Raw genomic sequence first — 69,232 nt, 5'->3', positions numbered from 1 at the left:
AATAAAACCCTTCACTTTTAACTGTTGCTGTACATCACATTTGTCAAACTCAAGGCCATGTCATTTTATGTGGCATAAAAGTTTTTAATTTCTTTAAATAAAAAAAATATTCAGTTGATTACATATTATTTATGTGTAGCTGCTGTTGTAATTATTCAATGTTTGCAGGTCTTATGTGTGTATGCAGACAAACTGTTGCCATCAAACCATCAGTTGGATGCAAGGCTGTGTGCAGCCATGTTTTGTCAAATGTAACACGTGTAATACATGTTCTTTGCAGCTCAGTTTTATGTTATTTTTCTTTATTCACTTGGACAGCTTGATCCTTCATCAATGGAGTTATGTGGGTTTTAATGAGCGGACAAAATTTAAAAGTATTTATGCTCGAGTGACAAGCAAAAATATTTTTTCTATGCAACTGTAATTGTCACTTTAAAAAGTTATAGTAAATAAAAAATGTGCAATTAACATTAAGGAGTAGTTATGTTTATTTTTCATTACATTTAGTCACATGCATAAGTTATATCTGGCCCTTTGAGGACAACCGTTATGATGATGTAGCCCTCGGTGAAAATGAGTTTGACACCCTGCTGTATATGATTAATAATTCAGGAGACACCGCGATGTAGAGTTGTGTGTCATCAGCATAGTTGTGAAAACCATCACCCTGCCTCCTGATGACGTCCCCAAGTGGCAGCATATATAGATTAAAGAGTAGTGGGCCTAAAATTGAACCTTGGGGGACCTCACAAGGTATTAATAGCTGAACTGTTAATACTTTTCTTTACTTTTGCAGATGCAACGGATTGGACTTTGACTAAACGTGACAGGCAAGTGCACCTCTTCTTCTTTCCCTACATTAGATTATAGAAAACAGAAACCACTTGTGCTTCTGACTTCTTCTGGAGGTGAATCTTTACAAATCATTGTAATGTGACAGAACTCATCAGCAGGACCGAGGCAAACCAAGACAGGACTGCCAAGGCTGGAAGGAGATCCGTGCTGCCGTAGCTCTCACCAGTTTGGCTCAGGGGCCGAGCGGTGCTTTGATGCCAGGTATCTCCACAGGGTGGAGCTGCAGCTCCGAACCCAGACCTGCATCGGGGAGCGCCCTCAGGACCAGGGTCTGCAGCATTGGAGCAACATCTGCTCTGCAGCAGACAGCAGGGACAACTCTCACCAGCCGCATCATCCAGAAATCCTCTCATATCTCAGAGGTGCAGACTGTCAAAGTTTCCAGCAGTGGGTAGACACCGAATGTGTTTTCCAACACTGAACAGCCTTCGAGGTGAATGTTTTTTAATGCTGACAAACTTATTCCATCATTATAGTGTCAATCTAAACACCAACCTAAAGGATTTTTATTTTTATTTTGTAATCAGTGTTGCTCTGTGGCATTAAGTTATATTACCTCTTAAGAGACTGGATCCTCATCCAATGACAAAACAGTTATTTGAATAAAACCAGTGTCAAATGTTCTGTTCAGCTTCTGTTTTAAATCAAGACTTTACTCTGACCAAGACCGCACGCTTACATTTTACAGAGCTATTATTAAGTGGTAAACTTCATACTTGCAGACATCAACAGTTTCAGAACAGATTTCCAAATGTTGGATTGTGGGATTAAGGGGTGGCACACAGAGCTTTATGTAGACATGAGCACAACTCTTAAGACAGCCCTCATTTCTCTATTTGGTTTCCAAGCACTCCGTTTCTTGTGATCCTTTTGTAAATTGTTTGAGCATCTCTGTAGGAGATTCACTCTGTGCATGATCACACTGCAAAAACCTAAACTTAAGAAAGTAAAGAGACCCTTGTTTCATGAAAAAAATTGTATTTTCTTTTTTGCAAGAAAAATCATCTTATCAAGAAAGTTTTTGAAAAGCAAAATAATCTTAGTTTGAGAAAATTTAGTGACAAGAATGTTTTTTTTTTTTTTTTTTGGTAAGACAATGTTTTTTACCCCATTGGCAGATTTATTATTTTTTGCTTATTCAAAGAAAATCTGCCAATGGGCTAAGCATTTTTGACTCTAATGGTGTGTTCATACTGCCCTCTGCAACGCGTGCTCAAGTGGCCACTTCCAGTGAAAAGTCAATATAAGCCTGCATAAAGGCGCATTTATTGTCACGTTCACAAGTAGCTACGCACGTTTCTACGACCATTTTCGGGCTCCACATACAAAACGTGCAGCCATTGAATGTGCATTGAAGGTAAACCAGGGCAAACTTTAACCAATCAGGCACTCGGATTTGGATGGCGTCCCCTTTTAATTCACGGAAGTGTCAACCATTTGAAAACTGATCATTGAGGAGAAATTTATAATTGTGATTTGTGTCCAGCTGGAATTACAAGACACCAAGTGGTTTCATATATAAGAATAGAGCTGTGAAAAAAGCCTGGAGCAAGATTCACGAGATTTGAACTATTTGGGAATGTAAACCTTGGTTGTTTTTTTTCTTTTTCTGATGTCGTAAAGTTGTCACACTTTTTAACATTAACACAAAATGCTGGTTATTGGTTTCAAGTGGCGTTGTAAGAATTTGGGGACTATAAATGTGAGGTGACACATTAGTGACCAAAGCCTACAAAAAAGTGACTTGTGAGCATCTTTGTGGTGTTTGTCATTCATTCATCTTCTACCGTTTTGTCCTTTTCGGGGTCACTGGGCTGCTGGAGCCTATCCCAGGCACTTGTGGGGGAAGGCAGGGTCCACCCTGGACAGTTTGCCAGTCTGTTGCATTCACACAGTCACACCTAGGGACAATTTAGAGTTGCCAATTTTTGGACGGTGGGCACCGGAGCTGGAGACCCCGGAGAGAACCCACGCATGCATGGGGAGAACATGCAAGCACTGATGTTATGTTTCAGGTCCCCCAGCCGGGACTAGAACCGGGGGCCTTCTTGCTGTGAGCGCTAACCACCGCGCCACCGTGCAGTGTCAAGTGTCTGTCATGTTTGTATAAAAAGAGAAAGAAAATGTCAACAGGAAAAAAAAAATCTTGTGTCTCGTTGAGAGAGAGATCAGATTTTAATCTGTTTTTTTTTCTAAGTTGTCTGATACAATTAGACACAACAGCAGTTTATATCTAAATTAGGGGTCTTTCATTTTTTGGACAAATCCCACCAACATTCATAAAATAACAAGAAAAATTATACTGTGTTTTTCTATTTGAAATCTCTCAGAAATAAAAACGCTGCAAATTTACAAGGACATATCTGATCAATCTTTAGAAATGGTAAAGAAGTGTTGCAGCTTCTTTTCTTTTTTCCCTTTTGTTAACAGGGAAAGTTTCCATTGGGAATTTCCGTGGGAAAACCTGCTCACATTCACTCCTGGTAATTACCAGTACAAACACAGATCTGCCTTTGAGCACTGAGCAGATCCACTAAAGCAATTTGGGCTCAGGCCTTCCAAAGACAACCACAGAGGGGTTAGTGAGGGTGGGGCAACTGGGCATCTATTCATTAAGGTCTTATTGGGTCACTCCAGCAACACTTCCAGCCAGACCTTCAAACATAAACATCAAACCTTTGTTCATCCATCCATCCATCTTCTAAACCTGCCTATTCTCAGTCAGGATCACAGGGATGCTGGAGCCTATCCAGCTGCTATCAAACAATATTACCTGAAATCAGACTTGGTGGTCATCTGCACACTTAACAGACACAGTGGAGCCACAGTTGGGAAAAGATCAGTTCGTCTTTCCCAAGCATTGATGTACGTAGGTTCAGGCATTGTCTGCATTAAGCATGCTGGAGGAAGTGTGTATGCTTAGTTTCAGTAAAGTTGCAATGACTTTTTTTGTTTGTTTTTTGGTTACTTGTTTGATCTGCACCAAAGAGGTTGCAAAACACAGAGTCAGTTTCATAAAACGAGGCAGCAGGAAATAGACAGCACCGGGGGCTGGGACATCACTTTGTGTGGATTCTCAATCATACAGATTGATTACATTGAAGTAATAGGTGCAAAAAAAAATACCACTGGACTTAGTTTCTCTTTTATTATTGAAGATGTTTCACGTCTTCTCCAAAAAGACTTTCTTAATTATTTCTCAATGGAAAACCTGAGGTGATGTCTTCAATAATATATGGTAAACCAAGTCCAGATGACTGTTTTTTTACTCACTCCAACCAGACGTGGGGTAAAGTACTCATGTAAGAGCAGCATTCTATTACAATACTCTACAGTAGATCAGGAGTCCTATAGGGTGAATTTCTCACTGACTACAACCTAGTAGGAGCCACACCCCTACTTCATCTTTAAAACATAAAAATGAGATGATTGACTTGCAATTAAATGTTGTTAAAATGATAAACACAAATTATTTCGTTTTTTTTGGCACACATAAAACATTAGCTTAAAGAGGAAAATTTGCATAACTTTCTTTCAAAATAAGACATCCTGTTTCAGATCTAAATGCAGAAAATGTAGTACTAGTTAGTGTGACATCAGCAGGGATTTTGATAAATACTATAAACAGTTTAATATTGAGGGTTTGTAGTGCAACTTAGCCAGAAATGTTTACATTTAATAAACTAAAAGTAAATTACAGCTAATTAAATGACTCTTCCAACCACAAGGAGGACTTAAAAGGCTTAAATTTGTTCAAAAAAAAAGCCTTATAATCCGGTGCGGATGAATTCTAGTACTGCTTACAGACCTGCACTTGATTATGATTTGGATTTGATTTTCTGTCATACACTGCGCTCAAAAGTCAGTCAAAGTGTTTTAGTAGGACTGGTAAATGACAGGTAAACTATTGTTGGATTGTTGGCGCATTTTGGGTAATGCAGACAGGAGCATTGCAGAGTGATAAGTGGAAAAAAAAACTTCTTAAATTAAAAATATTTTAAGTTTTCTTTAACCTGAGAGCCACAATGGAGGGGTAAAAAAAAACCCACATGTGGCTCTGCAGCCGCAGGTTGCAGACCCCTGATTGAGGAATAAATAGTCCAAAACAAAACTCAAATAACAGTATAAAAATAAAACTGATACTAACAGTTTAAACAATATGTCTGATTATTTTTGTTTGGAACTTAGTCAGAAAAACAAAAGTCGTCATAATTATAATATTTTAAAATGTTAGAAAGTACATTTCAACAAAATGTACCGGTACATTCTGGTAACAGTAATTATTTGTGAGTAGAATGAATAAAATGAGAAATAAGACAATTTTTGTTCAATGCGAGTCAAAACGTGGGTTCTTCTTACAAATCTAGTCAAAGTAAGAGCCCTTTCTTTTAAAAAACAATATTACTCAAGTAACTGTAACTTCATTTGGACTACTTTTTTTAAGTCCCTGCAATTGTTAAAGATGTAATGCATAACAGTGTTCCAAATATTTCACACTGATCTAAATGGACTTTAGCAAGTACTTATCAGAAGACTGAATATTTTCATCTAAAATCGCAAATTTTATGGAAAAGTCCTCAACCCCAAATCATTTTGCAACTACTCATTTATGTAAAATAAGCATGGCGATGGCTCTTCTCATCCTGGAGTCCAGGCTTTTCACATCACATGATTAAGAAGTACTTTCCATGTCTCCTGCTTTTGGTTTGTTCTTGACGTACTGAGCAAAGAATGTTTTCGTCCCGTCGTGCGCTGCAGCCAGCTCGCCGACCAAACATAAAGGAAGGAGCGCCGTGGCTTTGTTTCCACTCTGCAACTGCGCCCGACTGTGACGGCAGAAATTTAAAAATAAAAAATAAAAAGCTAAGGTTCAGTCACAGAAACTTCAGGTTTTTATTCTTTTATTTTTTTCAAAACAATCTCAACATAACTGACCATAACACCAGCACATTTCCCTCCCCTCATTAAGGCAGTTTTAATGACATGTTTACTGTATTTTTCTGAAGCAAAAACAAAAAGGAAAAAAGGAGCAAACATCTTTTTTTTTTTAAACATGAAAACAGATGCAATTAGGAACTGTATAATAACTATGATACAATAACGAAAAGCATCCTTCGGAATGGTCTCAGAGAATGTGAGACAAATAGGATGAACATGTATACTTAAAGCAGAAAAACAAGCCCTGATGGACTGCTTTTGCCGGAGCTGAAACTGGGCAAAGGTTTTCCTTGATGCTGTAAACATTGTAGTGCCACGGTCCAGATGACACATGCAACAGATGGTTTTGAAACATGAAACAATCAAGTAACTGGGGTCAGCTTTAAAATGTCATCTTTGAAAGCAATCACAGTGTCGAAAACCCTTCCTCTGGTGTTAAATGCCTGGCAACCCTCCTCTGCCTCAGTGCCAGAGGTTATTAAGCAACGCTTCAGACTCTTGTGTAGTGTAAATGTTTAGCATAAACAAGGAACAAGCTTCTTCACTGCAAATGAAATATTGATTAGAATACATTTATGAGACAACTACACATCTGCTAGAGGCACTATGCAAGTATCCGGATGTCTTTTTGAATTGAAACACTGGCGCGTAAGGATATAAACTCATACATGAAGAGACATGACAGAGCTGCCCACCCCCAATTGTGGTTGATTTTAAAACACTAATCTGCCCCAAATAACAGGCAAATCCTGCATGATTGCTTTTCATTTATCATTTAAATAGATTTAGCGAAGAATGAGCGATGAAGTAATTGTGCAAACTGCAAAGTTTGAAACAACACTCTTTCCTTTTCATGTGGTCTGTGCTCGTTCAAACAAAGTTGGTGCATTTTTCGGGGTGTTTTTTTTGTCCAGTTTCAGGGTATAGAGCAGTATCCTCCGCACGCTCTGCCGCCGGCCTGATCCGGGCTTCCCAGCTGGACCCTGTGACCCGGGCCTTCGCTCTCCCAGAGCCCCGGAGTCTGGAGGATCTTCTCCACTAGCTCCTCAAAAGCACACTGGACCCCGTCTTTGGTCTTTGCGCTGGCCTCTGAGCACAAGAAGAAGAAAAATAAAAAAATTTACACTAAATTTAAATCTTTAAAAACAGTATTTAAAAAAAAAAAAAAAAAAAAAAGCATAGACTTGAATCTTAAAATATGGGTGACGTCGCACTCGAACTGTAAAGTCAATGAGTGTTTTCTACAAAACAAATGTCCTTTTTCAAACAACATTTTTTTTTGTCTGTTCCTGATTTTTGAATAAAAAAATTCTCAGAAAGGCAAATTTAAGCTGAAATTTCGTAACATTTGTCTTATATCATCATAAAAATGATGAACATGTTAAAAAGACCGAACACAGCATTTTCATCAGAGTGACTCTTTAAGCACAGAAACATTTTGTTTTGGTTTGGCACCAAAAGGCAAAACCTAAAATAGACGTTTCCAAAAAAGAAAAAAAAAACACAATTCATCAAATAATTTAGAAAATTAGGAGATCAAAACCAACCAAATTTACAGTTATTTGTAGTCCTGAAAAACATGAAGCTGCCATTAAATCAAACCTAAATCATTGCATTTGGTTCTTTGTGGAACCCTTTAATTGTGAAACTCCTTGGAAGCATTGACCTTATTCTCCAGAGAGCAAAGAGAGAATCATAAACGAGCACAAACCTGGATTTTATGAATTTTCTCAGATTTATTATCTTTTTGCAGATTGGCAGGACCTTTTAGCAGAGCGCCACCAACAGAGATCAAAACAAAACTGAATGTTGGGCTTTAACTCTGCTTCTGTTAAATTAGATTTAGTCGATTTAGCGCAGGATGGTAGCTTTGCCTTTTTCTATGTTGCTTTGCTTCTCTGAAACAACAAAACTTGGCTGATTCTGTACTCACCGATAAAAAGCATCGAGTGTTTCCTGGCAAATTTCAGCCCTTCATTTCTGTCCACCTCCCGATCATCCTGAGAACAGATCAGTTCATAAACAGCGTTTAATTAATATGTAAGGTGCAGTGTGGGGGAATTAAAGTTGCAAGAAACATGCAAATTTGGGCGGGGTCTCACCTTATCAATTTTGTTTCCAACCAGCATTTTTACGATGTCGTTGCGTGTTGTGTAGGTTTCCAACTCATTCAGCCAGTTTTCAAGCTTGGTAAATGAATCGCGCCTAGAAACATCATATACTGGAAAAAAATATCCAGTTACAAGGGTTGTTTTTTTTTTAAGATAATACTTCTATTTATACCAACAATATAAATTAACCAACTTACTAATAGATACTTAAATTTATTCTTAGACATTAAGCTGAAATGTTATGGTAAAAAGGAAAGGAAGGAAGTTAGCAAAAGAGTATCTATAAATATCAGGAGTTTACCAAGTATGACACCCTGTGCACCACGGTAGTAGCTGGGTGTCAGGGTGCGAAACCGTTCCTGTCCAGCAGTATCCTGCAAAAGTAGAGACAATCAAAACTAGTTTATAATTCCAAAGCCTCATCAAAGGCCAACTTTTCTTTACTGATGACTTTTTTTGTAGCTTTTCTTCTCTTTGGAAAGGCTGTTTTCAGTTTTGCCTTGGAATGTTTGCTTTGCAATGTCGCCATCTAGTGGTCAGAACTCTTATTTCACAATGTTTTTCTTTCAGTGTTCATTTCGTTGGGATGAGGTGTGAATACGTACCCAAATGGCAAGTTTGGCTTTGTTTCCTTCGATTGCGAGGGTCTTTACTTTGAAATCAACACCTGATGAATCACCAGAAAAAAACAAAAACGACTCAAAAGTTATATTCTTGAAATAAAACAAATTTTTCTGTCCATCTCTTTGATATTAAAATGGTTTAAGAGTCGAACCTATTGTTGCAGACTGCTCTGGATCAAAGGTGTCCTCTGTGAATCTCAAGAGGAGGCTGTTGAAGGGAAACAAATAGAATTCCTGACATGACATCCAGTAGACGACACCGAACAACTTTGGTTTTGTTGATAAAAAAGTTTAAGTAACCTCCTGCCAGAGGGATCACAAAATCCCGCAATAACAACAACTTGTTTTGCTGTCTTAAGAATAGCATCACAATTTTAGCGTTTAGAACTTCACCACCAACACAACATCATCATCACAAAGTTTCTCAACTGTTTGTTTAAGGTTTAATGTGTCTTTAAAGAAACACATGGTAAGTTTATAGCAGTGGTTACTTATATGATCTGCTGGGGGAATAAAACCCTGCATGACTAGTTAGCAGCTGGGTAACCAGTAAAAAAAAAAAAACAACGCGAATGTCAACATTAGCAACAAGCTAGCTTGACAGTTCACTCCAAAACAGACACAGACCTGGATTTCCCAACTCCACTTTCGCCAATTATCAACAGTTTCAAAGTAGTAAGCACGTCCTCATCCATATCCTTAAATCCAAAGTACGAGTTCCACCTGAAGAAGGCTTTAAGACGGAATTGTCTGACTTGTTTTAGAGCAGCGGGCAGCTAACGGCTCCTATGACGGGACAAGCTCGCGCAACTTCCGCCCTGACGTCAACGTGTGACATCACGAGGTTCACGAGAACGGAGAAGACAAAACAAAATAAAAAAGCGAAATGTAAACCTAATATTGGATTTTACACCGATACTTAAAAACCGAATAATTATCCTTATTTTTTTTGCCAATCGATAAGTAAATAAACTTGCTGCATATTTAATTAATCTATTTATTCTCAATATTTTACCGACTTTTTCCTACAAAAGTATTCCTTATAGATAGATAGATAGATAGATAGATAGATAGATAGATAGATAGATAGATAGATAGATAGATAGATAGATAGATAGATAGATAGATAGATAGATAGATAGATAGATAGATAGATAGATAGATAGATAGATAGATAGATAGATAGATAGATAGATAGATAGATAGATAGATAGATAGATAGATAGATAGATAGATAGATAGATAGAATTTATTCCAGACTCATGGTCCAATCAGTAAAAAAGAGTACACAGGCCCACTACATTTAAAAAAATATTATATTATCTTATTATCTTAAAAATTATATTATCTCAAGCATAACAAAAAGATCTGTTGGAAGGTGAAGTGAACCGATCTCTCTCCTAGATAATTAAATATAAATTGGGCTTCTCCAGACAGAATTTAAGTAAATTGTATATCTGTAAAAAATTCCAAAATCAATAAAAGGTGAAAGAGGGGGAGTCAAGCAGCATATTTGACCTTGCTAGGCCTCCTTTACAAAAACATGCATGAAAAACACAAAGAACTGTCCAGGGTACACCTTGCCCATCCTGCATTTGCCCTTAAGTAGCTAGCATAGACTTCAGTAACCTCCTTGACCCTTACAGGACAAAGCGGGAACAGAAGATGAAAAGAATGGAACTTCTATACCTAATCTCTACACCAAATCTCTATGGTTTCCAATGCCATTACATTTGACCCGTATGTTAGAGGAATACCTTTATCTCTGGGTGATATAATATGTCTAAAAATTGTTGTAGAGTTAACACTTCAGGAATCAGGAATCTTTATTGTCCTTTTATCACAGTGATAAAATTAAATTAGCGTCTGTGGTCACGGGCCAGCCGTTTACAGTGAGAAGACAGGAATAAGTAATTATCAATATAATATAGTATGATTACTATTGAGTAATGCAGAGTAGAGAATATATTACAAAATTGAACAGTGGAGAGTATTTTACAGTATTAGAGAGTCCCATGATTATTGCACTGAGATTTAGCAAGTTGTCCGTGGGGGTGGGGGGTTACAATGATCTTCTCGAGTTCAGCAGTCTGACTGCCTCTGGAAAGAAACTGGTTCTCAGTCTGGTGGTCCTGCTCTTCATGCTCCGCAGCCTCCTTCCTGAGGGGAGCAGGGAGAACAGAGGGGGTGAATGGGGATGCTGGAGGCTCGTTTCCTGCATCTGGTGTCATAGATGTGAACATAAACCTCATATAGAAAAGCATCATCTGAGTAGACCTTTGTTTTGAGAACACCCTGCTTTATACTGAAGGCAATCATAGTTTAACTGTGAGCTGGAGGTTTTGGATTGCCAATCTTAAAGTCTGACTTCAATCATCTTTTGATTTTAAAAGTGTTCCCTGTGGTCTTTTGACTAGGATTATGCAGTTTTTTAACCAAAATCTCAAACATAGTTCCTGCAGAGTAGCAGAAGTTCATTAAAAATATGCCTCTGAGTTGTAGGTTAAACAGTTGGTGTGGAGCAACCCCACCCCCCACTTCCCCTCCCCAGTGCTGAAAGCTCTCTCTGCTCTGTTGGAGCTTTCCAGCCATACAGTTTTTAGCCAGATCCCAGCTTAAACAGGGAAAAGACAGGCATCAGAATGAAGCGGAGCTGGGGTGTTTGTTGCTCGCTTATTGTATATGTGACATCACAAATATGCTCTTTTCAACAGCATTTTTTGTCTGTTCCTGACTCACAATTTGAATAAAAAAATACAAAATCAATGTTCTTCATTTATGTCTTGCATCATAAGAATAATGCCACAACGACATGTTAAAAACACTATTTTCATCTGACTAGGTTCTCAGAACGTCTGTTGTTCTCGCTGAATATGGCCTAAATGTCACAAGCTGGCTGCAACACGGATTACTGTAAGTGTTTTTAAGAGCCAAGTATGAATGTGACGCCTAAAGAAAACACAAACTTGATATATGGCAGCTGGAAATGTGACTGTGTTGAGGCAGCAACACAGCCAAAGAAAACTGCAGATGTGGACCAAGATTGGGCCAGATATTGTGTGGCCCCTTTCCCAGTTTTAGCATTCTATTTCTTCCATGTGACTTTCTATAAGTGTTGGACTGTTGTTTTCTGGAAATAACCATACTTTTATTTTTTTAAATTTCACTTTATTTCAGTTGCACACAACAATCATAACTACAATTTTGGGAAATTCCAACAGCTGAATCACATTCAGAGCATTTCATGAATACAAGCGCGTCTTTACATTTATTTACAATCTTATGATCACATCCCAGTCATCTCTACATAGATAAAATAGGTTGCAATGAAGATAAACAGAGACTGTAAAGTCTAAAAGCTGAAAAATCAATCCCACTTCAACACAATTCATAAACAAATGCTGATACTTTTTGTGTCAAGAACAGATGCATATGCAGCACCACAGCATTATGAGGGAACAGCTGACACAATTTTGGTTTTATCTTTGTTCCACGCATTTAAAACGTCAACATAATGCAGAGGGTTTTACCTTCTTAAAACCTTTTCACCATTTAAGCAACAAAGCTTGTGTTTAGTGCATGTCGTCTGAGGCTGAGCTGCTTTTTATTTTTATCTGTACAGCTGAAACACAAAGTGCACAAAGGCATTGTTGTTGTCATACACTTGCTCCAAGTGCTAAAACTTTGTACTTTACATCCTAGTTTAATGTTACACTTATTGTACATTCCCCTTGAAGGCCTTTAAAAACGGTCAACAAGGACAAGCAGTGAGGGGGGGAAGCAAAATATTAAAGAAGGACTCTCTCAGCCAACTGGCTCCAAAAATGAAGGTAAAAAAAAAACAAAAAAACAAGTCGATTCCAGCACACTACCTGAAATAGAATATTAGATCACAGCAGATATGAAGATGTTTGCAGGAAGACATCCAAACCTCCAGCTCACAGTTAAACTACGATTTCCTTCAGTATAAAGCAGGGTGTTCTCAAAACAAAGGTCTACTCAGATGATGCATTTCTATCGGAGGTTTCTGTTTACATTCATGTTTGAATTCCTTTAAAATATAATAAAGTGACCTAAGCAACATGATGCTCACAACCTGCAACTTTGTCAGGACAAAAGAAGACAACTGATCCCATCATTTCAAATTATGGTGGACGTGATGGTGAGAACATCACACGCTAGAGAGGTTTTTCAGTTTTAGTTTCCAGATGAAAACAAATCAAAGGTTTCAGTGTTCAACCTTTTTTGAAAATGGTTTCAATTGGACAGTAAAGTTAGGGCTTCCATAGATTCCATTAAAGTGACAGAGTGAAGAAACCCAGTGGATGTTGGCCTGAGTCAATCTTTAAATCTGCACCCCCTCCCCTCCCCTCCCTCGCTGCACATTTCATCTGGTCTCCAGGGCTTTGCCCTCCAGAACCAACTGAATCTCTTTGGCGTCCAGAGTCTCATACATGAGCAGCGCGTCTGCCAGGTTCTTGTGCTCCTTGGTGTGGGTTTTCAGCAGGGTTTTGGCACGATCATATGACTCCTTCAAAAGGAAGAGTGAATGAATTACAAAAGGCCACAATTTTCTCTTGATTAGGTCTATTCAAAGGTAAGACAGACCTTCAATAAGATCCTGACTTCCTGCTCCACAGCTGCTTGCGTCTCTGGGCTTTGCTCGGTCATGTCTGTGTAGGTCATCACACCAAGCTGGGCGAAGGAGGAAACGCCGGTTCTCAGCTAAATCTTCAAAATCCAATCTTTTAAACGAAGCTCTGCTTCAGCCTACCTTTTCACACATTCCAAATCTGGTCACCATCATCTTAGCAATCTTGGTTGCACTGTCAAAGTCACTTGATGCTCCTGCAAAGAAAACATGTGAATCTTCAGATGTATTTTCTACATCATGAGTAAAAACATGATTTTACGATTATTGACCTGTCGTGATGTTCTCGTGACCAAAAATCATCTCTTCTGCCACACGGCCGCCCATACTGACGTCCATCTGAGCAAGAAGCTGAGACCGAGTCTCACTCCACCTGTCATTCTCAGGAAGCATGGACACCTGAAAGGACAAGGATAGAAAATGCTCAACACAAGAGGACTCAAAATGAACAAATAAAGTAGACTATGATGAATTCAATGTAGGTTATCTTACATGTCCCAGACTGGGGCCTCTGGGCATGATGGTGGCCTTGTTGATCGGCATGGCGTCTTTGGTGTAGTAAGCGACGATTGCGTGACCCGATTCATGGTATGCTGTTATGATCTTGTTCTTCTCGTCGATTTCGGCACTCCTCCTCTCAGGGCCTTTGGGGGTTGGAGAGTTAGATTTAAAAGAACAAAAATAAGAACAATAATCTCTCTCTACAGATGGATTCAAAACAGACTGGGCACCAACCCATGAGGATTTTATCCTTGGCAAACTCCAGTTCCTTCATGGTGACCATGTCTTTGCCATCAACTGCTGCCTTCAGGGCAGCTTGGTTAACCAGATTTTCCAGGTCAGCGCCAGAGAAGCCCACAGTGCCTCGAGCAATGATATTGGCCTCAATAGCTGAAGACGGAGAGGACAGCAATTGTTTGATTAGATTGTAAATTAAAACTAACGATCAAGCTGTCCCAGATAAGGACTCTATATGCAATAATATTGATTAGGCCTTTATACTATAATGATACATCTGAGACGGAGAACAAAATGTTGATGTCACACCTGGATCAACTTTAATCTTCTTCAAGTACCAGTTGAGAATCTCGGTGCGTCCTCTCACGTCAGGTTTAGGAACAGTCACCTGCATGTCGAAGCGTCCTGGGCGGATCAGGGCGCTAAAACAAACAGACCCAGGAATGAAACACAGAGACTCTGTCAGAGCGAGAAAAAGCCAGGACATGGCACTGTGCTGAGCATAAAAAGAGCCTCACATGATGAGAAACTGACATCTTAATGTTCACTCTACAATCAAGTAAACGTACTTGTCCAGAGCCTCTGGGAAGTTGGTTGCTCCAATGATGATTACTCCCTCATTGGTTTTAAACCTAAGAAGCGACAATACAGGTCAGGGTTTTGGTGTCCCAATGTTCTTCTTGGCTGATTTTGTGAAGATAAAAATACATTTCTAGATCAACAACGACATCAAACAGTGAAAAACAACTTTTCATTGTGCAGTAGACATGTCATTGAATGACAATTCACATCCAGACGTTAAAAATTATCTAGAAAATCTCCACGGATTCATTGTTAAAAATGATCAGGATTTTTTTATACATATTTAAGATAATAATCTTAATTCATAAAAAAATGAGTTACTAAACATAATCTGGTGTTGACTATACAAAAACCCTCAGCATTTTTTGGAATACATAGGCTCTACATTTATTGACAATGTGATACAGGCTTCATGTTTTTTTTGTTCAAGGTCACAATTACACAGTTTTATGGGTAATTTTTTAAGCTTTCCCAAAGTATAACCATCATGAATGTGTAAATTTCAAATTCATTACTAGTAAAAGACATTGAAATAAAAAATAAAAAAATTTAAGTGAGAAAAAGAAAAACTCATGTTAAAACATCGCTTCCTCACAGATTGCTGTCATTTCTGCAAGAACATTGTTTCTATTTCTCCTTCAAATGTTGAGCCAGATGGTTTTTAGGTGTGATCCTTTTATAAACAGTTATTCCAAGCATTCTTTAGACTTAAAAACCTAACAAAATATCTTGTGGGTGCATCCAGCTTCCATTTTTTAAATCACAGGTTGATTGACATTGAAACTGGCAAAATGTAACCTTTCTAAAACTTGATATTTGACAGCGTCTGAGCGGTTCTAAACCATCCGAACAGGTCAGTTTAACTCATAATTCAAAGCAGACGTCGACCCCAAACATGTTGATGTGTGACAAACCAATGAAGAGATTACCCATCCATCTCAGCGAGTAACTGGTTGATAGTCTGTCTGGAATAGGGGTGCATGGGGGACTCTATCCTTTTGCCCCCCACACTGTCCAGCTCATCAATGAAGATTACACAGGGTGCATTGGCTTTAGCTTCTCCTGAGAAATAGAAAGCAGAGGCACAAGGACTGAAATCAAATATAAATCATAATTTAATTCCAAATGGGAAACATGAAAAAAGAATACCCACTGAAAAGGTTTCGGATACGACTGGCGCCCACTCCAACAAACATCTCATCAAACTCAGACCCTGAGGCGTAATAAAACGGAACATCTGCCTCTCCTGCCACCGCTCTGGCCAGCAGAGTCTTTCCAGTTCCTGGAGGGCCAACCAGAAGAACACCTAAAGAAAAGATGGGCAGCAATGAATAAACAGATGCCAAAGCAAGAATCTGATTCACCCTGAAGACAAAAAAACAAAAGAAAACACCTTTTGGCAGCTTCCCTCCGAGAGCTGTAAACTTCTGTGGATTCTTCAGGAAGTCCACCACCTCCAGCAGCTCATTCTTAGCTTCTTCAACCCCTTTCACGTGCTCAAACGTCACGTTTTTCATCTGCACTGGGTCCACCGCTGAGTCCAATCCTGATGTGGTTCGGAACCGCACTACCCAAAATGGTTAGATTAAAGTTCGAAATCACAAACACTCAGAAGCATGCCCGTTCAAGAGACACTCAAAGACTGAATTTGGAGATCCATGCAGCTTTGATAAATGTCAGGTACTATTAATAATTGTTATAATCAGTTTTTCATAAATTAATAATTAGTGTGCAAGTTAGTAAATGTATCAACGCTGGCCTTTACCTGATATGAAAGGAGTCTTGGAGATGCCGTAGAGTCCAACCAGAAGCAGTATGAGCAAGATTATGCGGGTTCTCCTTAAAGAGTCTGAACCATCGCATAGCATTTAATGCAAAATTATCAAATACATGGTGGAGAGATTTATTAATGTTTGTAGAAAAGAAAAACCTACCTTGAGTGCGCTGCGTCAGAGCCTGAGCTTTCAGGAACCCCTCAGCGAAGCCTCTCTTAAAAGCATCCTGCTGTCCGTCCGGTACGTTCTTGTTCTTTAACAAGCCGTCAAGACTTTCAACTTCAATCCCTTTGTCGCGCGTAAGGAAACCCTGACGAGAAAAGATGCTCAGCAGTGCTTACAGAATCATGTCAGAATCTAAAGGTGAGGTAACACGGATAAAACTCCAAGAACTGAGTTAAAGAATGGCCTTCCACTTGACTAAGCAGCTGAACATTTACAAATCCCACTTTTCTAATGAAGCAGAAAATAGAACACTTCAATAGAATAAAATTGATCACATTTAAATGTCTACCATTTGATATACAGAATAATGTTAGACTACAATGTTGAGTTTGATTCATTTTTATGACTGAAACCTTTTATAATTGAAACATCTCTTTCCCCTCTTTGCGACTTTTATTGTTGCCTATATTTGATTATTTTTGTTCTTTCACTAAATCAGCTGAAAGTTTGTTGTTTCCCCCTAAGTCTTCTCAGTTTCACACCTTCAAGTGTGTTGGTTCTCTTTTAGGTCTTTGGTCATTTCGAAACATAAATGGAGAAATTGCTAATTAAAGAGGACCATAAATTTGATGCCAGTTTCAGGAAATAGTCAGAAATAATGATTGCATTTTTTTCCCTCTAAAGCTTCTTTTGCAACATTTAATTTTCAGTTGTCAAACACTACGGCTCTCCTCTCTTTTTCACTTTCAAAACACCCTAAAGGTGAAGATCACAAGGAGGAAGAAAAAATGTTTAAAGGAAATTAGCTCAACCATAAAAAACAGCTGAACTGAGAAAAGTCAGAATCAAATATGCAACCCTCATCGTGACGAGCATTATTACCAAAGTGGTTCCTTTATCTCTATAAGAGCCATTTTATAGGAGTACACTAATAATCTACCATCAATATTGGATATAGTATCAGGAAAGTCACATAAGGTAAAGTAACATTTTCATTAACACATCTGTATTCTTTAAACACTTAGCTAAAGAGCGGATTTTTCTTGTTTTCCTTAAATATCCACTTTGATGAAAATTGTGTTTTTGATGTTTTTAACATGTTCTAGTGGCATTTTATCATGATGGAGGACATATGTTAAGTAAATTAGGATTAAAATTGCATTTCTTCATTCAAATTGTTTAATATCATGAGCAGATGAAAAAATACCATTTGAAAAAGAGCTAATATGTGGCTTAGAAAATATGCTGGCTGGGCCACAAGCTTCCTGCTCAGTAACGGGGAGGGGAAGGGGGGTGGGAGTTGCTCCATGACAACAGTCCCACCCAAACTTCAGAAGTGAGTTTCTAATGAACTCCTGCTGCTCTGCAGAAACTATGTCCTGGTAAATAACAGTTTAAAAAAAATTGGGCTAAATACTGCATGTACTTATAATAAAAAAAAGACGACTGCGAACGCTTTTAAAAAAGCTTGAAAGATGATTGGGGAGGGTCTTTAAGGCTTAGAGAGATGGTGCAGACAATTAATTAAAATAAAAAATATCTTATGTTTAACCTTTTTGTGACCCTTTGCCTCAGTGTTTTTAAAAACATTACCAGCATTCATGTGTTTAATAGGAGAATTTGTTAATGAATGCATATGTATATATCTTTAGTTATTTACCTTCATAAAAGATGGTGTGAATGCTTCAGGGCCCACGGGGCGTTCAAGCACTGACTGCACACGTCTGGTTTTACTCTTTAGAGTCTTAAAGCCTCTCGTCTGAGCAAACACTAAAAAAAAAAACGGGAAACATTAACAGATTTGAACCCAGAAGTTTTACAAACTAATACATAAAATAACAGTAAAAAAATTCATACAAGGGAAAGAAAAACTTTTTTGTATCAAACAGATAGCTTCTTGCAAGTATTTGCTTAGTGTTTAAGTCAAAGTTTTTTTTTCTGTAACTGGCAAAAAAAAATCTAACAAATGTGTACATATCAAATTAATCAAATAGCAGTTTTCCTACGAAAGCCAAACACAAAGTGCTTATATAAGTCAATTATGTGTCAACTGTTTTAAATCTACAACACTCAAGTGCAAAAATGGTTAATGATTGAGTTGTATTATGTCTTTGTAATATCAATGATCATATTAGTACGACTGAGTTTTAGGGCCACCCAAAAAAAAATAAAAGTAAAAGTCGTGTTTAAAAAAAAATAATTTTTTTTTAAAGTGGCCCTAAAACTCCGACGTATATTAGAAACAAAAACATACATATTTAATTTTAATAAAAATAAATAGAAGAGTTTAATAAACTGCAAATGCATGCTGTGAATCTACATTTACCTGGCAAGTACTTCAGCTCTGTGCAAACAGTCTGGAGAGGTGAAAGGTGCCTACTTGAGAGGGGAGATGCTGAATTGGGAATGGCACCCCATGAGAAGCCTGGAAGAAAATCAGGTATAGCTTTTAAGTTAAATGTTGGAAAATCTTTGCTGACAAAAATATGTCTGCTAACAGAGACTGTGAAAAAGGTAAATTGATCTTAAAAAAAAAAAAAAAAAGTCACTTTAAAAAAAAAAAGGAACGTTTTCACTCACCGTACTTATTGTGGGAAAAGGAGTGTGAGGAGAGGTACGAAGTCTTCCATAATGTCTGACGATCAAGTTGAGGGGACACAACATCTGGGCTTATGAGTGGTAAAACACTTTTCACCATCTCTTCCAGTTGCTGTTTACCCAGGTCTGGAAAGCCGAGCTCCCGTAGGGTCCATGTAGTCTGTACATTATAGTGGATCAAGCATATATACAGTCAGAGTTGTAAAAGTTTCAGAAGTTATAGTCACTGGGCTAGAATTTAAAAGTGTGACAGCAGGTAAACCCCCGGATATTTATGTACATTTATGGCTGCAAGATAACTCTAATAATACCTCTGGACAATGCTGGTCCGAGTCTTGCTCTTTTCGTTTTCTCGACTTGCTAGTGGCGCTGCTGCTGCTTCCAAACGAGCTCTTCAGGGGGTGGAGGATGTTGATGAGGTGGCTGAGAGGCAGAGTCACCTGTGATAACAAAAAAAACAACAAAAAAAAAAAACGGTTAACGAGGACTGTTTGCTGAGTTTTTATAAGAATGATTAAGTGGTTACTTATTAGTTACTTAAATGAGCCACTTAAAAGTCTGACATTAAGCCCAATAATACTCTATAATCAACAAAAAACATAGTTGCTTTTTTAAGCAAATAGTAAAAACATGACCCGCAAAGGCATACATTGTAGTTTAAAACATTACCCCAAAGAAGCCGGGGCTAACCTAGCAAACAGGAGGTAATGCTAAAGTGAAAGGGGTCAGAACCAAAACAACCCTGCTAATGCTAGTTTACCTCAATTTTCTTACCTGTGGCTGCACCGACATAGTCAAGGAAAACATTATCTAGCTGTCACTGATACAGAAACAACAGCGCTGTTGTGTTAATTCCTATTCCCGAGACTTAACGTTCGGCTGTTTCTACACTCACGAATCTAACCGTAGCGCAGACATTGCTAGCCCATCAGTAACTTCTGCGCACAGAGCCGACAGAGCGAGCATGAAACCGGATATGACGTCAATAGCGCCACTTAAAAAAAAACCTTTTCAGATTCTCATTTCAAAATGCATTTTTTTAACATTTAATTTATTTTTCTATATTTCATCTAAATATACGTCTCAATTTTCAGCAATGTAACTTCTTTCTGTTGACTTATTACTTTTGTCCGTTTTGTCCTTAAATAAATAGGACATAAAATATGTTTAGCTATTCCAAACTTCCAAGCTAAAATCAAAGACAATAAAACATTTTTTTCATAAACATTTTATTGCATCACTACATATGCTTGATATCATAATGCCTACATTGCTTGGATACATGTCAGCTTGTGTAAAAATGTACAATATTTTTCACAGTTTAAACTATGGTGTTTCTCTTTCTCCTTTTCCTATAACTTTACGCATGAATTTTTTTCCAGCTATTAAAATAAAATCCCTTTCACACGTTTTTGCTTCTAAGTAGATGCTACATTAAGGTCATTTTGGAACTGAAATGGTTTGATGTATATTTTCTTCAAAAAGTTTTAAGGGGCCGAACAAAAAACACCAAGCACCAAACCATACAAAGATAAGCTGCTACTTACTATATGCGTTTGCAGCCTCTTTAACTACATTAATATTTGTCTATATATATGGGTTGTTTAAATAAGATCTCTTTTGCCACAACTTTATTTAGCTTATATCTTTCGTATTAGATCTTTAGCCCTATCTAAAATCTTTCAGGATACATGTCCTGTATTTGAGATAAGTCATTCCTTGGAGGCCCTGAATTTTGCAGACATGACCTAAGATAAAGTACAATCTTTTATTACTTGTACTAAACAATCTAACCTTTAAACATGACAGGCAGTAAATTTATAATAAATAATAAGAAAATCCTTTTTGTTTTGGTCAATAAAAAGTACCCTGAATTAAGTAAGACAATGTCATCAGAAAATATGGTTAAAAAAAGATTTAAATAATAAACAGAAAACTTAGTTTCACATAAATAACTTCTAGTAACCTCCTAGCCTCTCAAGATAATTTATAATGAGGAGTCTTTACTTGATTGATTTTTTGAATTGTATAAATATCATGTTCTCAAAGCTGTAATCTAAACTTACATATAAGATATACGAGTTGTCAACTGCAATATTTATGCATTCTTTGAAAAAATACTTCATCATTATGTTAAATTGCTTCATAATGTTTCCATCTCTTTCTTTTCTTTTGCCTTCTTGGTATCTCTTTATCTATGAGGCTTTCCTGTTTCAGCCTGATTGCATTCCATCTGTGGTCGAGGCTCGGGAAAGCCACAGAGAAAAGAAAATGCATCTTCACGCTGTCACACACTTCATGAGATTTTCCTGTGAGGAGAAAACGAAAATTCAGTGGCAGCAAAAAATGAAAAGGCATTTACTGATGACAACAAAATGTAGATAAAGTCCGATTCAGAAAGTTCCACTTGCCTTCTCCTACGCTGGAAATAAAGCTTGATGAGCCAATGGGAAACTAAAGGCCAGAACACAGTCAGAAAGGCTGCGAGAGGAGAGATATCAAACGGCCACCAGGATGGCCTCAAAAACTGCAATTTAAGAGAAACGACACAAGATTGTAATGAATATACATTATAGCTCCAAGAAGAAAGAAAAAAACTGGAACTAGCAGGGAGTGAAAACTACTATAACTATAAAAGAATAGGAAAAAGGGAAAAGAGGAATATTACAAAAAAAAACACCCTTGAGCTGTTAAGAGACTGTCTCTTTAAATGTCATTTTCACTCTCTCAGATGCATCTCCAATCCCTTCCTTACAACTTTCTCTATCATAGGAATCAACAGAACAAAATTACCATATTATCTTAAACTTCTTAAAAAACATGACATTATTGTTTTTCCAACCATCTTTCATGAATGTATATATGTCAGGGGTCATAAGGCCTTAGTAAAAACCAAAACATGTTTTACAAAGTAAGACAATAATATTATAAGGAAGTGTTACATTTGTTGAAATAAGTTACCAAGTTACCAAGATATTTCGTGTAACCAGTTGAAAGTCTTTCAGCCTTGGTGAGGGTGACCTTGACTGCAACGTGAAATGGAAAAAAAAATTGGAAAAATATATAATTACTGTATCAACAATGATGCCTTTTGACAGATTTGCTTGAGAAAAAAATATGCAGAGTGAGATCAGATTTGTGTACTCTTTTAGCCTGTGTCAAAAGTAAAATGCCTTCAATCTCATTTGCAAAACTGACAGTCTGTTCCTTCACCTGTGACCGAGCCAACTCCTCCAGAGTGTGTAGCCTGTGCAGCGCGCTGGCCATGTCACGCTGCAACCTCAGCAGAGCCACTGCTATTTGCTCATTGAAGTTTTCCCTTGAAGCTCTGACAGGATGCAGCTCACGACAACACGCAGCATCCCTGCTCTTGCACAGAGACATTGGTGACAGCAAAGCTGGAATGAAAGCCAGGGGTGTGACGTTTGAATCCCCGGAAGCACTTCTCATTCGCATTAGAAAGCTTTTAAAAACATACCTTTTTCTCTTCTCGACAAAGAGTTGCTGTGTTTGCTTGGACTAAACAGAATCAGCACTTCCTCCTCTGCACCCTTTAGGGTCGTGTTGCTCTCGAACCAGAGATCATTTGGCTTCACTGTGGCGGCGCCCGACCCAGGAGACTGTCCTCTGGATGAAGACAGCCGCTGCACCAGGAAAGCAGAGTGTTAGCCTTCTGAATGGACACAAACAAGCCTCCAATGCTACTCTTTCTTTCATGGGGAAACCTAGTGGGAATGACATCACACCTCCTCCATTGCTAGATGCTCCATCGAGTCACAGAATTCCTCATTATCAGAGTCTGTGGATCGATGGTTCCTGTCGGACGCAGCACCGATGTGACCTGTATGGTAACAAAAATGATATGAAAAACAAAAACAAATTGGTACATAGAAGACACTTGCAGAAATTTTCAACTGTTTTCACTATTGGAAAACTTTATGGAGTTGAATATCCATCACAAAATTCTGCATTTACAACTTAGAATAAAAAGTTACATGCAAAAACTAATGCAGTCCTAAAATTATTTGACCCCCACCAAGAGATGCTAGAGGGCAGCAATGGCAAAAGTAAAAATAAAAAAAGATGCAAAAGTATCACACTGAAACTGCAATAATTCAAGCTTATTGCTAAATTAAATGTATTATTTTCTTTTTGTTTGACTAGTGTATAAACTTACTGGTTAAGCATCCGTTAAACTGCATGTAAGGGTCATAGTGTGCGCAAGGCTCTATAAAACAGATGAGTTCCTCCTCCTCCACCTCACTGTTGAGAGAGCTGTGCGTCCCATTGGTGACTGAGGACAAGCTGGGCGCCACGCTACTGCTGGAGCCTTTGGTGCCAGACCTCCATCCTTTGTTGTCTACCATTAGAAGCCGAGGGTCTGGACTCCAATCTGGACTCACTTAAGAGACACAAAAGCAAAAACGATGGCTGTAGAATGAGTTTTTTTACTTGTTTTTGTTTGCTTGTTTGTGTTTTGTATTCGTTTTAAAGGGCTGAGGAGTTAATAGTAAAAAAAGATCTCTCAATTGGATCCCTATTATACATGTTAATGTTTTTTTTCCTCACATATATAAATCGATCAAGAAAAGCAAACTAATATTCAATCATTTTGTTAAATATTATTACAATTTATCTTAATTTTTTTTTTACCTAAAAAATACTTCTTACCTAGCTAGCTGCAAAAAATAAAATAAACAGTAAAATATAATGGCTTGAAAAAGTTAGTTTTTTTATTTGCTCTTTCTATATGTTAAAACATGTTTGGATTGGATATATTGTGAATCTGGGAGTGTGTGGAAATGTGAAAAACTACAGCAAAAATTAAAAAATATATATATACGTTTAGGTAAAAAGCTACCTTTAATTTACTAGATTTTTTTTCTTTATCGTTGAAAGGTGTGCTCTTAATTTACAGAACAAAACTGAGATCATTTTTATCATCTATGGGTAGATAGATGCTAAATTTGCATTTTGGTAATTTCATAAAGTCAGAGTGAAATTAATAAATTCAATCCAATTTTTCTTTTCTAAGTAATAATCGCAAGAAAGATTTTGAAACTAAAAATTCTAGTACAAGTTAAACAAATTTTAACTTAAATAAGTTTAGAAACTATCACATCACAAGACTTCTAACCACTACATCACTGTTGTACCTATGATTTCCTCCTCTTTGCTCATACTGAAGTCTTCATCCCCATCATCCTCAATTCTCCAATCACTGTCCTGCTCCACATGACTACTTTCTTTACTTCCCTCTGCCTCCTCATTGTTGACACTCGGCACAACGCTGTCCGTGTCCTTCTCCTGGACGTTTTGTATATCATCCCACAGATCCCCAAAGCCTGAGCGGTACAGTAGAGACGCCGTGTTAACTGTAACACTGTTATATGTCACAAACTGCGCACTACAAAACTACACAAAGCAAAGACACACTGCAATCCTAGGTTCTGCTGATGGCGAACTACACAACAGACCTAGCACAAAGTAACACAAACTTCTCAAGAACAGCGTGTGACAGACTGATCTAGGAAGCTTAATTTAATTTTTGCACTGTGACAGAAGCACAAATCAATAATAAGGGAACTTTCCTAGCCTAATAAAAAGGAAATGAGCAGCTCAGCTAATCTATTAGGTAAAAAAAACATCAAACACTTGCCTTGAATTGTTTCTTTTCTACCACAACCAACCAGATCTTCTATTGATAGAAAGATATAGAGAAAAAGGTTTACCATTTGAAACATTAAAGTGTTTTTTGAGAGTTGGATCATATGTCTTTCCATCTGAAAAGCATTGTCCTGCATTTTGGCTCCCATCTATATGAGACCACCTGTAATGGGTGACCATGGACTGGCAGCTTGTCGTGGTTGGGGGGCTTGTGTGTCTTGATGACCTGGAAAGCTATGCTGGCTGGAGCTTTGCACTCCTGGTAGGGTCTCCCATGCCAGACAGATCGAACGGTAGAGGCCAGACTAAGAGCAGTCCACCGGCCCTCTAGGTTGGGGGTTTGGAACAGGGCTGACAAACCGGTCCTAGAAAACTACGGTTACGGAAACAGCAACGAGGTCAAAAACCACTCTAACGTGCAATGGGCCTCCAGAGTCCCAACAAGAGGCTTGTATGATTGACAGTGGTGAAAGCCAGACTTTGAAAGCCACTGACAAAAAGATGGAAGTCTTGAGCACCATAACCAAGACCAGATTATGACTCTGGAATGTACGAACAATGTACCAAAGAAAACGAATGCCTTGGATTTAGAACCGAAAAAGGGTTCAAGGAATGGATTACGAGACTACAAACGAAATACAAACAGCAGTACAGAGAAGCCAACAAGACAGTGAGGAGGATGGTGCGCGCCGACCATCGAGCCTATGTTGAGGAGCTTGCTGAGGAGGCGGAAGGTGCAACAACCCAAGGAGAACAAGGCCAGCTGTACAGAATTAGTCGACAGGTGTGTGGAAAACACCACTTTATAGTCAGTTCACCAATTAAAGACAAACAGGACAAGCTTCTCACAACAGAAGTAGAACAAGAGGCACGCTGTGCCGAACATTTTCATGACATTTTGAACAGGAGGAAATTGTTTCAGTCATCAAGTCACTGAAAAGCAATAAAGCACCAGGTCATGACAATTTGAATGCAGAGCTGTTCAAGACCAACCCAGAGATGGGCACAGAAGTATTGCAACCATTATTCAAGACCGTTTGGACATCAGCAAGCATACCAAAGGATTGTGCTAAAAGTGTAATTATCAAAATTCAACAAAAGGGCACACTCAACAACTGGCGCTGTATCATCCGTCTGTCCATCCCCAGCAAGATCCTGGCCAAAATAATCATCGGTAGGTTATCAGAACCTGTGAATGCAACACTTAGAAAGGAACAAACCGGTTTTAGAAAAGGGAGGAGATGCACAGAACAGATTTTTGCTCTGAGAAAATTTATAGAATAGAGCAGTGGTCCCCAACCACCGGGCCGCGGGACACTTGGCACCGGGACGCACAGAAAGAAAAAATAATTTCGATTTTATTGTGTTTTTTTTTTCTTTCGAAAAAAAGTTTTATTTTGAAAAGTGACCGGATTCTCTCTGTTACATCTGTCACACTTACCATAGCAACCAGAGTGTGTCGCGGTAGAAACGATGTTGCTCATGTGATGTTCTGTTGTTGGTGTGACGTTATGAGGACACTGCTAATAAAGTTGCACATGATTACACAGTGGATTTACGTTCATTGTTATTATTGTTATTATTATTACTAAAGAGAAAATTCCACCCCCGGTCCACGGTAAACGTGTCTTGCGTTGCACCTCAACCCCCACCCCCACCGGTCCGCGGTAAACGTGTCTTGCGTTGTACCGGTCCGCGGTGACAAAAAGGTTGAGGACCACTGGAATAGAGTGTTGAATGGCAGCAAGAGCTCTTCGTTAACTTCATTGACTTTGAAAATGCTTTTTTGAAAATGCTTTTGACAGTACACAGAGACAGCTTGTGTCGAATCTTGAGGGCTTATGGAGTCCCGACCCACATGACACAACTGATTAGACACTTTTATAACAATTACAGATGCTGTGTGGGAGGAAGTGACATCTGGTTTGAAGTGAAAACTAGAGTCCGTCAAGGCTGTGTGATGTCAGCTCTCTGTCAGCCGAGCTAAAAGAATTTGGACACACCGGGGGAACCATCTACACCTTGGCCCGCAACCGTCAGAAAGGGAAAGATCTCGTTGATACCTTAAGCGTCTCAAGGCGTAAAGGACAGTAAGAAGAAGAAGCATTTTGGCTCATACACTTTAATCCTTGTAAGATAAGTTACCTTTATGATCTGCAAAGGGCCTTGTGAAAGGTCTGCTGACCACCGCATTTTCTTCAACTTCTTCACCATCGACCTCGGAGTAGAAATTACCGAGCTTCTGAACCAGTTCAGACACCTCATCTGAGATTGGTATCGTCTCCAAAATCTGGTTACGTATAAAAGATAAAGTTGTGACAAAATAATATTCGCAGCCCTGAAAATAGTCTAATCTATTTAATACAGCATGTATGTCAATTTTCTCATTACAAGAGGAATCTTTTTTAACAATAAACTGTTTCTGTGAGCTTTTGTGTGCATAGTTTGTGTGAAAGGCCTTACCAGCTGGATGGCCTCAATGTAATTCTTCATGGCTTCCTCCTTTGTCATGTTTCCCAGAGAGCTCCATGCATCCCTGGCAACAAAGAGTCAAGGTTAAGCTCTTGACAGAACCATGACTGCTGAAAGACTGAAGCTGTGAAGACCAAAGGGTACGTTTTTCCGTAAAGGTAATATTTGTCCTCAATTTAAAAGAATCGCTAGTAAAGTGATGTTAAAGCATGTTCAAAGCAAAACAAAAGATGATGTTTTATGCTTGTCCTCAAATATTTTTGCACATTTATTCTAAAAGGCTGCAGCACCTTGACACTATAACGCCAACGCATACCATTTAGCTTTGCTGCTGCTGTCCCAAAAGCCAATTGGTCTGGGGGAATCGCAGGGTCCCGCAGTGGCCTGCTTGTAGTAACTATAGAACATTAACATCATGTCATCAGAAGGCTGGAAAGAACCTAAGCAATGAAAAGAGGGCAACATATGAAAACCGGGAAAGGTTTAAGGCGTCAAAAGCTGTAAAAATATAAAATAAAGAAATCATTGTAGATTTTTTTTCTGATGTTTATATTCAATTACAGGTCTTGATCTTGTGAAACACAAGATAAAGTCGATGAGGATAAACAATTCACTTAAGCAGCTTTCAGGCTTGTGGCAGCTCTTATAAATGAGGGGTCAGCCAAGAGTGACAGCTCTGCATGTAGGTCAATCAGGTTGACTGTTTACACTTCACTGAGCACAGATTTCACAGTCTGTGAATGTAATTAGTCTTTTTAAGTTCCATCAACCTTCCTCCTCCAAAGAAATAAATAAATAACAATTTCAGGAAGCCCCCTCTACCTTCCACGGGCAAACTTTCGACCACTTTAACTGCGGCACTGAATTTCCTCTCCAGGCTGTGTTCGTCCTCCTCCTGCGCCATGCTGAGCTCAACCAAGGATGACATGAGGAGTCTTGAACAAGAAAGTGGGATTAAAATCACTGCAGTTCCGAAAATGCTGGAGTGACGACTCCACGACTCCATTCCACGTTTCCCCTGGCAGAGTTTGCCTTTTTCCATTTATGTTGGTAAATGTTCAAAATAAGACAAGTATTTTTTTAATTAACCATTAGGCTATCGGTTATACATTATCCAATTTTGTAAACATATATTACATTCTGGAGGTAATAATAATAATAATAATGAACTCACCGTAATCATGCGCAGCCAAGAGCCGTCGATCTAAAAAAATTTAAACACCGGCGTTTGCCTGCAAAATACAGCAGAAAACCAATCTTCACTTTAGCTAAAGACGAGCCATGCTGTCAACGTTCTGAGACTTGGGAAATGTAGTTCAAAATGAGCAATATCTGGCGAAAATATCGTAGAAACTTCTCAAATCATTCATTCAAATCCCATGAACCCCTTGGACACTAATTCAAACAGCGGGGATATCTGGGAAATGTAGGCGGAGTCTTTCTATTTTTTTTATTTTTTTAGCAATGCGTGTTAAAAAGTGTTTTGGGTGTAATTACCAAATGCAAATATCAAATATATCACTTCACTTCACACTTTATGACTCTATTTATTTAAAAAAGAATGTAGTTAAGTAAAGATTTATTAAGGTTCATGAAACCGATCTACCACACTGATAATATTTTTTTTAAGTTATTTGATTTTTATTAGCCATTGTAACGTTTCTTTTTTAAATATGATAATGAAATGTTAATGTTAATTTTTTAAAACACAAAACTCTTAACATTGTAACCTAATTCTTATATAAAAGACTATTTTTTAACTTTTAATTTTTTGTTTTGATCTTAGTGTTGTCAATGTGGACTGTAACAATACATATGTGCAAACTTGATTTACTTTTCAATATATTACTTGGCCAGTTGTTTTCCCCTATATACAGATAAACCCAAGAATATCACGGCCGCCTGGCTGCTGTGTCTCCATTTACAATAGGAAGAGAACGGCTGCATTCATGTAGTGTTGGAATGATCAGAAAAATGACTGTCTTACCACGCCCCCAAACACACAAATATTCCAACACTATGAATATCTTTCTTCACCTTAACAAAGATCAATATATTTGTAGTCCACCATCTATGAGGAAACACCAGAATAAAAGGGAAAATTAAAGCATTAAAAAAGTTTATCAATACAATTGTTTTAGCCCCGTGGAATTTTCAGAATAAAAGCATAGCAACTTCCATTGCAGATATACTTCCGTTTTGAGTTAAAGTGTTGTGTTGTGAGTTAAAGTATTGTGTTGTGAGTTATTGTTTCGTGTTGTGAGTTAATTTTAAATTGTTGTGAGGAATTGTAGTGTATTATTTGTGTTGTGTTGCAAAATCTAAAGTGTTGTGTTATGACACTTCTGGCCCATCGTACAAAAGCATTTTTTTTATTGTATTACTACAACAAAAATTATAACAATGTTTAGCAAGGTAAAGTTTTTGCATCACCTCCGGTATTAAGGTTATTCCCTTTCTGTTGAGCTTGGCTTAATTTTTAACCACTTATAATATTCCAATTACCCCCAAAGTCTTTGCAATAGTCATGGATGCTATTCCTGAAGGAATAATAATGTTATTTAAAGGTTTTGTACACCCTTTACCATCATGTTCAGTGTCTTTGAATAAAGGTGGTGCAGCGCAAGCAGTTTGTTTGTTGGTGCTAGAGTTAATACTCTCCAAGTGTTATTATGACATTTTATTTATGGTTTTATTTGTCGTCTTAATGCTTCAAATAATGATATCATTTTAACTCTCAGCAATGTAAAGCACAGCACTTTTAGATACCAATCCCCTATTTGGAGGTTTGGGTACGATCATCTTTTTTAAACTTTTAATTTTTTCATTTATTTGTTTAAGTCAGCAGTTTTACTGTTTTTATTAAGTTCATGATACCTGTTTTTTTTTGTTCTTATACTCTTATCTCATTGTTTTCATATTCCTATGTCATTGATTTTGATACTTTTATGACATTGTTTTTATCTAACACTTTTTATCTCATTTTTCTTTTACCCGTTTGAGTTTTCTGTTTTTATCATTAAGTCTTTTATATGTTTTGTGTATTTTTGTGGCAAATGGACCTTGAGTCTGTAATAAAGCTTATAAATCAATGCAAATTTTCTGAGGAAAAAAAGGCCCTTATTCAAACTTTTTATGATTGAGTTAAACCAATTTACCAAAATAATAAAACCTTTTTCTAACCCCAAAGCTGTAAGAACTTTTGACACCTTGGAATGTTTTAAATGTACAGAATAGCATCTTACTGCTTTTACAGCTCTTGTTTATAATTTTTTTATGCTCCCCTGACACTTTTTGTTAGTCCTTTTCTATCTGCGTATCTTAAAGTTGACTCGATTTTGTACTATGATTCTGTATATTTTCAATAAAGATTTTTGAAAGAAAAAAACAAATAAAAAAAAAGGAGAAAAAATATTAACAAAAGCGAGCAGCTGCTAATGGAAAGGGAATACCCATAATACCGGAAGTGACGCAAAAACGTTACTTTGCTAAGCAGTGTTGTAATTTCTATCGTAGTAATACAAAAAAAAAGCCTTTTGACTGTTTTATGTATTTATAGTGTCCACATAAAGAAAACGATAATAAATATCTTTGAAAAATCATACACAATTAGTTTTATATTAGGTCCTTTCTGTTAGTAGCGGTGTCTCCGCTTTCGTTGTTGTGTTTCTGGATTTGATCACTTGTAACAGGGTTGCTTTTGTTATGCGGTATTTGGTAGTTTGCACCTGGTTTTGCGTTCAGTATTTGTTCATTTGTACTGGGATTTGTTGTTGTTGTATCTTAAATGTAAACGTGTCTTGCACCTCTCGGCCACCGTACCTTTCTCATCAGAACAGCAGAGCATCACCGCCTCCTCTCACAGAAACAGACAAACGGGCAGGAGAGAAATGCAAAGGGATGTAAGATGGCAGAGCTACAAATGTTATTAGAGGAGGAAATCCCTGCCGGTAAAAGAGCGCTCGTGGAAAGCTACCAGAATCTTTCGCGGGTAGCGGAATACTGTGAAAACAATTATGTTCAGGTAAGAAACGCATTTTTGAGTCAGAATGTCGTGTGTGCGGGTCGTGTTTGTGGTGGTGGTGCGAGAGTGAAAACCACAGGGAAATGAAATGCTGGTCTTGGTGAAAGCCACCCTCAAACCGCTAGCTTCAACGAGTGGCCTCCTCTCCCGGTTCGCTGACAGAGCGCGCGGCTCGTCGAGCATGGCTGCACGTCGATGGGTTTTTGTTAAACGAAGGCTTTCTGTGTGCCGAAAGCGGCTGGGGGGCTTCAGAGGGTGTGTCGTTGTCATGACTAGAGGTTTGTCACTCTCTGCTTTCTCCTAGACTAGAGGTACCTGTGTAGGAAAACGTCGACCCAGTTTCTCTTTTAAAAATTGTAGACATTTTAAAGCTTCTTTTTTTTTGGCATACGACTGGCTAACAATAATGAGCATAAAAATCGGTGAAAATGCTAACCTAACCTCAACTGTTTACTCTTAAAAACTGCACAATATGTTACTTATTAATTATCTCTATATATGTAGCAAAAGAATTCCAGTCTTTTTTAAGTTTGTTATAATATCGACTGAATTGGATTAATTATTCATTTATTTGCTCCTATCATTTTAAACATAATTGTTAATATTCCGTCATTTCATATATTTTACTATGAAGTATGTCATAAACATATTGTTATATATCTTTCAAAAGTAATATTGCAGCTGATATGAGGTTTGACCAAAGGCTTTTTGTTGGTGGGAGGTTGCAGCTTACTTGTGGTTTTTCTACTTTCACTCAAACTACAATATAATGATATTTCAGAAGGGGTGCATTACTAGCAGGATGATCATTATTTTTATATTTTTAATCCACCCATGTGTATGATAAATATGCATACATTAGATGTTTTTTATTTTATTTTTTATTTTTGCATGAATTGGTTGGTTCAGTGATCTGAGTCAAATAGAGGTGCATGCTGGGACAAATATCAGGAACTTTCCTTCAGTGGAAAAAAAAAGATTAGATGAACAATTTACAGAACAATAATTATTAAAACTAAAGTCGAATCATTTTAGCCAGAGTTTAAATGCTGGTAATGGTAAATATCACTGCATCCATGGTCAATAATTGTTAGGTTCTGTGCTTTCCTTATGTTGATTAGATTTTATTTTTCTGCAATTGGAGAGGCTCACATTTCAAAGGGTCTTAAAAAATCTCTTAAAGTATTTTTAATCTAGAAGACATTTAGCTGCTCATCTGAGCAGCTTTTCAATTATTACATAAAATCTGCTGACTCCACATAAATAGTAAATAAATAACTCAAACTTCCCGTCAGCAGCAGCTAGGATTAAAGAAAAAGAATAGCGTCATGATATACTGTTCTCCCTGCATCCTCTTAATGTCTGACCCAAATGCACTCCTACTTGCTAGTGAGTAGAGGTTGCAGTTATCGGATGGACTTTCCTTTTTGCTTCCTATTCCTTTTGCTAAATTCAATCGCATTTGCATTTAGCCAATATTGCAGCTCTAGATGCCCATGTTAGTTGTAATTGCAAAAATGTGAATATTTACACGTTTTTTTTTTTTTTCACTGTTTGATTTTGCTAAACTGAAAACAAAGTGTTTTAAGTTTTATTGATGATTATTGGATTCCACTTAGTAATTTACCCACATTGTATAATCTTTGGTATTTAGTGTAAAGTCAGAGCTTGAAAAAAAAAAGCCTCCCTGGAGTTGCTACAACAAATAAAATAAAAAACTAAATGTCATATGTGTGATTGACGGATTGTTTGTACAAAAATCAAAGGACCTGAGAGGAAAAAAACAAATTCAGATACCATTTCTCTTTAATCATGAGCACAAATGCTTAAGTTCTTTTCATCCATTTACTGTAGATCTTTAAAGCTGACACTCATTCCTATAAAGCGAAGATGCAGACATTTGACCTGTCCTAAATAATGATGTCTTTAGAGATTGCAGTAGGATCCACTCTTTGTACTTACTTCATCCTGTTCAGAACCGTGTGGGTGTTTGAGGCCTATGTGCTATTACTGGCTGAGAAGGGATTATTTCTTAGACCAATTTTAAATGATCAAAAACAATCTTACGTACATTTTTTTACCACATGGGAGGAAGTGGGGTCGTCAACAGAAAAGTCACTTATGCAACCGGAGAAGATGCAAACTCCACCTAGCTAAAAATCTCTTTTCAATATCTTTTAGTAAAGAATGACATCAACAAGAAAATACTAATGCAACATCAAACTGTTAGGATAGAGTCAGCTTTTATTATTAGCTCAGGTACTTCTGTCATGTGCAAACTTGAAAGTAGAGCTCAGCTTTTTTTGGCTCTCTTTTCCTAAAAATAGCGTCTCTGAAGTTTGAGATCTGAACAGTGAATGGTATGTTTTTTTTCTCTCAAACAGACTTGAGTATGTGTTGTTTTATTACAGATTGATTTTTTATTTATTTACTTCTGCTATTCTTAAGTTGTCAGGGTTTTGTACCAGTGAAACTGCTGGGTGACAGCTAAGATGGATTTTAACCTGTAATTGTGTATATAAAATATCCCTATAAACTACATAAAAAAGGTTTCCATTTTATTCTGTTTGACCTTTTCTTTTATTTATTTAAACCAGACAATACAGTTTGAAGGAAAACAGAATTCCGTGTTGCTTCCATGACAAAGCTTGGCAATTCCGTGTTGGAAGACCTCTCTGTATGGCAGCATTATCCGTGCTTTGTTTCCAGGCTATTAATATGTCTATTCAGTGCCATTACTGCGTAGAGGCATTTAGAAACAGATGGTTTGTGCAGACGGGTAGAGAATTGGGATTTTACATAACGTCCTGGCATACCTGCTCTCAGGGCTTAACTCCCACCATGCACCTGACCCATGCTGCCACAATTGAGGTGTTCACAGTTGTGCTCTTCAGTTCCGACATGTGTTATTACTTCACAGACCAGCAGATTTCTTTCTTCACTTCTCGTCAGGGGCTTAGCATGGATTTGCTTTAAAATTCCAGCAAAGGGGGGCTGATTTTGTCACTCATTTCTGTAGAAACCAGTCCTTTCACTTTCAGCACAAAGAGAGTAACAATTCTTCTAGATATTTCTCCTTTTAAATCATCTTGTTCACTGGCTAGTCGTTTTATTCCCCCCCACATATCCATCCCTTGAATTTTGTAACTTTTTTTTTTCCTTTTCCCTTTGCCAGGCTCAAGACAAAAAGAAAGCCCTGGAAGAGACCAAAGCCTACACCACCCAGTCTCTGGCCAGCGTTGCCTACCAAATCAATGCCTTAGCAAACAATGTGCTGCAGCTGCTGGACATCCAGGCCTCGCAGCTGCGCCGCATGGAATCCTCCATCAACCACATCTCCCAGGTACACACCCCAGCCCAAATGTCATTATTATCATGATTAGCCTTCTTTTTCTCCTAAGCCACCGTACAACTCAGTGCCCCGTCCCTTTACTCTGTGCTTTATTAAGCTTGTCAGATATGAAGCAGCACAGCCTCCTGATTTGCATTTTTAGCTTCTCCTGAAGTCCGTACGCAGCAGATTGGAGTGAGGATAGTTACAGTTTAATGAGCAACAGCTTAACTACTTTATCGATTGTGTGAGGATGGTCACTTGTGATTGATGACACCAGTTGGTTGCAGCCTTCAAAGTGTCTGAGCTGTGCTCCAGACTGAGGGGTCAGCATGTAAGGAATTCACAAAACTAGATGGGCAAATGAGTATGTGCTCATTAGTGTTCATGGACCCTAAACCCTAACTCTTGTTATTCTCCAAGATGAGAAAGTTCTTCGAAGTCTAACATGTTAGCATAGAATGACAGCCAGCTTTAAATCACAGCCCCACTGTTCATTGCTGCCAGATTTGTGAGCAGCTGCGGCTCTGAAAATGAAAGCGTGTGTGTCGCAACACGGCCTCTTTGCCATTTTCTGCGTTCTTCAGCACTTGGGGATAATATCAGCAATAATTCTAGCATCAATTTGATACCTCCAAGTTTGTGGCTCCATTAAAATAAAACATGGAAAGCTAAATTAGGTAAATGGAGAGAGAGGAAAAAAAAACATTAAAAAAAAGATATGTTTGTATTTAGGTAGAATTGATTAATGCTTTGCAGCAAATTTCACAAGATCCTGAATGTCTTTTAGTTTGTTAAAAATGATTTATCTTTGCAGTCGTCTCACTCTGCTATTCTAAAGAAAATATATGCAAGTAAGAAAGTTATTTTAGGTGCAGTGCTTTGATATTATTCTGCTGCATAAAAGTTGGTTAAAAAAAAGGAGAAGAATGCTAAGAATCAAGTTTTTATGATTACATTTTACAGAACTTTTGATCACAACTCATCTAATTGACATGGCGGGCCACATTTAGAATTACAAATTCTTCCTTTTAAACAAACACTTTACAATGCTTCTTTGAAAAAGATATGTATTTAATCCTCAAACAACAACAGTTTAAACCCTATTTAATGTATCCCAAAAGGCTTTGGATCTTAAATGAAAAGCATCTAGTTCACAGGTAATGCTTACATTTATGGGGAATTATTCAAGAAAGTTTAATTTCTTTACAGGTTTTGCACCTAATTTAATGATGAAAGCATAACAAATTTACGGTGGCCCTGAAGTACAAATCACAAAACATTTTGGAAAACAAAAGTAATTTCAAGAAAAAAAACTGAAACGTTAAAAAATAAAACACAATGAGAAACTGAAAAGTAGGTGCTATGGGACATCACTGATCGGATGATGATATCCAGTAATACTTCATGCCAAATAACCTTCAGTTGAATTGATGGACAAACAAGATCATCCAATAGTACATACTTTTTTCGGTTTCCGTAAAAAAGGAAGAAAAAAAAACGTTTCAGACAGCAAAAGTAATTTACATTTTATATTTATATATATATATTGATAGATAGATAGATAGATAGATAGATAGATAGATAGATAGATATATCAGTATCTATTTGTATTAGAGAATAACCCATCAAGTGGATTTAATGCATTATTATTATATGTTGTAACTAAGGATCAATTCAAAGGATTTTTTTAATCATCACCTGAGGAAACGGAAAATATGATTCCCAGTTTCAGCCAACGCAAAGCTTCTGAAAATTGTTAGAATTACTAAAAATGAAAATATGGGTACTTCCCATTCGTTTTGAATGAATAGGAATCTTTGATCTTTGTGTTATGCTATGTATACACTCTTTATTTATCACCTTAGTAAAGCTGATCAAGATTCCATTTTAATTGAAGAGACCTTTTTAAGTGCAGTAATGTCCTGGCAATGTTCTGCTTTGTGGGTTCAAAAGATGATTGGGTTGATTATTAATGACCCGTTCCTCTGCTCAGTAGTATTCCAATTCACTAAGTTTATTTAGAAAACAATTACTTTGAGACACAAGCCGTGACTTATCAGACTGAAGCTGAATAGATCGAAGGCGGCAGAAATGATCAGGAGCCTTTAGTGGCAGGAATTCCCCACAGAGGCCCAGCAGACATCTGTATCTCTGTTTCTGGAAAGATTACAACAGACAGGAACAATGACAGAAATCAGGAAGGGCAGACACAACTCTTTGATTAGGTAGGAGTTCTTACATGTCGTTTGGTTTGCAGATCATTTCAAACAAAAAGTTTATAATATGAAACTCAAAGAAGAAACATTTGTTTTGTTCATTTTTGTTGGATGTTTTTTCTTAGAAAGTTACAGTTTAAATAGCTTTAAGATTAAAAACAGTTCCTGTAGTGAATGTCTTCTTTCCTGTTTTTCCTCCCTTCTCCATTTCTATTTCAGATGACCCCACATTTCTTTCATTTCTCTGCTTCTTCTGTTTATCTAAGTCACTTCCTCTTTGAGCTTCTCTTTTCTTCCTCTCGCTTTCTCTGTTCCTCATTTCTCCCTTATCACTAGAAGGAAATAGGCGGGACGTCTCTTCTTCCTTGCCAGCTGAAAGCCGGGTGTGCCACTTCCTTTAAAACACACTAGACTGCAATATGTTGTTAGTTCTCTCCCAGCAGACACACGTCACATCAGAGGGTGTGATAGGCAACTAGAGGTCCACTTTGGTTCTTAAACACCCTTATATTTTTAAGATGAAGTAAAAAAAAAAAAAAATAGATGAGATGAGTGGCAGCGTGTACCAATTTCTGACAAAAGATCTCTTCACACACATTTCTGCCCTCTATTTCTTCCTACTTTAGTAGAGGGTTTTACGTTTAAACCCAGCTGTAATGATCATTCTTTCACACCCTTCACTGCTAAGCATTCCTCACTCTTTGCACTCTTCTTTATCATCCATAAATTGAGGGCCCGTCCCTCTGCAGGGTGTCTGATGTGAGCAATAATGACTGTAATCACGGAGGAGATGTAGGTCATCGCATTTCCAATTATTCCTGATGTGAGGGGTCAAAGGCAAGCTTTGGGAAATTGGCCTCGGCAAAACAGAAGATGTAAACATTTGCTTTATTAATGCAGGGTTTCCCAGGCAGAAACCTCAGGCCCCCCAGGACCCGCAAGATATGACTTTCTCTCTATTTAAGTGAACTGAATCTATGCAGTTGTGATAATTCCTAAACCTCCTTTCATTCTGACTTTTACTTTCCTGAGATAATTGTTCTGCCTTCAATAAAAAAAGAGGCTGCTTGTATTTTGGAATCATGGAGTCGAGAATGTTTTTGTGCAAACTGGAGCTAAATTTACAAAAGAAGATTTCAAGAAGATAATATAGTGATGAAAAAACATTTAATATTTGATGGTAAACATTTAACAATTTCATAAGTGAGGTGTCTTTAATTTGTTCCTTTTGTTGTGGTCTGTGCAAATCTTTTTTTGTTATTGTACACTAAATATATAAAGATATAGTTTTAGCAAACCCCCTTATTGAAGTTAAAACTTTTTAATTCAATCTAAATAACATGATTTATTTAAAATTTTAAAAAAAGTGTAGAACAAAAAAGGTAATTTGGAGTTTTTTATGTTAACATGTTTATTTTTATTAAACAATATAAAAGCTCACAATATTTTCATTAAATTTAATGCTGACATTTAGCTAAAAGCATACGAAATGTACTTTTTTTAAATAAATATATAAATATAGATTAAATATAAAATTGAAATAAGATAGGCTTGTAAAATAAAACAGCTTTTTTCCCCCCTCTAATGTAGCCTAATTCTGAATTTCCCTCCTGCAGACTGTGGACATTCACAAGGAGAAAGTAGCACGTCGAGAAATTGGCATCCTGACCACAAATAAGAACACTTCTCGCACTCACAAGATCATCGCCCCAGGAAACATGGAGCGGCCGGTGCGCTACATCCGGAAGCCCATCGACTACACCCTGCTGGATGATGTGGGACACGGTGTCAAAGTAAGAGTTTTTTAATATAGAAAGACAAACTCTCTAATAGGCAGGTTCATTTATAGTTTTTGTTTGGTTTTTAACTCTACAAATATGTGTTATTTAATCATTTTAGTAAGTTAAACTTTGTTTTCTGACTTTAAACTTGCATAAAGCTGTTGTTTTATTATAGTTGAACATAAAAAGTTTCCGTTTTAGGGAGGGAATTAAAGCAGTTGTGACTGACAAAGCGTTGAAGACTCTGGTTTTGTGTTTGTGTGCTCTCTAACATCAGAAACAGGATGGTGTTTGTGTGTTTAAATGTGAGGAACAAATCTTTGCCAAGTGGTACTCACACCATCACATCCACTCTGAGTGAAAAAAAAAGATCTCAGTCCTTTTCCGACTCATGCTTTGTTTTCTTTATTCTCACTCTCCATGAGCCATTTGTACTTGTGAGTGTGCGTAGTGTATTGGATTTGGCATGTGCACCCCCCCTTGCGTCTGTCTCTGTTGAGATTGTGGCTGTCTGCTGATTTTCAAACATCCACTGATTCAAATTCAAAACCAAGTGGCTCCTCTTTTGAGAGCTGGCTCGCACTGAGACACATTTGGCTCGGCCCACTATGCAAATCGAGCCCCATTCGTGAATGTGGGAGATGATGGATCTCTATAGAAATCGATTCAGATCAGTCAAAATTACACAAAGTGTGCTGTTTTTTTTGTATTTTTTCTCTCGCCATGAACGAACATCAAAATAAAATTTAACACAAAGGTTAAATATGCAGATCATTTTAAACGTGACAAAGTATTGTGTAGCAAAAATGTATTGTTGTTTGTAGATATGCACTTGTGCGTATCAGTGCAGGCAGAAATGCATATCACATTTCACCTCCCCAAGACCTTCTTTCATGCAGACATTGGTGAATAATTCAATAGGTTTGATTCTCACTGCTGCACACAAATGTACCATATTATGAACTGCATTGACTGCATGTGTTTGTGCATGTCTGCTGTTTTGTTTTTCAAGATTTACCCATCGTTTAAATTCTGTCTGTGGGGAAAAACATTATTTTGAGCTTATCAGCACTCCACACCCTGATTTCTTTGTACGGTACTTGTGGTGGATTCTCTCGAGAATTTAGGGCAGGATCATCAACCCTCTACATGCCTGGATGAACCCAAGGAGAGGGAGGAAAATACATTCACATGTTCAGGAATGAATACTTTTCCCTCGTTTCACTACAATAACCTTCATAAGCATTGCTGTGATTGACCGGAGTAGGTCAGTTTGAACCTAGTTCTAAATAGTTGCATCTGTACCATCAGATGGATTTTTTTATTCTGTAAGCTGTGGCCATAGTGGAGAAAAACATTTATGTACATTTGTTTGTGTGTAACATATATACATAGATTTAGTTTTGTTGCCTGCTTTGGATTTCTGTCAGCCTGTGAACACCACCCAGTCCGACGGATGGTTAGAGCGGTTGAATTAGTACCTGGAGACCAGTCTTTGTTGACTGTGCTCTCAGGATCCCTCTTCATGGTCACATCAGTTCGTCTGGGGGCGAATATGTCCAAAACTCGCTTCTATCCTCTGTCACTGGGTTGTTGGCGTTCGAGGTGACCTATGGATACTGCCTTGTCATCCCAGGAGCATCATGTCTTGCTTCCTTCGGCCCAGTTTTCATTGTTGGGTTCATTTAGCCTGGAAACAGTTCACTTGGTGCCATTGCACTTACTAGAGGTGTACTCCTGGAGGTGCTTTTCCCCATGTTTAAGGGTAGGCCAGAGGGCAGTCTTCCATGGAGGACCTTCCTCTGCAGGATGCTCACAGGCAGCTAGCACTCAGTTTCGTCAATTTCTGCCCAATCGCAAAAGTGACAGAATGTTGGCTTTGTCTTCTCCAGTCTCTGCGGCCCCCCCTTACATTTCATCAATAGTAGGTCTGCCTAAACCACATGTGTCAAACTCATGTGCCAAATGTGGCCCGCCATGTCATTTTATGTGGCCCGTGGGCATAAAAGTTTTTAATTTCTTAAAATAAATAAATAATAATTGGTGTGTATTTATTCATATCTTGGGGGAAACAGACTTGAAATATGGGATTGTGCAACTAAACATTAGGACTTAAACTCTGTCCATATAACCTAACCTGACAGAATCAAATGTAAAAGGATTTATGCTAGAGTAACAAGCAAACATGTTTTCTATGCAACTGTAATTGTCACTTTAAAAAGTTATAGTAAAGAAATAATGAGTTATTTAACACTAAGTAAGGAGTAGTTACATTTTTTTCCCATTACATTTAGTTACATGTCTAAGTTACATCTGGCCCTTTGAGGACAGCCGCTATGCTGATGTGGCCCTTGGTGAAAATGAGTTTGACACCCTTATAAACTGTCTGGTCTCTTCTTCCGTTGAGCCACTGAGGTTGGAGTTTGCAATTATTGTGGACGGAGAGGGGTATGGTCCTAAGGAACGGTCATGAATCCTACCCATTCTGTCCTCAGCCCTGCCTTTTTTTTTAATCATTGAGTTCCATTATCACCACCTGAATCATCTGATGCCAGTCTTCAGAAGGGTCTCTGTCACGCTCCTAGCTTTTTATCAGGAGGATCACCATATTTGGGTTTCCTGCCACTATACTCATCAGATTCATGCAACTAACCTTGGCCGTCACCTATTTAGGACCTCTTCTCTTTTATGTATGACCACCACCAGTTTTTAGTAGTCTCTGCTCGTTCCAGGATCACACTTCACATCAAAGCATAGATCAAAAGTGCTGCCAATGGCAAGTTTCTATCCCTGAGCTTCTTCACTCAAGTTAAATCCTTCACCTGCTTTGGATATATACTCTTCATCATTCCTGTTACTGACCCTCACCTCCTTTGACCAAGAGTTTGCCTTACGCATTACAAATTGTGTCAAAGCGTTTTTTAGCAAGCATATAGATCTGAGGTCTGAAAGTAGACAGTCGGGTGACATACTGGACAACCCTGCAGGAAATGTAGACCAATGCAATTTTCTTTCATTCAGGAAAACCCCTCTGTCCTTTAAGATTTTTATGCCCATGCTAAGGTTTTCTTTATTGATCTCTTTCCAGCTTTATATGCTAACCAGAGACCATATTTATGCTTAAAATGTATTTGGTTATTAATATTTGACACCTTCTGCCATTAAAACAGTCTTTCTTTTATGAGCATTAACCAGTGAGTCTTGCTTCTTTCTCTCTTTTCTGTCTACCTGGTTGCACTCAGTGGCTCAAAGCCAAGGTAAGAAACGGCTGTATTTCCTCTTCTGCTCTTGTTGATCAGATTACAGTCACAGCATCATTGTGTTTGTGATGGTTATCAACAATTGAAAACACTTACTAAAATTTATTAGACCAAATATGTTGCCATACAAGTTTCACAAGTGAGAATTAAAGATAAATTTGACTTAAAATGATGTTTTGTTTAGAATGTTTTAAACTTAGATCAGGAGCTACCATCTGTTTATTTTTTTATATTTCTTTCATGCATGTAAGGTTCAAATTTCTGATTTGAATTATTATAGTTACTTCAAATAAAAAAAGCAGTAAATGAGTGACACTCTATTTTATTTGGTCAGGATGTCAGTATTGCATGCCTTACCTCATTCTCCCCAGCCTTTCCTTCGCCGGATCTTCCTGTCTGATGTTTCCTGTTCATTGTCTGAACATACTTCATATAAACATATGGCTGTATGATAAAAAGGGGCAAAAACACAAGTTACTCATTTAGGCACTTTTTAAGTGACTCCAAAGACTTGGTGCTTGTTGGGAGTCTCCACAAACGTCACCAAACCAGATTCTAGAATTACTCATGGTTTTTCTTTCTTGTGCTTCACCAGCAACATGGGAACAATGCAGCAGGGCGAGGGGGGACCATTTCCAGAACCAACCCACCCTCACAGAAACCACCAAGCCCCCCAATGGCAGGTCGTGGCACACTTGGGTACGAAGTTAAATCTTTGGAATGTATTGGTTTAAACTCAAGAAGATCGCTTATAGGATGACTTTATTGATTTTGCGTGAAAGGACTTTTCTAATGATCAAAAATTGTGATTTGTAGAGAAAAAGTACGTGGAAAGAATAAATTAGTTAGTATTAAAGGGCCTATATCATACTTTCCTTAAGCCATTCATCGTAAACTATATACATTTATAAGATAATCTATTACCCTTGGCACACTGAAGAAGACATTTTTTATGAAATATGAGTTATTTTCACAGTTTATTTTCCTACCTGGAAGTAAAACGGACTCGATCTCTGAGGCACCGCTTTTCGCTCCTGTGGGTTCCGCCCATTTCATGACATCATCCTAGAGCCGACCTCGGCAGTGTGTCTGCGTTTCACCCACAAAAACAAACAACACCCAAACTTTTGCAAAAGTGGATGCGCATATTCTGCATATAATAGGAAAGCATTTTTTGCCGCTCACTGCTAACTCCGCGGAAAAAGTGTGTATGTGTTAGCCTGGGGGCGGGGCTGGCAGCACAGACTTTTTCCTGGAAGGGGCTGTTCTTCCCTGATCTACGTCACAATGAGAGAACCCACTCGTTTTTGTGGATTGGGAGGTCCTCTAAGTACAGGTTTTTAGAGAAATGTGTGAGTTTTTAGTTGTTTATAGTGACTATAGTGATACTTAAAACCTCAATGTTGACTTTTTTCATGATATAGGCCCTTTAAATTAAATGAAAATATTGTGAGGAATTATATTGTTCTAATAAAAATATGCATGTTAAAATTGTTAATTCTATATGATCTTTTTTCTAAAAAAATTCAAATATTTGAATAAATGATTTTGTTTAGATTGAAATAAAATGGTTTAACTTCAACATGGGCTTTTACTAAGACTATAACTATATCGCCATATGTTTAGTATTAGAGAACCATAAAAGATATAAAATTTGTACAAGTAACAAATTAGACAGCTCACTTATAAAATTAGATCCCTCTGACTGATAAAACATTTTATATATTCAGCAAAAACAATTTTATTCATGTGTTGCATTTTATCTTTGTTTGAATTAGGCGTAACACTCCCTACAAGACGCTGGAGCCTGTTAAGCCTCCAGTGGTGCCTAACGACTACATGACGAGCCCAGCCAGACTCGGCAACCAGAACAGCCCTGCACGCACTGCTTCGCTCAACCAGAGGCCAAGGACGCACAGGTGTCACCATGTCACCCCCTAAGCTCTCCTTTTTTTTTTTGCTGAGTGTGAATGTGTTGCCTCAGTGACAAGAAAGCTGTTGTAGCAGACTGAGAAGTGAGGAAGTAATGACAGCATGTCAAGCTGTCATGTAATTACGTTTGTCGCACACATCCTGTGATGACAGTCAAACTGTCTGCTGTGTGTGCAGTGGCAGCAGTGGTGGGAGCGGCGGCAGGGAGAACAGTGGTGGCAGTGGAGTCGGCATTCCTCTTGCAGTTCCCACCCCGTCTCCTCCCAGTTTGGGACAAGGTGAGCTCCAGTCTTCCATTCCAATTCGTGACACAACCTGCTTTCTAAGCAATGCAATTAGTGTGCAAATGAGTCTAGATCAAAGACAGCTCTTTAAGCTCAAGTAGGAACTACAACCCCCCCGTCCCCTTCTAATCACAGCATTTCCTTCATTCCCACCAGTGGTCACATCCTCAGCTGCTGTGCCTCAGGGCCCCGGCTTGGGCCCCATCCCAATGTCCCAGTTTGGCACCATCTCCCGTCAGATTTCCCGTCACAACTCATCAACGACCTCCTCTGCCTCCATGGTGTCAGCCACCGGCACTTACCGCCGAGCCCCCTCTGTCTCCTCCCAGCAGCCGCACATCAACGGGGGTCCAGCGTTTTCACAGAACTCGGGTAGGAATGAAAAAAACCTCAATTGAGCTTTCAGAATCCTCATTAAAATAACCAGAGAAAGTGTGCCGGTGATGTGAATTTGTGCTCTCTGTTGGGTCAAAGGTTCATAGGTGGCTTGACATTCTCAGAACTAAGTGATAAATATTATTAATAAAGGCCTGGTGTTGTCGTCACACCTTAGATTTGCTGTACAGGATGTTTCTCTCATTAACTACCACCTTTAATTGAGTTTTGTTTCCTCCACTAGCAGAAGAAAGCTGAACTGAGAGGGCATTAAGGGACAGAAAAACACAATCAGCTGCCAGGCTTTTGGAGTTCCAGGACGTGTGCATAAAAGCTGCGAGTAGATTAGAATTTATTTTGGCAGATGTGACTCGGGGGCATTTATGTGTAATGGCTTTTAAAGGACAGTCACCCTGGCTCAAAGTGGAAAAGGAAGAAAGGAGAGGGGCAATCAGCATGCCACGAGTCTCTGCCGTTGTAGCTGGTGTAGCTCTGCTGAACTAAAAGCAACTCTTGGAATCAGAGTGGATGAAGCAGAAGCCTTTTTTTTCCTGTTAGACCAGGGAGCCGACTGATTACACAGTGTGGAGCGGTGGATGAATGAGGCTTAGAGGTGACGGCAGGCTTGAGTGATACGGCATGACGGCCCAGGAAGATAGCCGACGGCCTTCCATTACGTGTGATTTATGATGCCGGAGCTGCTGCGGCGGAGTCTGACATCATGTCTTGAACGAAGGCCGGCTGTGTTTTTGTTTGTCTGCGTTTTTCTCGTATGTTTTAGGACAGAGCGGCTAAAAGCCTCAAAAGATGGGAAAGATGTAACTGAAAAAAGTTGACATTTGATGAGATTTCCAGGACCACACACAGACGCTTCATATTCTTTTTTTTGTTTTTGTTTCTACAAATATTCTCATTTCAATTGTAGGATTTTTGGCTTTATGCAGTGCTTTGCGGTTCTTCCTATAGCCTTTGCTTCTAATGTTATAGCTGCTAATGTAGAAAGTGAATTCTGCACATTTATGCTCAAAAGCTTATTTTCGTTCTTTTTGTTTTTCTGTTTTGCTGATTCTGTGTTCCTGTCGTCTTCCCTGCCCATCACTGGCTTTTGTGTTTCTGCTCCTCTGTCCTCGCCTGGCTGCTCTAGTGTCTGTGGCTCCTCCACCTCCTCCTCCTGTGGTCCAGCTGACCCCTCAGATCCCTCTGACTGGCTTTGTGGCCAGAATGCAGGAGAGCAGTAAGTAAAAAGCGTCACAGCGGTGCTATATGAAAGAAAAAAAATCCTTTGTCCATTTGAAAACATTTAGCACACAGGTGTGACCCGAACACACCTTTCCTCAGACAACCCGCTGCCTCACACTCTCCTCTCGTGGCTTGCTTCACTCAGCTACGCTTAAAATGCTTTCATCGCACAGCAGACGGGGTTGAGGTGGAAGAGACCATCAGAGGTCTCCGTGTTGCCATGGCGACGGATCATTGAAAGCCTTCATCCTGTACGGTTTGCCCACTGAAGAGAGGGGGGGAAAAAAAAGACCTGATGGCTTTTCCTGATCCACCAACAGCCTGTCAGAAAAGATGTGACCTAAATGTACATTTTAATGGACAGCCTGCAGAAATACTTAATTAGCTGAACTCAAAGATGATCTCAGACCAGGATTTGTTTTTTCTTTTCATTTTGACATAACTTTAGGGTACGAAGCAGTTCAGGCAAATGATTGTTGCAGCTGCTCTGGACAGATCGTCATCCTGGAGCTCAAATCTGAGAAAAGTCTGGGATTCAGCTCTTTCGACACTAAATCAGTGGGGGGGGGGTAGGAGAACAACTTCCTGTGATCTAAATGCAGCTTCGCTTTTCTTGGACTTGTCAAAGACTCTGCTCAATGTACCAAAGAGCTTTGCTGGCAAGGAGCCCTTTTTCATAACAAGAACATATAAACTAGAAATATTCAAATGAAACTTTATTTTTTACATTATTTTTTTAACCGCTGTGCTTTTGAGCCATCTGCGGCACACAGGATACATTTTTCAACATTCGCGTCAGGGATTAAAAAGGAGCTGCTTTGATTCTTTGAACAGGGAAAAGAAAGAAGCTGTTCTACAAAAAGCAACATTTGTCTAAAACTGATTTATTGTGACATTTAGAAACTAACCAAGCTTAAATTAAAGTGAGAATGGTAACAAGTTATCATAACAAAGACCAGTTAGAAACAAAGGAAGCAGATTAGTTAAAAAGGTGCATTCATTTCCATCAGCTTCATGTTTGGCTACCTTTTTAAAGCAAAGCTGTGCTTATGAATACCTGGAAAAGCAAGATGGGGAGTTATGGGTGTAGGGCTGCTTTGTTGGAGAATTGGGCTAAAACAAATGTCAGATTTGATCCTAAAACCCACGCTAATCCACACTTGACGTGTGCTGAGAATACAATAGAAAAAAGTGGGATATTCTCTGGCTGGGTTTGTGGTGTCATTGACTTTAGATGCATCAATTTATCATAAATTCTTCAGAACGGCTCAGTTAACTTCTGGTGAGTTTAAATTACAACAAGCTTTGAGCTTCAAGATGTTAGTCAGTGGAAGTTTTTTTTTTGTTTTGTTTGTTTGTACTTTCATTGATTTAAAGTTTATGCTATTAACCCAATAGTCACATAAACTGATTTAATCTAAATCTATTTTTTCTTTTGTGGTGCAGTAACAGACAGCCCAGCGCCGCCCCCTCCACCTCCCCCAGAGGACGTGGGTGTGTTTGAGGATCCTGCCCCACCTCCACCTCCTCCACCTGTAGACTATGAGGAGGAAGACGCTGCTGTGGTTCACTACAGTGATCCTTATGCCGATGGAGACCCCCACTGGGCCCCCAAGGTCTATTTAGAGAAAGGTCAGGCCCACAGGGGGCTTCTAATGATTATAATTGTAAAATAAGCATATATGAAACAAGTCATTTTGATTTAAACTAAAATGAATGCCTTTTCTTTTCTTGGCTTTTCAGTTGTGGCCATTTATGATTACACAAAGGATAAGGAGGACGAGCTGTCCTTTATGGAAGGCGCCATCATTTACATCATCAAAAAGAACGACGACGGCTGGTTTGAAGGCGTCTGCAACGGCGTCACTGGACTTTTTCCTGGAAACTACGTCGAATCAATCATGCACTATGCCGATTAAGAAGACAAAAAAGACCTAATCGTACGATTTGTGGCCCCCAGAGATGAAGATGTACAGTTGTGTGCAGCTGTTATGAACCAAGTGTTGCGGTGACGCTTTGAGTGAGCGTTGCACTTTTGAAAGTTTGGGGTCTGCTTGTTTACACTGGAAACAAAATAGAGGACGTACGTAGGACAAACCTTTCGAGCGCTATATCCTCTTTCGAAGCATGTGGGGTTCTTTTGTCTCACCAAAAGAAAAGAAAAAATGAACCATTGTGGATCTTAATGTAAAGCTCCGTCGTATTGACCTAAATCCAGGATTTTGTGTAGCATTCTTGTGATAAAATGCTCCTTCTTTTTACAAACACCTTAGATCATCTGACCATCCTCCTCCCGAAAAGATTCTAAGAGTTAAAAAGAGGAAAAGAAAACACAACTTTTCATGTCCGGATGCTCCAAAGAAAAAGCGTACCCACAGCGTCTAAAAGGGTGAGCGTTCACACAGAATTTACAACAACAACAAAAAGAGGACATAGTGAAAATGTATATAAACTGTAATGTGACCAACTGTCAGTGCATTTATCAGTGTGTATCAACAGTGTTTCCATCGCTCAGTGGAAGTGGTGCCAAGGTCGGATGCTTCTACTGTCATTTTCACCTGTATTTGGGCAAAAGTATTGTGTAAAGGCATTTATTTTTTATGATAAGCCACAGATGAATCCTTGAACTGTTGCCACTGCAGTCAGTGACGCTGTTGCACAGCTCCATGCAAACTAACAAGCTTGTATTTACGTCATAGCTTCACGGTTTTGGTTGTAGTATAGCTAAATTGAGTTGTTTTTTTTCCCTTTTTCCTATTCTTTGCATGGTTGCCAGTGTGGTGCTTCTCCATTGGTGCTCAGTGACCACAGTTACCAACCCAAACAACCTCAAAAACTACCAAGAACTTTAGTTTCCTTACATCCAGCTCATCTGATTGTAAACTCGCTTCATCAAACCTGTTTTTGTAGTGAATGTCAGCGACTCAGCAGTAATGTTCTGCAGTTTCTGTGCGTGGCAGCTTGTCCTGCACACGAATGACTTCTGCTGCCCACAGCGAGGGAATGAAACAATGAAGACTGCCCTTCCATGGTGTTTCGTGGTGCAAACAAAACCACCTAAGTCAATGCCTGTCCTCATAGTGTACGTTTGGAATACATATCCTCCAATGAACATTTCATGGAAAATGGATGTAAAGGTAACATTTTCTGGTTTTAGATGTAAAAAAAAAAAGAAAAGGCAGCATTCATTGAGCCTTTAAGCAGGAAAGTATTCAAGTGTCATTACAGTGAACTGCATCTCATTTATGATCGTATTTTTTACCATCATGAGGTCATTTTTTGGTGAAAAATCAACTTTTTCTAACTGATCTATTTCTAGCATTGCATTTGACTTCTTATGTCCAAGACTGCTGAGGAATGTTTGCTAGCAGTTTGTATGTGAAGGATTTATTTATAGTTTTGATTTTTTTTTGTTTTTTCTATCCATAAAAAAAAAAAATGACAAGACGATCACTGGCGTGTGGGAGATTTCTAACGTTCACCACTAAAACGTTTGAGGGCATCGTGGGAGAAGGCGCCTTCTTCAGATGTGTTTTCTTCTGATCAAATGTGGAATAAAAAGGAAAAAAAAAACTGAAATATTCATGGGAACAGAATCTGATGTGTGTCCTATGTATATAGATTGTGGTCAGTTACATTTATGTACAGTCTTTTTGTAATAAAAAGCTCCTTGAAGCACACGGATGAACAGTGTTTTTTGTTGAGGCCATTTTTATCAAACAAAAGACCATGTGTTTCTACATTAATGTCCAAACAAAATAGAAAGAAATATGTAAAATTCAAATATATGCTCTTTATTATAACCATTTAACAATTTAGATATTTTAAAAGCAACCCAAAAAAAAAAAAAAAAGATGACTCGCTGAAGGACATGAGAGCTAGGGTGATGCATGAACTGGGGGGGAAGGAGGGATGAAGTCAGGTGGTGGTTCTTCTAAATTGAATTTAACCTCAGATTTAGGTGGAGATGGACCCATACATGGGTTGACCACAAAGGTGTTGTGCTTGGGCTGATCTATGGAGACAAAGAGTTTGAGATCCAAAGAAAACAGACATATTCAGAGCTCCGTGTGATCACGTTGGAGCTCAAGACTGATCCAGTGCTTCAAACGATGCACTGAAACTTGCAGGTACTTTATTTGTACTCCTCTTTTTGATTCCGTGTGTCTGTTTTAATTAAAAACAAAATAAAATATTCTAATCAGTCATTGACACAGCTTCTTAGCCCTTTATTTCCTTTTGAGATCACAGGGTTGCTGGAGCCTATCCCAGCCACTTTGGTATGAGGCCAGAACAGTCTCATGATTCAGAATTGCACACACTTCGATTCACAAATGTCATTTTATGCAAACGTAACACAATGTGTGTGTTTATGAAACACAGGGTGTGCATTTGTGAAACACAACGTGTGTATTTCCAAATTTATTTAGCACGTTTGCATAAAATGACATTTGTGAATCGAAGTGTGTGCAATTCTGAATTATGAGACTGTTCTGGCCTCATAATTAACTCCCATTTTTAGAGTCTTATGTACGACTCCGCCGTGGGTTTAAACCCACGACCTTCCAGTCACAGAGTTGAGACTCTACCGCAAGGTCACTGAGCTGGTTCTTATAAAAAAAAGACCCCCCCCCCCCCCCCCCCCCCCCCCCCCCGAAGATCTTAAGATCTTCGCTTTAAATACATTTAAAGGTAAATACATAAACAGGTTTGATGGAAAAAAGTAGTTGGAGAAGATTTGCTAATTTTGAGGTTTTGAGGTTTTCTATGACATTTGTCAGTTTAGGGCCTCATCCTGCAGGGGGCGCTCACCAAACTTTAAAAAACAGAAGCTGGCACTGAAGTGTGTCTTAACGCTGACCCAAGATCTACATGAGTAACCTATATAGCACTGATGCCCACTGTAGTGTTTGCCCCATTGTTGTTACCCCACTGTTGAGCCTTTGAGCAAAGACCTTGATCGTGGATGCTCCGGTGCAGCTGCTAATCTCAGACGGTACACTGGTATACGGGTTTACAAACAATAAATACAAACTATTTCCAAATGAAGCAAAGTTCCTTGTTAAATTGTGTAAATTTATGTAGCAAGAGAAAGCATTTAAGACATTTGCCTTTGCTAAATTTGGATATCCCAATATTTTAAATGTCAGACAGTGCAGAGAAAACAATATAATTTATAACCTGAAAAAGTCGAGTTTTTGCACATTTTTTAAATATGGACCATTCTGAATGAAATTAAAGGGTTTTACTGATTTCAAGCATAGTGGAGGAAGGCTGATGATAGGGGTTTATCTGAAGCTATGAGAACAAGAGGAGCTTCCAAACTATACAGTCTCACAAAATAGGAAACAAAAGGATTTTTGTTTTGTTTATACTCATGCTAAACTACTAAGATCTGATATTTTATTCATTAAATTATTTTCTTTTTTCCCTTCCAAATTTCTTTTAAATGTATTTTGACTTTTAGCCCTGCAGTGGAATGGTAAACTGTCCAGGATGCACCCCTCCTTCCCCCAAAAGTGTCTAGAAAAGGCTCCAGCAACCCAAAGCGTTTAGACAAAAGATAGATAGTTTGACTTTTGCAGAAAATACAGAATCTTTTAGAATAGTCGTTCTAATTATTTTTAAACCTCACCAGCTTTGGTCTGAAGTGAGGCAGCTTTGTTTCGTGCAGACTGGAAACCGGAGGCTCTTTTCACAGCTTCCTGATAGTTCTGATGGAGGACGGGTCCGTACTGAACACAGACAGGTGACTGTTTAACCTCTTAGAAAGGACATTCAGATCAAAGAGGGTGGACAGAGTTACAGCTGACCTTAGCTATTCTGATGGAGGTGACCCAAAGCAGCAGGGACTTTTCGTCTTCACAGCAAAGGAACTTGATGTAGGGAGAGTCTTTCTGGATGCAGGGATGCTGAGAGCACAAAGAGAAGAAGAGATATGCAATTGATTTCATAATGTAGAGGGAAGAAGGTTCAAAGAAACATTGAAGAAAACCATCTAAATATATGCCACCTAAATTCCAGTCATTTTTCAATCTTCTCACCTTTTTTTACATTGTTTGTCATTTGTAGTATGCGCTTTCACCAGCAGAGGTCAGAGTAAGAATAAAAATTGGAATTTAAATGAGAATTTCTTTATTTGACACCTTGGGGAGGAAATTGCAAGGTGTGTGAATGTGACAGATAAAAATACATCTACAGAAGAAGAAAAAAAGTTGGGTTTCTCTCATGTATTTCAGTAAAAAAAATTCTACCAGCTAAAGTTTGAAATATATATATATTTACAGAAGTTTTCGACATGTGAAACAAATTGCAAGAAAAGGTAAGCTGTGTTTTTAGACCACAGCAAATGAAAAAAAAAACATCTGGATATTGATCCTAGAACAAAATAAATATTTGTTTTAATTCAATATTTGATGGCAAAACATATATTTGTGTGGGCACATTTTTTGTAAAATTTGCACTTTGGTGACCTTATACTACTGCAGGCGCCCTTCTACTAGTGAAGACAGAATTGAACCATTGTTTTCTTTCCTTAATAGCTCTTATTTTCTCAATATAATTTTAACATGGACACCAATGTTAACTGTTTTTTTTTACCATCCAGTCATTCCTCATGAAAGAGGAAAATAATGATCACAGCAGTGATGCATTGTTATACTTTTCTTCACTAACTAAAGTTCAGACGGTCATCTATTGAGTTCTAATTCAAGTTAAAAGAGCTGCTTTTGAGTTGTAATTTAATTCAGTGCAATATTTCTGCTGTCAATTATGCAAAATGGCTTGTTTTCAAAAGAAAGAAAAGTGTACAGGTCTGCTTATTATTCCCAATACTGCAGGAAAGTTCAGGGGTCACCACAATCTGCCTGTTTTATAGGAAGAGGCTAGATTTATACAATGTGTGTGTTTTCGTTTGCAAATCCAGCTTAGATGGGGGGTTAAATTCTTTTTTTCATGATGTCTTAACTTCCACATAAAGCTGACTCCTCCTATTTTTGTCTGTTTTCTTTTTTTGCGCTCTGCATGGATTCCAGACACTGTTTTCAATTTTGTAAGCGCTTAAACAGAGTGAAGGTTTCATCCCAGGCTGATTCTTTGACACGTGGTCTCCATGGAAACTGTTGTGTTGACCGGCAGATTCAGCACTCAGTGACTTCAGCATGCCAGACCTAAAAAAAAAAAAAAAAGGGTGCGTCTTCCGAGACAAGAAACATCCCACACACTGTGACTGACCTTTAACACAAAGCAGAAGCTGGTCGGAGCCTTGAATTTCTCTCTGTAGTTGCTGGCTGTGTAGACGTTGACTTTCTCAAAGCGGATAAAGCAGGCGAGATCAGACGAAGACTGGCAGGGGAAAAACAAAATTTCATCACACTGACAGAGGTGCTGGGGATCAAGTGTGAGCAGTTTATGCCGACAGTGACATCTCCAATACTCATCCTCCAGTATGAAGCAAAACTGATAGCGGACCGAGACCAGTGTTTGTTCCCCTTTGCATACAAGACTCGACCCAAACATTGACACAATAACCAACTTTCAGGAAGTAGACTTAACCTTAAGGATGCTAGGTTCTTTTTTTTTTAAATCAGTTTTAATATTTTCCTTCTTCTTGAATAATTTTTCTTCACTTACGATCTGAATCTGTTCAGCTAAAAGAATAATTTAACACATTTTGTCAGCAGAAAAAATAAGTAACAGTAGAGCACGTTGGAGGAGGGCTGGTGGTTTGGGTTTGTTCTTAGTCACACGTGCAACTGAAAGTCCTTAAACTATTCTCAGTCATCTGTACAGCAGAAAATGTGAGGACATATGTCCAAACTTAACAACACAAAATCAGCAAGAAGAAAAGATTAGTATGTATCACCGGCCCAGTCAAGTCAGACTTGAACTATTTTGTAACGTTAAAGTCCCACTCCATCATCTTTTGATCTATTGTAAAAGCGTTCCAAATAGTTTTAAAATTATGATTATATTATTTTTAGCCAAAATAAAAAGACCTGCGTTGTTTTCTCGGACGTAGTTTCTGCAGAGCAGCAGGAGTTCATTAGAAATACCTGAGTTGATTTGACACGGAGCAATCCCACACCCCCTTTCCATCGCCCATAAGTAAGCGGTCTATTTTTTAGAACACTGTTCTGCAAGATTACAGTCGGTCAAATAAAAATCCACATTTTAGAGTAAAAAATATTCAAAACAAGACATGCACTATAATTTCAAAGGCGTGACTTATTATTATTTGCACTGCCGAGTATTTTCTTGTAATGCCACACAAGAACCCATGGCAGTAAAAAAAGAAAGGCTTGTGTTTATCTTTATTTTTTCTGTACCTTTGTCTTTCCTTTGGGTACATAATAAAGGCCAGAGGCCCTCAGAAGGAAGTACTGATGTTTCCAGACCTTCTTCCCATCTTCTTTTAGGTACATCTTCCCTTCAAGATTAGGCACAATCACACTCGTGCCTCCGAAATGCTCCTGCGGTGTCAGAGGAGAAAAATGGTTAAAATGACCACATGGACCAACACAGACAGTCATTGTGTACCTTTAGCTGACCTTGATTAGGAGATCTTTAGTCTGTTTGTTGACATCCGTCTGACCGGATTTATTCTTTTTCCACATGAAAAACAGCTTTTGGGTTCACAAAACACACGGACCAATCACAGACATGAACCCTGACTCATCAAACATGAAGAAAGGGATGGTTTTGAACTCACTTGTGGGTCAGTGAACATCACATACTTTTGGGGTCTTAAGATGAAGTGGATTTTGTTCTCACTGTGGCGAATCCAGTCAGACAGGAGCTCCACAAATAACTCGTGATCCTCCAGGTCTCGTTCTGTAACGGACACAGGTATGAGTAATAGCGCACGGGTCCTGTTGACACTTGTGCGTGCCAGAAGTCTCACCAATCTGCAACTCGGGGTTGGCCTCACACAGGCTCCACTCGATGCTTTGGTCGCAGTGTGTTTTCTCAAAGAGCTTATCCAGAACCTCTCGCACCATCTGCCTCCCATCCACCATCAGAGTTTTGGAGCTACCGTCACTCATCAGGACTTTTACTATTAACTAAGCGTTTTTGGTTAGTTCAACTGCCACAGAATGACTTAATAATACACTTTTTTAGTTTTGGGCATTACCTTTCTCACTTTAGCTTCTTTCAGCTTCTCCAAAGCTATTTTAATTTTATCCAACTTTGTTTGGGCTTTTGTCTTAATGGAAAAATTAAAGAATCCTCACGTTATTCATTTATCTTCCATTTCCATCAATCTTTTACCGTTTTTATCAAACGGGAAGGTTCTTCAGTCAGTTTAGGGGGAACTTATACCTCCTCGTGCGTCAGAGCAGGTGATGGATGATCCTCCACGAGGCTGCCTGCTGCTTCACAAACTGACAATTCTTCAGATGTGCATTTTAATTCTAGGTCGGCCACCAGCGCATCCAGGTCATGATCTTCCAGTTCGTTGAGTGACTCTGAGAAGATAAGAAGGAAGTTGTTACTTCAGGAATGACGGACAACGTGTTCTGCTCTTCTACTGGTCAAAAGAAGGCAGAGCGGGAAAAATCTTTATGTGCACAATTTAAGAAGCTTAGTTTTTATTTTTTCTTTGACTATGTCCCTACAAAACTGAATTTATCTTTATTTTTAGCGTTAGTAGCCTTTTCCGTTCTTGTCAAAATGACTAACTATTTTGACTGCTTTGAAAATTTGCTACGGCATTACTTGGTTAAAAAAAAAGGACCAATAGGACCCTGACTTTTTTTCAAAAGATGTTTATGTTTTAACGTTGTTTAATCATTAAAATTTAAAGATAGTAATAGATGTGAGTAGTACTACCTTGAATGACCATAGCCGTTAAATTGTCTCCATTCTTTTTTTCAGAAAAAAGAAAGTTACAGAATTGGAAAAGGTCTGATGAGGAGACTATTCCGTGAAATAAATAATGTATAAAATAACGTTTAAAATATCTAAGTGACGTCTCCCAGTTAGTTAAAAGGGGCCTTTTTATATATGATCAATGCATAGGAGAAACACAAAAGTACACAAGGAAACAAAGAAATATCTTATTTCTGGTATGAAAAGTCATGCAGGAGGAAATAACAGAAAACAGCGATGAAGATTAAAAAAAAAATTTTTTTTGCTGACAAACAAAACAATAACGGTTGTTTTACATAATAAAACAGAAAAAAGGATAAAGCAGAAGGACATTTTCTGCTTCTGTGAATGTCAATGTCCAACTTCCATTGGTAAGGAAAGAAAGCTAATCTGATTCTGCAGGGTCCTGCAAACATCAACAAAAGAAATGAAGGAAATCTGAATAAAACACATAGATTGGTGGGATGCACACTGATTTCGATTCTGTGGATTTTTATTTTAGATTTGTTTTCTTTTCCCTTCTGCTTTTCCCTTCAGAAGTCACCACAGTGAATCATTTTCCTCCATCAAACCCTGTCTAATGCATCCTCTCCTTTAACATGGCTTTTTTTATTAGATACAAGGTGAACAAATATATATTTCAATAATAATCAACAGTTATTCCAACAGTTGAGGCTGAGATTGAGGTTTGAGTGTCTTCACAGGAAGAAGACCCTGCTTCAGCGCTCAGAATCTTCATTTTAAGTTCTAAAGGTCACTGTGACTTTCTGGCACCAGAAAACCAGCAGGAATTTGATCTGTGGGATGTCTGCTGCATGTCTCCCCCACGTGGAGAGACTGTCAGGGCAAAGCGAGTCTTTGCTGTCTGGATTTACTTTTTTGAAAGGGAAGGAATGACTTACCCTTCAGGTCTGTGAAACCAATGGAGAATGTGCTCTGCTCCTGTGAAGCATCTTTCCCTTCAGCTGTGTCGCCTTCAGATAACAGAGACTGCAGAAGATGAAAAAAACACAGAAGACTACTGCATGCTGTATCCATACCCAACATGTAACTGCAATTCAGAGCATTCATAACAATTACACAAGAAATAATGAAAAAGAAATAACATAAATTTTGTTTTATCTGTTGTTAAGGAACTTATTTCTGATTTTTCAGAACTGTGAAAGAAAGTACTACTTTTTTCCTTTCATTCACATGGACTGAATTTTTTACTTTTATCAAACGTTTTTAGGTCTGCTCATATATAGAAGTGCAACTAAATAAAAAAGTTGTTTTTCTCTTTGCTCTTCACCAACTTTTAAAATGTAATTCATAATGCAATCTATTTGCCAATGTGCACATTTGTCCCACAGCATGATTCTGCCACCTTCAACCATCAAAGCTTAATTCTTTTCCCTCCAAACATCCTCAAACACAATGATGACCATTGCTTTTGAAATTTAGGTGGATGTCCTCTTTGCTGCATGGACCTTCACCTGCGGAATATTGCTAAGATCAGAAATATAATTTCTAAGAGTGATGCTGAAAAACTCATCCATGCATTTGTTACGTCGAGGCTGGATTACTGTAACTCCTTGTTAGCAGCGTGTCCTAAGAGTTCCTTAAGAAGTCTCCAGCTTGTTCAGAACGCAGCTGCTAGATTGTTAGCTGGAACCAGCAGAAGAGATCACATCACTCCTGTGTTAGTTTCGCTCCATTGGCTCCCAGTTGATTCTAGAATTAAGTTCAAGATCCTCCTGTTAACCTATAAGGCCTTACATGGAATGGCCCCGTCCTATATTAAGGACCTCATAGTCCCTTACCAACCAATCAGAACACTTCGCTCGCAAAATGCAGGACTGCTTGTGGTTCCTAGAATTAGTAAAAGTACGGTTGGAGGTAGAGCGTTTAGCCACCAAGCCCCTGTCTTATGGAATAAACTCCCAGCTCATATAAGAGAGGCCGACTCAGTTTCTACATTCAAAGCTAGACTGAAAACATTCCTCTTTGGACAGGCTTATTGTCAGACTAGTTAGTATTCAGAGATTATTTAACTTAATGTTAGTTTGTTTAAATTAAACTTAATAATAACTATTTCTTTTAAAAGGCTGCTAGAAGTTGAAGCTGGGGTAACTATGGTACACTGGGGTTCTGTCCTCTTTCCTCTTTCCTTTTTTACTTCTACCCTTCCTCTCCTCTATTCTTGATCATAATTTATCATTTAGTTCTCCATGCCTCTGTTTGGTGCAGTGCGATTCATGTATTGTCCCTCTTTTCCTCTCCCCTCCTGGGGAGTGGGAGTGCTTCCAGACTCCAGTTGGCTCATCCGTGCTCCAGTTCCTGACCGTTTACCTCGCCTTTGCTCCTGCTCCTACACCTGGCTGTGGATCCTGCCTCTGGCTCATCTCTGGCTCGTCTCTGCTCTGTACCTGACCTAGTACCTCGTCTCTGCTCCTGCTCCTACACCTGGCTGTGGTTCCTGTCTCCGGCTCGACTCGCGCCTTTGACTGTCCCGATAACCACGGCTGGATGAAGCTCGTCTGCTGGACTTTATATATGTAGTTGTAGATTTAGATAAGTTAATTCTTCTCTAAGATTTCTGGTAAATCGCCTGTCCGTCCTGGGGGAGGATCCCTCCTTCATGTGGGCACCCCTGAGGTTTCTTCGTTTTTTCCGGAATCCGGTTTTTTTGGGAGTTTTTCCTTACCGCGAAGGGGGGTCTAAGGGCAGGGATGCCAGTATAGCTTAGTCAGTTTGTTAGTTCATTTTAGTATTTTTCTATTGAACTCTTTGTATTCGTGATCCTTTTGATTTAATGTTTTACTTCGAAGCCCATCGAGACGACTGTTGTTGTGATTTTGGGCTATACAAATAAAATTGAATTGAATTGAATTGAACCTTCAGTCAGCAAATAGTAGCTTCCTCTTGGTCCCGTGAAGAACTTTAAAAATACATTTTTTCTGCATATTGGTGCCAAAAACACCACAACTTAATCTTAAACTACTGAGCCCGTGTCCTGACATTAAGATATAAAAATATATCTTGTTCCCACAGATTAATATCTTGTTCCCACAGGTTATTATGTCGTTCGCACGAAATACTATTCCGTTCCCACGAGATACTATTCCGTTCCCTCAAAATACTATTCCGTTCCCTCGAAATGATTTACTCGTACGAACGCAATAATTATGTCGTTCGAACGCAATAATTATTCACGTCATAAATCATTCACGCGGATATGCTCTCTGTACGCCGGCAAAAGCCGCTTTCAGCGGTAACTTCCGTGTCTCTGTGACCCATATTCGTTCAAAAAAGGAACATGAAAAACAAAAATGATCACTTTATTACCGTCTCAATGAATATAAGAAAAATATCAAAAGATTTATGATAACTAGGCTGCTTTGTCATACGATAGCTCCTGCTAGGCTACTACTAGCGCCGCCGCAGAGCTCTTTGATGTATGCCGGCATTTGGGCAACTGGCTGGTCTGTTGTCAGACAGCTGATATTGTAGTTTAGGGTCGAACAGGAATAATAATATTCAGGACTTGTCTTTTATTAACTTTAGCAGTCAGTCGCTTTACATTCGAAGGCTATAAGGATACATGCTAACTGACTAGCCGATCATTGATCCTGTTATTAATTTACGTCATAGATTTACAGCAGATACCTTCACATTTCTGTCTGTGTGTGTCTCATTACATTGCATTGAAGACACGGAGGATGTTTAGAGAACATATTTATTTATTTCAAAAAGCACAAAGCATTCATCGTATTCACGTTCATTCACATGATGATGATCTCTGGTACGCCCTCAGTCATCTTGCTGCAAAAGCCGCTTCCTGCCGCTACTTCCGTGTCTCTGTGAGCATTTAATAGGGGTAAAAATAAAAGCAAGAATGGTCGATCTGTTATTGTCTCGATGACAATCTGAAAAATATCATATTAAGCTGGCTGCTTCGCCGAAAGCACTTACCTTTAGCTTGTAGCATAACAACAATGGCAGTACGTCACGTTTCCCAGAATGCTTTGCGGCCAACCATTGGTCTTGTTGTTAGACCTTGGTCACAGGGACACGGTGATTGGCCAATGATTGGCAGGAAAGCATTCTGGGAAACGTGACGTACTGCCATTGTTGTTATGCTACAAGCTAAAGGTAAGTGCTTTCGGCGAAGCAGCCAGCTTAATATGATATTTTTCAGATTGTCATCGAGAAAATAACAGATCGACCATTCTTGCTTTTATTTTTACCCCTATTGAATGCTCACAGAGACCGGAAGTAGCGGCAGGAAGCGGCTTTTGCAGCAAGATGATTGAGGGCGTACCATGATGTGAACGTGAATACGATGGATGCTTCTGTGCTTTTTAAAATAAATAAATCTGTTCTCTAAACATCCTCCGTGTCTTCAATGCAATGTAATGAGACACACACAGACAGAAATGTGAAGGTATCTGGTGTAAATCTATGACGTAAATTAATAACAGGAAATGATCGGCTAGTCAGTTAGCATGTAGCCTAATAGCCTTCGAATGTAAAGATACTGACTGCTAAAGTTAATAAAAGACAAGTCCTGAATATTATTATTCCTATTCGACCCTAAACTACAATATCAGCTGTCTGACAACAGACCAGCCAGTTGCCCAAATGCCGGCATACATGATCAAACAGAGAGCTCTGCGGCGGAGCTAGCCTAGCAGGAGCTATCGTTTGACAAAGCAGCCTAGTTATCATAAATCTTTTGATATTTTTCTTATATTCATTGAGACGGTAATAAAGTGATCAATTTTGTTTTTCATGTTCCTTTTTTGAACGAATATGGGTCACAGAGACACGGAAGTTACAGCTGAAAGCGGCTTTTGCCGGCGTACAAAGAGCATATCCGCGTGAATGACTTATGACGTGAATAATTATTGCGTTCGAACGGATTAATTATTGCGTTCGAACGACATAATTATTGCGTTCGCACGAGTTAATCATTTCGAGGGAACGGAATAGTATTTTGAGGGAACGGAATAGTATCTTGTGGGAACGGAATAGTATCTTGTGGGAACGGAATAGTATTTCGTGCGAACGACATAATAACCTGTGGGAACAAGATATTAATCTGTGGGAACAAGATATATTTTTATATCTTAATGTCAGGACACGGGCTCCAACCTGTGGGAACAAGATATTAATCTGTGGGAACAAGATATATTTTTATATCTTAATGTCAGGACACGGGCTCCGTATTAAACAACAAAATAACTAAAGAAAATGTGTTGAATCCAGACAATTTAAATCCAGCTTTATAACTACCATAAAAATATGTTGTAATTTAAATATTCTAGGAAAATATTTTTTCATTTGTATTTTAGCGCAAAGGCTAATTTAATGTATTTTATTTTATAGTATTTATTAGTTTGCATCCAGAATGTCTATTTAAGGCTGTCATTAAATAGAAAACAGAAGAGACCTGTTTCCTCTGAGGGATCCTCCACATCAGTGACTGACCCTTCTCAGTAAACGGGGTCGCTGCAGTTGGATCTCCTGGGTCTGACTCTTTTGATCGGATCTGGGGGGTTCTGTGGTAGTGTTCTCCGTGAACTTGGGTTGGGGGGGGTCGCTGATGTGGACATGTCCCCAAAATATCGTTTCCCCACTTCAGGACAAAGCCTGGTCTCTACATTCTATCATTTTATCACTTTTTTATTTATCTATTTATTTATTTTTTTTAAGTGTGTGTGTGTGTGTGTGTGGGGGGGGGGGGGGGGGGGGTTGTTGCACGGTTTGTCTTGTCATCTTGTTTTTACATTTTATTGTATTTTATGCACAGCACTTTGAGTGACATATGTTGTTGAAAAAGTGCTATATAAATAGAGGTTGATTTGATTTGATTTGATTAAAAAAAAGGATCTTTAGAAAGGGCAGCTGTGGTGCAGACAAAAGGCGATCTGCTGCCAAACACTTGTGTTAACCAACTACCAGAGGCAAGGTTCGATTTCCAGCATGCATGTGTCAAAGTATCCTTGGGTAAGACATTGAACCCCAGCTTGCCTCTGGTGGTAGGCTGGTGGTAGCGTCCAGCAGCGGAGCTACCATCAGTGTGGGAATATGGGTGAATGGGACTGTGACTGCTAACCCTTGTGCTATTCAAGGCACTTTAACATTGGGAATTGGGTCATCTAGACCCACTAAACAGTGCTCTGAACCTTTTTTCTTTAATGATTTGTGAACCTTCGGGGAGGGGGGGGGGGTCGTTTTTTTCTAAGAACCAGTTCAGTGACCTTGGGGCAGAGTGTCAACTGACTGGAAGGTCGTGGGTTTAAACCCATGGTGGAGTCACACATAAGACTAAAAATGGGAGTTAATGCCCCCCTGCTTGACACTCAGCATTAAGGGGGTTGGATTGGGGGATTAAACCACCAAATGGTTCCCCAGAGCGGCTTTGTCTGCAGTTCACCACTCCCCCAGGTCAAATGCAGAGAATAAATGTCACACATGTACAGTACGTGGGTGCGTGACAACTAACGGGACTTTAAGTAACTATTATCTTGAATCTAAATATTTTGTGTTTTCAGTTTAACCCTTGTGCTATCCTAGGCACTTTAACGTTGGGTGTTGGGTCATTTAGACCCACTAGACAGTGCTCTGAACCTTTTTTCTTCAATGATTTGTGATCTTCACTGGTGTCCATGGATTACATGAAATCTTTCCACCTTTATCCACCTTTGTCATGGTAGGGAGAACACGTCAATGTAAGGATCAGGTCATCTGGACCCCATAGGATAGCACAAGGGTTAAGCGCCTTGGGCCTTCAAAGAATTGTAGAAAAGCGCTATACAAGTAAACGCCAATTACCATTTATCGTTTTTATGAGATAATATTCTTCTATTGAGAGCAGCATACAGGACATCCACATGTTCATTAGCCAAATCTGCACACAAAATTAGGCTTGCCACATAAAAGTAGCTAACTTCTGTCTGAGAACACATTTTGTCATGCTGCCATGTCTGCATAGACAGAGATGCAAAGCAGACCCCGGCGCCTCCTGAACAGTTAAGAGGAGGGGCATAATTAAGGTCATAAGCGGAACCATTTATACATCCATTAGCTTCAAAGAGCTTTAATCAAAAAGCGTTTCCTGAGGTCTCCCCGCTGTGGAGTGGTTTTTGTCAAACCTGAAAGACTCCTTGCTCCGGTCAGACAAACTGTCTAATTAATTTTTTTGGTCATCCCCCTCCCAATATGGACTTTAATGAAACATTTGTCAAGAGTGCACAATTTTTGTTCTATTTCTTGATGAGTGCTGGAGGGAATCTGCAGGCTGTGCTGAAGGACATTCTTTACATTATGATGGTTGGTTTGAAGCCAAGATGCAATCAGATGTTGTCTGCAGAACCTATTGGGACATAATTTGTCATTTACTTTCATTACCTGTTCATATGCAAGCATAAATAATGAATAATGTCTGCCAACTTTGTTAATATGGTTCCATGAAAGGATGAGATCATTCAGATGATCGATGTATGGAATGTTTTTAGGAATACGGTGGGATAGCTCTACACAACTTTATGTCAGGAGTCCAAAAGTGTTTACATTGATTTAAAAAAAAAACTTTGAGTAAAGATTTTTATTGTCAAAATAACCAGATTAGATACTTCTCAAACGGTGCTGTTACCTCATATTAGCCAGTAGACAGTTGGGCAAAAACCTGGCAATGAGTGGAAAAAGCAGCTGGATTTACAACCAAAATGCACTTTTGGCATAAAAATTATTTTAAAAGCTTTTTAACTAACTTTTCTGTTTTGGGGGCTTTCACCTAACTGACTTTGCACAAATCTGTATTTTTTGTAATCTTATTTTGAAATCCGTTGTTCATTTATTACTATAGGTACAACCTTTTTGCTGCTCCTGGATTTGACCCAAAAATCCTATTACGTGACGATGAAACATTTTCTTGACACTTAAAATCTAGTTTTTCCTGATCAATTTTTATTTGAAGCAGCAAAGAATTTCAAAATTAAACTGCTTTAAGGTAATACAGGACCAGAATTGATTAGGCTTGCACTGGAGGCTGCAGTCATTTTATTTATTATCAAATTTTTAAATGGTAAATGAAAATTATTATTGTTGTTTTTTAAGCATCAGAGTGCTTTTGGTTTGCACCAGTAGTTTGTCATGGTTAACTCTGTTGTAACTGCAGCCCGGTTGTATTTTTTTTTATTTTTGTGGCATTTCAAAAACAAATGTATAACAGCGAGTGGGAATTGCAAATTACTTGTTATCTACATTTTTGTTTTTAATTCATATCTTAAAACTTAAAACAGACGATTACCTATTAACAAAATGTTTGCGCTTTACCTGAGAGAGATGATCGATCTCTCCAATCAAATGATTTAGCATATCATCAATCTGCTCCATCTGCCAACAAAAAAAACAAAATATATATAGATATTAATATACAGACTCATAGGTTAAATAAAACAGCACAAAAGGAAATAATAAAAACTGAAAGGTTTCTGCAATTTCATTTCAGCTTGTTTGACATTCAGGAAGCCCCTGCTCAAGCTGTTGAAAAAAAAAGGTGGAAATACACAAGTAGTTGAGGCCCGGTCAACAAATTCTTCATGCAAATTCATTGCAACTGCAAACAATGTGTGAAACTTGGTCATCTGTGTTTTTAGCTGTACTCCTATCTGCAATCTTGAGCAACAGTAAACAGAGTAATGCAGCAGTAATGGCTTCTGTGTTGTTCTTGCAAACTAAAACGGTCCTTTTAACCACCATCTAGTTAAACGGATTTCCTCTAAAATGTCGACTAAAGCAATACATCTACCAGTAGTTTAAGTCTTCCAACATGATTTTTAGGCTAACAATAAATTTTATATCCAAGATATTCTCTTGCATGTGGCACAGAAGCAAACTGAGAGGCAGATTCTTGCAGGTACTTGCAAATAAAGTAGCGGTGGAAAAGTTTAGATTCTGTCTTAACCAGCATGCAAATGTAGCTGCATTGACATATAGACAGCCTGTTTTCATGGTTATTTTCTATCTTCTATTGTTTTTATAATATTCTATTATCTAAATGATTTTATTTCTCTTTAGTGAATTCAGTTTTTTTTCATGTTTTCTAACACTTAAGCTGCTTGTGCCTTTTATCACAAGCACTTATGTAGATGTTAAGGTTACTTCTAACTTCCTGTTTCTTATAAAAACCCCACTGATGTCATGTTATTGCTCCCTTAAGTGGATAAAAATAGGTTTTCATGTAGGTAAAGTCTCTTCTAGTAAAATACTGTGCCATACATCATAGGTGTAACAAATTAATTTGACAAGACAGTGGCAAAAGTTGTTGGTAAATGTGACAAAGTGGAGGAAGATAACCAACAACAGGACATCTACATGCATTCAAAGTGCATGAATGTAAATTAGAACCATTTGCTTTTGCAGGTTTGTTTGTGTTTTGCATCATGTTTATTCCAATTAAGATATCCCTAATCTTAAATGCTGAAACAGAAACACACTCAAGTGTTTTGTTTCAATTCCCTCCATTGGCTTCCTTACATTGTAGATAAAAATGAGCTATTTTACCACTTACCTCAATTAGGTGGTTCCCAGAAGCAAAAAGTAGAAGTGCAAGACATATTTATAGACAGAATGATGTCACGTTGTCCCCAATATGCTAAGTACTAAGTATATCTACCAATATACTTAGTATATGCTAAAAGTGAGGCAGCATACTTGAAGTTTTACTTTTTAAACTTAAAATGTTCAAATTTGGTCTGAAGGCGTATTCATTTGGTGTACACACACTACACATGTGGTCTATGTAGTACACTTGCTACACTCAAGTGTTGTCATGGTGCCTCTGTCAGCTTTCCTACCCTTCCCCTCTCTGCTTGGCTCCTGATGATTCCCAGCTGTGTCCACTCTCCATCACCGACCAGACCTACTTAAGGAGATCCAGAACCAGCATTCATTGCCAGTTTGTTGCCCCTGATGGTGCATAACTTGGTCTCTCGTCTAGTTCAGTCCAAGTGTTCATGTTCATGTCTAACTTTTGTATTGCCTCGCCTTCAGGACATTCTGACCACGAGTGGACACCTGAGTCACCGGATTACCTGAACCACAGAACCTCTCGGAACACCAAGAACCTCCAGCCTCGGCACGAACCAACTCCGACCACCAGCCTCGCCTCAAGCCATAACTATCTCAAGCTACTTCCAGCAACTTCACCCGCTGCTCTCCAGCCACATCAAGATCACAAGCAACTCCGAATATCATTAAAACTTGACTTACCAACTTACTCACCTTGTGTTTTCCTTCCAGGTTCCAGCGCCTGGGTCTGCCTCGCCTATCTTGCCATGACAAGTATACTTATAAAATAAACTTTTCCTTTGTACTTTTTGCTAAGGGGCATCACTGGAACTCAAAGTATGGAGCTTCAATGATTTTTTTTTTAAAACATTTTTTTTAAAACATTGCTTGACAGTAATCTATCTTTTTTTTAATATATAAACTTGTCCTGTCCGACTGCTAAGCAAACGGATGAGAGCTGAAAGCCTTTTGTGTTGGACATATTTTACTTTAAAAAACAGGGATTATCTATCTTATGTAACACCAGATGTATATTTAAATGAACCCCTTGACAGTAATCTTTTGTCTAATTTGCTGCAGGGGGCTTCCCTTTCTTAAATTATTTGTCATGTATGGAGCTATTTAAAGAGAGCTTCAGATATCAATTGGAATGGTGTAGCTGTGCACATGTTTGCTGAAGTGAATCCAATGATTTTTTACTGTTTTAACTATAATTTGGAGTATTGCTATTCTTATTAATCACTTAAATCTTAATACTTGGAAGAGCAGTGTTTCTTGTCTTTTTCCTACCTCAATTAGGCCACTCTGCTCAAATTACTTCAGTGTCTGACCATAAATAAACTCAAATCTAACAATAAAAAAAAGCCATGATTGCACAATTTTCACACACACTCAAGACATGAATATAAATAATACTAACGCATCTATACTTTTTCTTAGGTTTTTCCTAAAAATCCACTCTGATCATCTTTTCATCCATTGTAAAAGCGTTCCCAGTGGTCTTTTAATTATGATTGCTATTTTAGACAAAATCAAAAATCCAGTGCCATCTTCCACAGTAACCCCCCCCAGTTGCAGAGAGCTCTCTGTTTACATACTCTCCCTCCGGCTTACAACCCCTCACAAGCCCAACCTAACAATAGCGGTGCAACAAAAATGGCGAGCAATATTGGAGCTATCCAGTTGTACAGTTTAGATCCAGATGCCAGCTCAGACGAGGAAAAGAAAGACGTGCTTGGATCTGCAAGTTGATGCATTGGAATGGAATGGAGAAGGTAAGTTGTGGCCCACCCAGCGTATTTTCTCCATTAATTAATTTTTTCATCTTCTCCTGATTCACAACAATTCAAATAAAGAAAAAATCAAAAATATAATTATAACTTGAATTTTCTTTATATATGTCCTCCATCATAAAAAAATCGACATCAACGCTGAATCGAAAATAACAAAATGTGAACACATACCCAGAAGAAGCCACAAAATTTGCGCCCTCTCAGGAGGTGTTTATTCTTACTTAATTTTTTTAAAAGCTTCCTGTGCTTTTAGCTTTTGTTTCTCACTCAAGTGTCTTTTTAGCTGCATGCTGCCTTACAGCCTGCTGTTTGGATATATGTGAAGTCAAAGAGGACATTTTTAATTGAATAACTTAAAAATGTGAAAAGTTGTAAACAATTCTTATGTACATATGCACAAGTGTTGTCGCAGTTTGCACAATCAGAGACAAATGTGTTCATGTTTCATTTGAACATCCAGGAGGGAGTAATGAGGTGAAAGGGGAAGAGGGCAGTCGCTTCTTGTGTGCGAGGTATTGTTTCCACATGAAAGCGAAAAATATGTGAATCTGTACTGCAAACTTCACCTTGGTGGCCTCGCAGGACCTCTGCATCCCACATGTGCAACACAGTCTCATTTATAGCACTGCCTTTAACACATACATTTAACTTTTTGGGATTATGCTCATTCAGTCAAGCTAGTTTACAACAATTAGGTTGAAAGCTGAGTGGCAGCTGGAGCTGCCGTGCCCCACTGTGGTTGCCAACATCTGCAAACCTCCAAAAGCCATCAGAAGACAGAAATGAGCAAAAGGAACGGTAAAAAAAATGAGGTTCTCTAATTTAAATGTAAAAAAAAGGAATCACGTTACACTGCTTGCTGGTAGTAAAAAGCCATGTTCTCCCTGCTTCTTGCAGTTCAGAGTTTCTTGCTGCTTTGTAATTGGTTGCACATCCAGCTATTGGCTGCCGCGGGAGAACATGTGCGAGTTTTAAACAAAACTGATGTGACTCTTCAGGTATTTAACTCTTAAAATCCCTTGAGATGGAGCAGAAAACATGGAATTTATGGAATCAAGATTCTTCAGTGTCTATCTGTTAGAATATCCGTCCTTTGATCTACAGTCACAGTGATCCTCTTGAATGATAGCCAGACCTGTGAAGAATTAATCTGAACATTATTCCATCAGATTCATGAACTCTGGGAGGGTTGGGAGGGAACTGAGAGCACTTACAGTTTCAAAGACAAAAAAGGCTCACGTTCAAACATCCTGGATTTATAAGCATCACAATATTTCACAGAAGCTAACTTTTTGCAACAGTTCATTTAAAGTTAGTTTCATTTTAAAACAGGCTTACCTCTGCTGATGCTGTGACACTTCCCACAACGTGTGTGAAACTCAGAGGTCTCAGTATAACCCCATGCACATGTGACTCACAGCTGATGAACTTCCTGATAACATTCTATATGGTCTTTTTTGGTAAAGGCAAATGACTTCTACATACACATTGCAGAATGATGAGACTCCCACAAATGCTCTCTGTTAATGTATTGGCAAAGAAAACAAAAAACTACTTTTTTTTATAATTCCTCTTTTTTTTTAAATAAGTTTTTGACCTAAAATAGATTCCTGAAATGAACTTTAACAATAAAACCACATAATTTAAATTTGCCTGTAGGGTCAGAAAATGCGCTTAAGCTTTCATAAGAAGTCGTTTTCCCCTGCTGTCAAATCAACACTCAATAAATTAATCAATCAACTGATCAGATTATTTGTATAGCAAAAGGAGCTTACTGTCAGTACTTCAGCCTATGTATATTAAATAAAGGAAAACTGTTCTAAAAATGCATAAATATGAAAAACTAGCAGAAATGTGATTTGGGAACAATGCAGAAGACAAACTTTTCTCTGAAGATCACAATTTTTATTATATTAATTTTCACTCAGATTTGTAGAAAATAATCTGTTCATCATGCAATCCATTCATTTTATGACCCACTTTATTTCTTTCATGGTGATGAGGCTGCTGGAGCCCGTCCCAGCTGCTGCTGGATGAAGGCAGGGTTCACCCTGGACAGGTCTCCAGTCTGTTGCAGGGCACACTGTGACCCCCACACACTCACACCAATTAACTTATTGAGCATGTTTTTGGACTCTGTGAGGAAGCCAGAGGCTCTGGAGAAGGCCCACACAAGCACGGAAAGAACATGCAAACTCCACACAGAAAGGTCCCAGCTGGGCTTTGGACAAGCGCCTTCCTGCTGTGAGGTGAGAGCACTGCACCACCGTGCAGCCTCCTATTAAATGTGAAATATTTTAGTACCTCAAAACTGTACAATTCCAAGAGTTCTTATAAGTATTTCATACTTGAAACATAATAAAAAATCAACTTTTAGTGCCTTACACACAG

General features: G+C 38.5%; 6 protein-coding genes and 2 long non-coding RNA genes across 13 annotated transcripts in view; 4 read left to right on the top strand and 4 right to left on the bottom strand.

The window, feature by feature from the left end:
• LOC101168740 (homeobox protein Mohawk-like) overlaps positions 1–1,477 on the top strand; it is a 7,600-nt gene extending 6,123 nt beyond the window's left edge. Inside the window, exons 5-6 of the mRNA XM_011486423.4 lie at positions 797–830; positions 941–1,477. Coding sequence (XP_011484725.1) covers positions 797–830; positions 941–1,250 — 344 coding nt within the window. The 3' untranslated portion in view covers positions 1,251–1,477. The remainder of the gene's footprint in view (positions 1–796; positions 831–940) is intronic.
• A 4,262-nt stretch (positions 1,478–5,739) lies between these two features.
• Positions 5,740–9,363, bottom strand: LOC101171031 (ras-related protein Rab-18-B). Its single transcript, XM_004078915.5, has 7 exons — positions 9,155–9,363; positions 8,680–8,735; positions 8,510–8,571; positions 8,206–8,278; positions 7,896–8,014; positions 7,727–7,793; positions 5,740–6,882 (listed from the first exon to the last, which is right to left on the bottom strand). Exons 1-7 carry the CDS (start codon positions 9,220–9,222, stop codon positions 6,710–6,712), a joined length of 618 nt encoding a protein of 205 aa, XP_004078963.1. The 5' UTR covers positions 9,223–9,363; the 3' UTR covers positions 5,740–6,709.
• Positions 9,364–11,673: 2,310 nt separating this feature from the next.
• On the bottom strand, positions 11,674–19,998 carry yme1l1b (YME1-like 1b). Of its 2 annotated transcripts, none has more exons than XM_004078914.5 (18): positions 19,811–19,998; positions 19,348–19,476; positions 19,019–19,196; positions 18,765–18,863; positions 18,099–18,208; positions 16,433–16,583; positions 16,264–16,347; positions 15,892–16,065; positions 15,652–15,804; positions 15,428–15,560; positions 14,486–14,548; positions 14,226–14,338; positions 13,914–14,069; positions 13,671–13,822; positions 13,451–13,577; positions 13,302–13,375; positions 13,136–13,222; positions 11,674–13,058 (listed from the first exon to the last, which is right to left on the bottom strand). In XM_004078914.5, exons 1-18 carry the CDS (start codon positions 19,841–19,843, stop codon positions 12,915–12,917), a joined length of 2,160 nt encoding a protein of 719 aa, XP_004078962.1. In that variant the 5' UTR covers positions 19,844–19,998; the 3' UTR covers positions 11,674–12,914. The 2 variants fall into 2 exon arrangements, with proteins under 2 accessions (XP_004078962.1, XP_078790894.1); XM_078934768.1 differs by having other exon boundaries at positions 19,797–19,935.
• Positions 19,999–20,383: 385 nt separating this feature from the next.
• On the bottom strand, positions 20,384–28,607 carry LOC101168491 (acyl-CoA-binding domain-containing protein 5). 2 transcript variants are annotated; one of them, XM_020710880.3, is made up of 13 exons: positions 28,350–28,584; positions 27,998–28,110; positions 27,492–27,615; positions 27,167–27,239; positions 26,849–26,993; positions 24,193–24,381; positions 23,214–23,438; positions 22,783–22,877; positions 22,515–22,680; positions 22,250–22,434; positions 22,006–22,062; positions 21,448–21,563; positions 20,384–21,345 (listed from the first exon to the last, which is right to left on the bottom strand). In XM_020710880.3, the coding sequence occupies exons 2-13, from the start codon at positions 28,101–28,103 to the stop codon at positions 21,333–21,335; spliced, it is 1,494 nt and encodes a 497-aa protein (XP_020566539.1). In that variant the 5' UTR covers positions 28,104–28,110; positions 28,350–28,584; the 3' UTR covers positions 20,384–21,332. The 2 variants fall into 2 exon arrangements, with proteins under 2 accessions (XP_020566539.1, XP_011484724.1); XM_011486422.4 differs by lacking the exon at positions 24,193–24,381 and having other exon boundaries at positions 28,350–28,607.
• Positions 28,608–30,811: 2,204 nt separating this feature from the next.
• Positions 30,812–49,300, top strand: LOC101170217 (abl interactor 1). Of its 4 annotated transcripts, XM_011486418.4 has the most exons (11): positions 30,812–31,199; positions 34,375–34,542; positions 38,366–38,542; positions 41,773–41,787; positions 42,386–42,489; positions 43,569–43,709; positions 43,900–44,000; positions 44,163–44,378; positions 45,526–45,615; positions 47,067–47,252; positions 47,364–49,300. In XM_011486418.4, exons 1-11 carry the CDS (start codon positions 31,083–31,085, stop codon positions 47,537–47,539), a joined length of 1,491 nt encoding a protein of 496 aa, XP_011484720.1. In that variant the 5' UTR covers positions 30,812–31,082; the 3' UTR covers positions 47,540–49,300. The 4 variants fall into 4 exon arrangements, with proteins under 4 accessions (XP_011484720.1, XP_011484721.1, XP_011484722.1 ...); XM_011486419.4 differs by lacking the exon at positions 41,773–41,787 and having other exon boundaries at positions 30,821–31,199; XM_011486420.4 differs by lacking the exon at positions 45,526–45,615 and having other exon boundaries at positions 30,821–31,199.
• A 95-nt stretch (positions 49,301–49,395) lies between these two features.
• Positions 49,396–68,205, bottom strand: LOC101163456 (amyloid beta A4 precursor protein-binding family B member 1-interacting protein-like). The gene is made up of 13 exons (XM_023964983.2): positions 68,180–68,205; positions 63,813–63,872; positions 56,393–56,480; positions 54,942–55,087; positions 54,754–54,825; positions 54,523–54,682; positions 54,331–54,452; positions 54,170–54,244; positions 53,948–54,091; positions 52,854–52,964; positions 51,434–51,532; positions 51,256–51,355; positions 49,396–49,635 (listed from the first exon to the last, which is right to left on the bottom strand). The coding sequence occupies exons 2-13, from the start codon at positions 63,870–63,872 to the stop codon at positions 49,499–49,501; spliced, it is 1,314 nt and encodes a 437-aa protein (XP_023820751.1). The 5' UTR covers positions 68,180–68,205; the 3' UTR covers positions 49,396–49,498.
• Positions 59,545–59,860, top strand: LOC144986760 (uncharacterized). Its single transcript, XR_013650615.1, has 2 exons — positions 59,545–59,624; positions 59,739–59,860. It is a non-coding gene; the product is annotated as an uncharacterized LOC144986760 (long non-coding RNA).
• Positions 65,315–65,753, top strand: LOC144986761 (uncharacterized). The gene is made up of 2 exons (XR_013650616.1): positions 65,315–65,453; positions 65,532–65,753. It is a non-coding gene; the product is annotated as an uncharacterized LOC144986761 (long non-coding RNA).
• Positions 68,206–69,232: the final 1,027 nt, after the last annotated feature.

This window comes from Oryzias latipes, chromosome 17 (genome assembly GCF_053564925.1).
Source record: "Oryzias latipes strain Hd-rR chromosome 17, Olatipes_Hd-rR_3.1".
NCBI lineage: Eukaryota > Metazoa > Chordata > Actinopteri > Beloniformes > Adrianichthyidae > Oryzias > Oryzias latipes.
This window is presented reverse-complemented; position numbering and strand designations above follow the sequence as displayed.

Coding starts and splice junctions, on each gene's coding strand:
- LOC101171031 (XM_004078915.5), bottom strand. CDS start 9,222: ATGGATGAGGACGTGCTTACTACTTTGAAACTGTTGATAATTGGCGAA. Junction 8,572..8,679: donor AGAGCAGTCTGCAACAATAG/GTTCGACTCTTA, acceptor GTGATTCATCAG/GTGTTGATTTCAAAGTAAAG. Junction 6,883..7,726: donor ACACTCGATGCTTTTTATCG/GTGAGTACAGAA, acceptor TCTTGTGCTCAG/AGGCCAGCGCAAAGACCAAA.
- yme1l1b (XM_004078914.5), bottom strand. CDS start 19,843: ATGTTTTCCTTGACTATGTCGGTGCAGCCACAG. Junction 15,805..15,891: donor CGGAGGGAAGCTGCCAAAAG/GTGTTTTCTTTT, acceptor TCTTTTCTTTAG/GTGTTCTTCTGGTTGGCCCT. Junction 13,059..13,135: donor AAGTCAGGATCTTATTGAAG/GTCTGTCTTACC, acceptor TTCCTTTTGAAG/GAGTCATATGATCGTGCCAA.
- LOC101168491 (XM_020710880.3), bottom strand. CDS start 28,103: ATGTCATCCTTGGTTGAGCTCAGCATGGCGCAGGAGGAGGACGAACAC. Junction 27,616..27,997: donor CGAAAGTTTGCCCGTGGAAG/GTAGAGGGGGCT, acceptor TTCATTGCTTAG/GTTCTTTCCAGCCTTCTGAT. Junction 22,681..22,782: donor AGCATCTAGCAATGGAGGAG/GTGTGATGTCAT, acceptor TTCCTGGTGCAG/CGGCTGTCTTCATCCAGAGG.
- LOC101170217 (XM_011486418.4), top strand. CDS start 31,083: ATGGCAGAGCTACAAATGTTATTAGAGGAGGAAATCCCTGCCGGTAAA. Junction 31,200..34,374: donor GTGAAAACAATTATGTTCAG/GTAAGAAACGCA, acceptor TCCCTTTGCCAG/GCTCAAGACAAAAAGAAAGC. Junction 45,616..47,066: donor GGCCAGAATGCAGGAGAGCA/GTAAGTAAAAAG, acceptor TTTGTGGTGCAG/TAACAGACAGCCCAGCGCCG.
- LOC101163456 (XM_023964983.2), bottom strand. CDS start 63,872: ATGGAGCAGATTGATGATATGCTAAATCATTTGATTGGAGAGATCGAT. Junction 56,481..63,812: donor AGATCGATCATCTCTCTCAG/GTAAAGCGCAAA, acceptor CATCTTCTGCAG/TCTCTGTTATCTGAAGGCGA. Junction 51,533..52,853: donor GCTTCTGCTTTGTGTTAAAG/GTCAGTCACAGT, acceptor TTGTGCTCTCAG/CATCCCTGCATCCAGAAAGA.